The sequence below is a fragment of the Crocuta crocuta genome, unplaced genomic scaffold, assembly GCF_008692635.1.
Source record: "Crocuta crocuta isolate KB4526 unplaced genomic scaffold, BGI_CrCroc_1.0 scaffold1047, whole genome shotgun sequence".
Classification (NCBI taxonomy): Eukaryota; Metazoa; Chordata; class Mammalia; order Carnivora; family Hyaenidae; genus Crocuta; species Crocuta crocuta.
Window position 1 is genome coordinate 124,363 of NW_027531287.1, and position 72,089 is coordinate 196,451.

At 37.3% G+C, this 72,089-nt stretch overlaps 6 protein-coding genes and 2 pseudogenes across 6 annotated transcripts; 1 reads left to right on the plus strand and 7 right to left on the minus strand.

The window, feature by feature from the left end:
• The first annotated feature begins 8,013 nt into the window (after positions 1 to 8,013).
• LOC144237773 (olfactory receptor 5W2-like) lies at positions 8,014 to 8,997 on the plus strand. Its single transcript, XM_077771473.1, has one exon. The coding sequence runs from the start codon at positions 8,014 to 8,016 to the stop codon at positions 8,995 to 8,997; it is 984 nt and encodes a 327-aa protein (XP_077627599.1).
• A 3,929-nt stretch (positions 8,998 to 12,926) lies between these two features.
• LOC144237785 (olfactory receptor 5I1-like) lies at positions 12,927 to 13,934 on the minus strand. Its single transcript, XM_077771483.1, has one exon. The coding sequence runs from the start codon at positions 13,932 to 13,934 to the stop codon at positions 12,927 to 12,929; it is 1,008 nt and encodes a 335-aa protein (XP_077627609.1).
• Positions 13,935 to 24,638: 10,704 nt separating this feature from the next.
• Positions 24,639 to 25,589, minus strand: LOC144237758 (olfactory receptor 5L1-like). Its single transcript, XM_077771462.1, has one exon. The coding sequence runs from the start codon at positions 25,587 to 25,589 to the stop codon at positions 24,639 to 24,641; it is 951 nt and encodes a 316-aa protein (XP_077627588.1).
• A 15,458-nt stretch (positions 25,590 to 41,047) lies between these two features.
• LOC144237771 (olfactory receptor 5D18) lies at positions 41,048 to 41,989 on the minus strand. The gene has a single exon (XM_077771471.1). It carries the CDS (start codon positions 41,987 to 41,989, stop codon positions 41,048 to 41,050), a length of 942 nt encoding a protein of 313 aa, XP_077627597.1.
• A 3,483-nt stretch (positions 41,990 to 45,472) lies between these two features.
• Positions 45,473 to 46,423, minus strand: LOC144237759 (olfactory receptor 5L1-like). Its single transcript, XM_077771463.1, has one exon. The coding sequence runs from the start codon at positions 46,421 to 46,423 to the stop codon at positions 45,473 to 45,475; it is 951 nt and encodes a 316-aa protein (XP_077627589.1).
• A 5,979-nt stretch (positions 46,424 to 52,402) lies between these two features.
• On the minus strand, positions 52,403 to 53,205 carry LOC144237761 (olfactory receptor 5D18-like; annotated as a pseudogene).
• A 3,660-nt stretch (positions 53,206 to 56,865) lies between these two features.
• Positions 56,866 to 57,816, minus strand: LOC144237762 (olfactory receptor 5L1-like). Its single transcript, XM_077771464.1, has one exon. The coding sequence runs from the start codon at positions 57,814 to 57,816 to the stop codon at positions 56,866 to 56,868; it is 951 nt and encodes a 316-aa protein (XP_077627590.1).
• Positions 57,817 to 65,949: 8,133 nt separating this feature from the next.
• LOC144237777 (olfactory receptor 5L1-like) lies at positions 65,950 to 66,882 on the minus strand (annotated as a pseudogene).
• Positions 66,883 to 72,089: the final 5,207 nt, after the last annotated feature.

A 72,089-nucleotide genomic window follows, 5' to 3' on the forward strand; every position in this document is an offset into this window, starting at 1 on the left:
GTGATTTTACCCATATGTGAAATTAAGAAACACAATAGATGAACATAGGGGAGGGGAAAGAAAAATGAGGTAAAAACAGAGAGAGAGGCAAGCCATAACAGACTCTTAAATGAAGAGAACAAACTGAGGCTTGCTGGAGGGGAAGTGGGTGGGGGGATGGGCTAAATGGGTGATGGGCATTAAGGAGGGCACTTGTTGGGATGAACATTGGGTGTTATACGGAAGTGATAAATCACTGGGTTCTACTCCTGAAACCAATACTATACTGTATGTTAACTAACTTAAATTTAAATAAATAAATTTTAAAATAAAAAATTTATATTAGATAGATTAACAGGAGAAAAACAAATTTAATTTCATATGCATAGGATCTCATAAAAAATATAAAACTCAAAGAAGGGGTCAGAGCAGGTGAAATGCCCAGAGTTCGAGAAACCCCCGAAAACAGACCACCAGAGACCAGAGTCAAAGCCAATCGGCAAGGGTTGTTTATTTGCAGGTTCGAACCCGGACCTCCGCGCACTCGTTGCCCGGTGACGCTGAGAGGCCCTGAACAAAGCCTTTGCAGCCTTTCTATAGACAGGAGTAAACAAGTCGTGGGGAGGGACAGGAGATCTCTATGGTTACAGGTTTGTCATTGGTTGATATTTAAATATGAACATATACCATATTTGATTGGTTCCCGCCATCAGGTTTTTGGCGGGATCCAATTACAACATTTAGGATACCTTTGAATTCCGCCAATCATAGAGCGAGTCTAGGGTCTTGTTCGGCGACTAACAGGTTAACTTCTCTCTCCCTAGGCCCTTCCTTCAGTAAGGCGGAGGGTGGCTGCTGGCCTTTCCTGATTGAGTGTTGCCAGGGTAGTGTGGAGGAGTGATGTGGTGGCCAGTTTCTTCGGCCTTGGGCAGTGTGCAGCTGCCTGATAGTTCCGGGGAGGCTGAAACTCAAGCCTTAAGCAATGGTACAGAAGCGGAAGGAGCTAGTTTGTATCTGCAGTTTCCAGCCTTGACTCAGACCATAGGAATGGTTCTTTTTTTTCTTTTTGATTAGCTGAACTGAGGGCGGTCTGAGGATGGCTTTAGCCTTGAACAGTCTGAGGCTTTTCCTGGGACTGGGGCTGGGGCTACGTGCAGCCCGAGGTTTCTCTTAATGGAGGACTCAATTTTTGGCTCTTTACAGGTAGCTTGTATATTTTTTAGACAAAGAAACAATACATTTTTTAGTGTTTGTTTATTTTTGAGAGAGAGAGCATGACTGGGGGAGGGGGGACAGAGAGAGGGAGACAGAGGATTCGAAGTGGGCTCTTTACTAACAGCAGCTAGCCCAATATGGGGCTCAGACTCACAAAAGCAAGATCATGACTGGAGCCATAGTTGAACAGGCGGGTGTTCAACCAACCGAGCCACCCAGGAGGCTGAAACAATATATGTGTGAAGAATGGACAGTACAAAGAAGTGTGGGATTGGGTTAGAGAATAAGTAAAGAAGTAACAGAGTTTGTTTATACAGCTTGCTCAGCCTTCAATTCCCTCCCTGGTGATGCGGATGTCTCTCTTTCTCCTGGTACAGGAAAGGTACCTTTCACGTAGGAAATTTATTTCTTTTCAGAAAGACACAGGGAAGTCAGAGTGTCTTTCTTGCACCTTCTGTTTCTTAAGTAACTTTAATTTAAAATAATCAATACCCAAAGTGGTATATTTTGGGCTGGCATATTCTGCCCCCTCTCCAAGTCCAGCATGGGAAGGACAAAAGTGCAAAGTGAAGGGTCCTGATAAAGTACATCCTTGTGAAATTCTCAACACAGTCACTTCCACTTGGCTCTTCTTTCCTTCTTCTGCCTTCCCAGTCCTGGTTAACTGATCTTATTAAATTATATAATTTACTCTCCTCAAAGCATCCTTGTACCTATGGCTCAGTTGATTTGACCATTGTCTCCGATACAAGACTGTGAATATTCTTTTTCAAAACAAAATTAAATGAGAGTATAATATATGCTTTGTATATGTATTTAATAGCTTTTTTAAATTTTTTTAAATATTTTTATTTATTTCTAGGAGAGAGAGAGAGAGCGCGCGNGTCGGAGGCTTAACCAACTAAGCCACCTAGGCGCCCCTGTATTTAATAGCTTTTAAGAAAATGTATATATAAATGGTTGTGGGTACTAAATTAAATACCTACATAGATACTTATATTAACTATATGGGAAGTAAAAAACATTCATCTGTGTACTTCCTGGATGTTTCCTTCTTTATCTGGCTCTGCTCCTGTTTTCCAATGTTAACCACTAGAAGAATCTTATTGAGAACATGGATATGATTATGTGTTTGTAGGACCATGTAAGACTCAATGCCATTCTTAATTACTATTAGAATTGTGTCCCTAAGTAATTATAATTGTCCTTGGTGAAAGAATTTCAGAATGGGAGCAAACCTCAAAAGGCTTCTCTGCTTTAAAATTTTTTTTCAATGTTTTACTCATTTCTGAGAGAGAGAGAGAGAGAGACAGCGTGAGCAGGGAGGGTCAGAGAGAGAGACACACAGAATCCAAAGCAAGCTCTAGGCTCTGAGCTAGCTGTCAGCACAGAGCCCGACTCGGGGATGGAACCCAGGAACTGTGAGATTATGACCTGAGCCAAAGTTGGACGCTTAACTGACTAAGCCACCCAGGCACCCCAAAAGGCTTCTCTGCTTTTAAAGGTGGCATTTGTGGGAAACTGACAAATTTGGGGGAAATACGGTGGTGGAAAAAACCAATGGGAAAGCTTCTTTTGGAAAAAAAAAAGCTTTAAGAGTTTCCACTTGTACCATATTTTCCCAATTTATCAATACACTTTTGCTAATCTTTCCTAAGAGCAGCATGACAAAAACCACTTATTAAAATGCATTAAAATCTAAACAAATCAGAAACTCAGTGGATTGATCTGAAGCTTCTCATTCAGAAGTTATAAATAAATATGGCATCATCCTTCCATACAGCATGTAACAGTAGTATCATGTAAAGATTGATTTGATCTGCACACCAGCTTCTTTAATCACATCTAATGAGTGTGAACTGACAAGAAGGAAATCATAAGCTAATTAAATGAGATATTTTAAGCTTATCTAAAAATGGAAGAAACCAGCTTGATTAATTGTAGGCTTCATCTTCTCAAAATTATATAATTGGAGAGTGAAAAATCACTCACTCAGAATGTTGAGTGAGCTTCATGACTTAAATAGGAGCTTAGGGCAGATGGCTGTACTAATCCTTCCATGTGGAATTCTACAGAAATAGGGAACACATCAAAAAACTTTGTGGTCTATTCTGGTTCATTTACTTCCTTCCTCATCAATTTCTTTCCACTCTGTACGTTACAATGTCCCCACACATCCATCAGGGACTGATGAGAGAATTATTATCCAGCGTCATAATACAAGTGACTATTGATATAATAGACATGTTGCCATCTCTGGACTCTTTTCCTTCAACCCAGTATCACACACAAAAATTATTCATAACAACCATAGCTATTGATAACGGCCATACCTCAGGGCCAGAAAACTATTATCTGAAAGAAGGAGTTTACAAGTAGACAGCGCCTATGTAGTGCGATGCTTAGGGGTACCTGTGGCACCAAGGGAATTGTTTAGTTACAGATTATTTTCTCACTTGTCTTTCTATGACATCCTAAATTTTACCTTCAGTCTTTCCCTTCATAGTTACAGGAAGCTATTCTCTATTAACAAACAAATTCCTTCAGGAATTAATTTAGATTTTCCAATTTTGTGCAGTATATTGCCACACATACTCCAGATCTAATGGGGATTGGGATTAGGCTGCATATTCTGGAGGGACGGCCATGTTTATGAAGTTGAAGCTCAGCTCCAGTATGAACAGAATGTAGCCTAAGGAAATTTGACCACCTTGCAGACAGGAAAGCACCTGAGAGGAAATGAGCATGGAAAGGAATCAGGAGAGGTGATCAAGCATGGCTCCACTTCTTCCTCCAAATATGCATAAGAGATGTAGAGAACAGTAGTGAAACACTCACGCAACACAAATACATCATTTTCTTGAGTTCATCTGATGGCAAGTTATTGGCAATTACATAGGTGGTTTAAGATTTGTCTCAACAATATCTCCCAGAGGAGTACATTTGGTATTTCAGTATCAGAAGTATCACGCAAAGAATGGCAACATGTTCAGAAGAAGCATTTACAATGGTTAGTAAAATCACTTTTCCAAAATTCAGAAACACACGGATTTAATTGAATTTTGCCTGAAGAGTAGTCTGGCTTTATGGAAAGCCAGGGGAAACTCCATAACAACAAATAAAACAAGTAAAAAAAAAATAGTAACAAGAGCAAAACCTATGTTTCTGTTTCCTCCAGGCGAGGTTTAAGAAGAAATATGAAACTACCTGAAGTACTGAGATATATAATCTGGTAGATGCTATGTACCTCTTACATTTTTGTCTGTTTACACAAATTTTGGACTTACAGACTTTGTGGCCATTAAATTAGCGATGTTAAGACTCAAGAAGTACAGGTGATTAATATGATTATTTTACATTTTATGGAATATCAATTAGCAGCAGTTGTTTAAAAAACACATCCAACCTATGCTTGTACATGCACAGCAATGATTCATTCACACATGATGAAATGCTGCTCGATCACAATACAGAGATTATCCCCCAAAGCCACCAGGTTATACATGTTCCAGGGTAACCAATTTCTTTACTCCTTATTTGCTTTCGGCAATTGTGCAATGAAGCTACCTGCCTCATCACTTTATTTTCACATCAATATTAGCAAAGATCAAGTGCCCAGCTAATATAAATAAAACAAATGACCTCCAAAATAGTAACCTTCCTGCTTTCAGTCAGCAGTGTTGGGACCCTACCTTGGTGTAGAATTGAAACTTGCATGGTTTCTCAGCTCTCTCAGAAATCTAGAAGTCTGTGCATCATTAATTTGTACATTTTCAAATGTCCCTTTAATGTAAAGACACAACAGTATTCTATAAGAGTACTTAAGAGAGTTATCCTTTATGATAGTGTTGTTTCATTGCATTATATTGAGGAATCTATCATGTGGAAACCCTATGGATTCAATGAAACTCAACGTCTATGGGACTGTAGAAGTTTACTTATTCCATCTAGGTTTCAAGTTCTTTTTTTTTCTTTATCTGTGAGAGACAGAGAGACAGAGCACCAGTGGGGTAGGGGCAGAGAGAGAGGAAGACAAAGAATCTGAAGCAGTCCCCAGGCTCTGAGCTGTCAGCACAGAGCCCGATGGAAGGGCCCGAACTCACAAGCCAAGCTGTGAGATCATGACCTGAGCCAAAATCCAACACTTAAACGATTGAGCCACCCAGGCACCCCAATTTCTGTGTCATATTATGAGTTGTTAAAGACAACTGAAGACACATATTAATATATGAAATATATCATACTATGTGTTGATAAGTAAACAATATAAATCTGACTATGGTAGAAAGGAAAAAATGCCTTTGAATAAATTAATGTACATTAATGGAAAGAAATGCATTGCCTCATTCATAATACTTTCTTATCTATAATGTACATTCTGATGCCATTTTTGTTTAAAAATTAAATATCCAATAATATAGACAATAAAATCTACTTTTCCCTAGGCAGTGAGATTATGGGGCCTTTTTGTTTGTTTGTCTTGATTTCTTGATTTTTAGTTTTATGGTTTTTGTGAGTTTGTGTTTTTTTTGCTAATTTTAAAACAACCTTTATGTTATTAATGTGTTTAATGGGAGACTGACAGTGGATGTGTGTCCATATGAATGTATAAATGTAAGCTGGTGTTTGTTTGTAAATTGTGGAATTAAACAAAATGCCTCTAGGAAGAGGAGTTAACATGAAATAAGGAATGCTTATTGACTAGAGTCATTTTACTACTACTAATGAAGTATAACATTTGGATGTGAGATAGAGAGGGACCAAAGGAACATTGTGTTAGAAGTCTATATTTTTCAATCACCCAGCTGACATGAATATCAGACAATAATTGATGTCGTTCTTTAAGTCACACATTCCTGAGAGACCAAGTATTTAACACTCAGGGACCAGACACAGAGATGATTATATAATCCAGCTCTTTCAGGAGACAAGGCTGAGGCTCCTGCAGACAGAACTGTGCACAACAAACAAGTCAATACTTCTGGGGAAGGTACTAATATATTTATTTTAATTTGTACTTTAGATATGTTTAATTTTTATCCTTTTTCAACTGAAAGCATGTTATAAAACCAATGGAGAATATTAAATATTTTTAAACTTTTACTTTAATTACTTGGAGCAATGTATTTTTCTTAAATATATATATATATATATTTGTGTATATATATATATATACACACACATAGATAGCAAGGATGACAATAAAATGGGAGCATGGATTATCAAGCTAGTTGGACATTTTTTATTATTTTAAATCTCTTCCTTTCACTTTTATATATTTTTTAAACTATATTCATTTTTAAAGGAAAACATTTTTAACTACTATATCCATAGGGACAGGTATTTAAATGAGGCCAGGCCACCAGTTTGGAAAACATGCATATTGATTACTAAATCATTATTCAGATATTCCTTTTCTGTCTTTCATCTCCATTATTCTTAAGTCCTCATGGAATAAAAGAGGTCATTTATGATACTGCGTACATCACTCATTGGGTAAGATAGAACCGTGGGACACAGATTTCAGTTGGCTTCCCAAAGACCACCAACTTTTTTTAATGTTTATTTATTATTATTCAGAGACAGAGGATTATTCTGAGCAGGGCAGAGAGGCAGAGAGAGAGGGAGACACAGAATCTGAAGCAGACTCCAAGCTCTGAGTTGTCAGCACACAGCCCAATGCTGGGCTTGAACTTACAAACTGCGAGATCATGCCCTGAGCAGAAGTCAGATTCTTAACCAACTGAACCACCCAGGTGCCCCGCCACCAACCTTTTTAAAGCAAAGAGAGGCAGATTTTAGAAATATTCTGTGCAAGAGTATTCAGTGAAAACAATTAAGTAACATTACACTTTCTAGAAAATTAGGTTGAGGGTACAATTCAGAAATGAGTCCATCTGAGGTGAGAGATTATGAACTTATGAGTACTTTTACCATGTGGCTTATACCACAGATCTGTTAGTGAATAGATCTTGTTGATTATAGTAAATTAAAGCAGATGGACTCGCACACGAAACTACATTCCCTTTCTTACTGCTCTGTCACCTGTGGTCAGCATCCAGCATCTCTACAATTTGGTCCCCCAAATTCTTCCTACTGGCTCCTGAGCAATAGCGACTGTTTGAGGAGAGCATGGTTAGCCTCAGCATATTCCTGTCTATCCACTCTGTAGTAGCACGCATGGGGACTCTTCCACTGTATTGTCCAGTAGCCACTACCTGCCTTGTTCCAGTGAGTCCTGGAGCAAACTATCTCTACCCCTTGTTTACTGAGGCTGGATAGAACATAGAATTAAAGGGCTGCGGGAGTATGTTACATCCAGGAAACTACCAGAGCTCTCTCCACTCCACTTTCTTGGATGATGAGGGAAAACAAAGGAACATATTCATCACCTGAAGCCCTTACTTAACTATGCTTCTCTATTACAGGATATAACTCATGTTTACAAAATTTAACAAAAACAGCCAACTTGTCAGAAGACCTGGATTATCTGGACTTATTAATCATGAGAATTATTGCCTCAAACTATGAGGATATTGTTTCCAATCTATAAGCTGGAAGTAGCAAAAATTATCATAAATACTATCTAGTGGTGTGGAAATAGCACGATTTAATTTGGATGAGAGTGTGGTACAAATTCTGTGTAGTGTTTTTGAAATGCAGGCGATATTAGCATCACTATCATGTTACCGACTTATACTGATATGTGTATATTTCCAGGATAGTCTGTTTAACCTAAACAGTCCTGGCATTGCTTGTCTCTTTTCCTAAATACAGAAAAATAGAAAGGACCAGCAGTGTAACTACTAAGATAACAAAATGATGTTAATCAAGGTTCCATTTCCTTCTATCACAACCAGGAATTCCCAGATCTCAGTGATGGCTATTGAGAACTGCTCTGTAATTGCTGACTTCATACTCCTAGGACTTTCTGGCACAAAAGATGTGCAGCACGGGCTCTTTGTGTTCTTTCTGTTGGTTTATGCCATAACTGTGATTGCCAATTTGGGGATGATCCTGCTAATCAGGCTGGACTCCAGACTCCACACACCCATGTATTATTTCCTAAGCAATCTGTCTTTCTGTGATGTCTGCTACTCCTCCACAGTCTCTCCCAAGATGCTGGCTGACTTCTTATCTGAGCAAAAGAAGATTCCATATAACTTGTGTGCAATTCAGTTGTATTTTTTCGGAGGCTTTGCAGATGTGGAATGTCTCATGTTGGCTGTCATGGCTTACGACCGGTATGTAGCCATCTGTAATCCACTTCTTTATACAGTCGCCATGTCCAGGAGAATCTGCATCCAGCTCGTGGCCCTTGCCTATATCGTGGGCTTTGTGGACTCCGCAATCCACACCTGCTGCACATTCCGATTGTCATTCTGTAATTCCAGTATGATCAATCACTTTTTCTGTGACATCCCACCCTTGCTGTCCCTCTCCTCTTCAGATACATCTATAAATGAGATAGTGATGTTCACGTTCATTGGTTGTGTGGTGGGGTGCAGCAGCATCACTGTCCTCCTCTCCTACATTTACATCATAACTACCATCCTTAGAATGAACTCAGCAGAAGGGAGATGCAAAGCCTTCTCTACATGCGCCTCCCACTTGACCGCCGTGGCTATATTTCACGGCACTCTCCTGTTCATGTATTTCCGACCGAGCTCCAGTTACTCTATGGACACGGACAAAATGGCCTCTGTGTTCTACACGATTGTCATCCCTATGTTAAACCCACTGATCTACAGCTTAAGGAATAAGGATGTGAAAGGTGCTGTGAAAAAATTAATCAGTACTTGAAGTTGGTTTTTTTTCACCCAGGAGTATTTTTTTAAAAGATTCTTAGAGGTGAAGTTCAGATCTTTTGACATAGATTCTTGCAGTCTCACCAATACAACCTTCTAGATGTTTTCTATGGTTTATCTCTGTACCTAAATTGAGTGTGGAGAGTCATTATTGATCTTAGTCTTCTGCTCAAACTAAGAAAGAGTAGTACTAGGTTCAACTGTTGGTTTACAAAAAGGATCTTTGTACACCTGTTCTCTCTGTTCACGCGTATGTCCCAGTGAGAGCTTGTTGGAATAGCAACTATTCTCCTCATGTCAGTTAAATGTAACTCCTTAAAGTTATAATATTTTTTAAGCAATGGGTTCAATAAACTTGCTCAGCCAGAAGGGAATGCCAGTGCCTTAAGTTGGGTATCTTTGCATCCTTCCTATGGACTGGTATAACCCTCTAAGTGTGCCAACAGAGCCCTTAGAAGTATATCAGTAGTAGGCAAACAAATAATAAATTAAAAATACCCTGCCCCAACTCAAAGTTCTGTGAATGCAACACCCTTTCCAAGATTGTTCACCAATCGTCCTACTTTGTTATCTACAAAGCTCAGCTACAGATACCATTTAAAACATTTATTAAATTAATGAATGAGTGTCGCCTGCAAAGCTGATGCAAGGACACTTTGTAAATTCACACATACACACACACACACACACACACACACACACTTGCTTTGCTAATATTATTCTAGTATGCTCATCTTAGATTAAGTCTTCTCACTTTTTTTTTTTTTTTTTTTTCCTAAGCTGAAATATCCATCAGGGATAGGGATCATGTGATGTAAAAATCTTTTTGGACCATTTGTTCCTCATCATTCTGGTCCCCGTTATTTCAGCAGACATCCCCAGGATCAGGTGCTCTAATTATACACTGCACCTCCTAATCAGTTCATGGGTTCCCCTTTCTGTGCTGACTCTGGGGAACAGAGATGGTGCTGCTGACAACTTTATAGAAACAGCACGAATAAGAGTTGGGGTTAAAGGCTAGTTCTGGTTCAAAGGCCACTGGAAAGAGGGTGTCATCTTTCTTAATGTGTTCATAGCATTATCCTAGAAAAATGTTTTAAAAACCTAAAATGCCTAATTGGTATAGTTTAGATGAAAGTAAGATTTATTAACCTAATAATGTGTTCAGTAAAAAAACAACAAAGTAATATTTACATAGAATTCTATTTGTAATAATTGATGATATTGGCTGTCTGTTTATCTGTGAAATAAATAAACAATTTTAATAATATTTATTGCTGAGTAGATGGATGTCAGGTAATTTTGTATCATTTGCCAAAAACCTAATTAATTGCAAATGTTGTTTACACTGCCATCAATTAAAAGAAGTAATCCGCTTATGAAAAACAAGAGGTTCTCAAGATTCATTTTATTTTAGGTTGTTGTCAAGAAGAGAATATAGAGGCAACTTTCTCTGGTTCCAGAAGAGGGCCATGGTTGTACAAGCTTTTTAATTTAAATCTTCNATATATATATATTCTTTTAGCATATAAAATGGGCTGAGTGTACCTCAAAATATCATAAGAATTAAATAATGCATTTAAAAGGTGCAATTTTCAGCAAGATATTAGTCTTGCATTACTGATTGAATAGCATGTTAAGAAAAATCGAAGGATTTCATTATCTATTGAATATTTTACAATCTCAAATAATTTATTTGTTGTTCATAGAATGTGCCATATATCAGTACCTCTCCATCATTGTCCAAATTCCTTCCCATCACAATGTACTTTAATGAAAACATACTAAACATATTTCTATCTATAACAATTAAGCTTTTTCATGTGATAGTAAATTGGATTCATTGGCCAGCTTTCCCATATGTGTGTAAGAATAAAAGATAGTTCTTTTTTCTTGTTTATCTTTTCATTTAAATATGACTTTAATTTAATAGCCTTTACACATGAGCAGAAAGCCAGGATTTTGTTTTTGTTTTTGTTTATGTTTTATTTTCATTTTTAAAAAACTGGTAAAGATGAAAGAGGTTTTAAGTTAAGAACTGGAATTCAGAGTGAGACAGACCTGATTCATATCTATATATTATCATTTACTTGTTAGCTGTGTGGCCATAGATTACTTGTCCTGTTGACACTCAGTTTCCTCATCTTCTTAATGTGGCTTCAATATACATATATGAATGTGGCTTTAATATATTAAAGGATATATAAACAATATATTGTTGGCGGAGATCAATGACTTGAAGATCAATGTGGTGTTGAGATCCTCCAGATGGTTTACATGACTGAAACTAGTTAAGCCTTTTGTATAAACTTTTAAGATTTTGGAGGACGGGAGTGGAGATCTACTCATCTTGGGGTTGCCCAAGTCAGGTCTTGTTAAGTAAGTTCATTAAACCCACCACCTATCAGTCTGGAGTGGTCTGCCTTTTTCTTCAGTTTCTGTGTGTGAGGAGGCCAGTTTATAAGCCAACATACACTTAATGACAAAAGAACCAATGTCCATCTACTGTGATGAACCTATACACTGTGGTGAACATTTTATGCTCAGTTTTTAGGATGAAGCACTTGTTTCTCATTGCCATCGGGTTGCCATTCCATTCATTCTTATTGACCACACTGACCAGAGTCCTGCCTCACCACTGAGCTATATGGACAAAAACCTTCTTGGAAAGATAGATTTCCACTGTAGTAAATGGAACTGTGATCCTTCTTTGTAACCCAGCCAGCATTTTCACTGTCAGAAGGCTTTCCTCTCTCATTGACCCTCTTTCCCACTGTTCAACCTCACCTTTGGTTTAACCCTTTTTTTTTTTAACACTTTCTGCCACACCTTGTCTATGAGACAAGTCCCAGCAGACCAACAAATGATCTGATCATTTGTTGGCTTCTCATCCCATCTCTGGCTCTCAGAGAATAGCCTCCCGCAGGAATTTCAGTACTCTGCTTACCAGTCAAGAGATTTCAGACAATATCTTCTCAAGGAAATAGATTATGAGCCAGACATTAACTTTGTCGATATTTGAAAAAAATTTTAAATAAACCGCCATACCTGACAATATCTTGAAATAGTCATGTGTGTATATAGTACCCCTCTGGAGAAGGAAACAAAAATACTGCAAGATAAATAGCTTCTGCCTATCCATAAGTGTATAATCTAAATCAAAAACAGCCAATAGCAAATGTACTCATGATTATTTCATGAACATTTACTCAGTATATATATATTAGGGAAAATCCTGTATAAATATGCAAGACATCAAATAAGGCACAATAATAAATGGATAAGTCTAGTAGATGGGTAAAACACACAGAGACAGCCACAATGTTAGATAAAAAATTCTGAGAGTCTTAAAAGAAGCACACTTAAGATTCTAGTGAGGTTTAGGATGTGACTTATCATCTGTAATCGAAGGGGTATCAGAAAAATATCAAATAGGAGTTAAAATTTGGGGAAGACTTTTTTTAGAGTGAATATAATAAGAAAGCTAAGTTGCAATACTCATATTTGCATGGAAATAAAATTTAATTGAAAAATATTCTCTGTAAGTTGCATTTTGTTTCATTCAGAAAAAGTGGATTGTGATTTTTAATGGCTTATCCAATATTGAGAATAATTGTTATAAAATTTAGGATGAGAGAAAAAAAGAGTAAGACTGCAGAACATAGGACATTATGTGAAGGGTAAGTTTACTCTTGGAAAATATATTAAAAATTTCAGCTTTAAAATAATAAAGAGATAGACTTAACACAAGTAATGTGATGGGGCCTGGCTCTGATGTTAGCCTCTGGCCCTATTTTGTAGTTGAGGCCTCATTACCCACAGATTTGGGGAACTTCCATATTAAACTGACTTCCTCAATAGTGAGAACCAAAGGTCAAAGAAAAGACATTGTTGAAAAGTTGCCAGGCTCAGTTTCATTCTTTATTATGAAAGCAATTTTTGGCTCATCACTTTTCTAAAGGCATTTTTGACATCTTTGTTCCTCAGACTGTAAATTAGGGGATTCAACATAGGTATAATCAATGTATAGAACACAGAGGTCACTTTGTCAATATCTGGTGAATGACCAGTGCTGGGGCGCAAATAAATAAAAATGAGGGTACCATGGTAAATAGTGACCACAGTCAGATGGGAGGCACAAGTGGAGAATCCTTTTCTTCTTCCTTCAGCAGAACCTGTCTTAAGAATAGCTGCTATGATGCAGACATAAGAGAGAGGAACTGCTAGAAGACAGATAGCTTCCACCAAACCGGCAAAAACTACCAGAACAATGTCATGCATGTAAGTATCAGTGCAGGACACAGAGAAGAGTGGGGAGATATCACAGAAGAAGTGGTTAATTTCTTTGGAACAGAAAGACAGATGGAAAGTATTAGTAGTGTGAATAATTGAGCTCAACGTACCCCCCAGAAATGCTCCAAGTGTAAGCTGGCAGCAAATCCTCTTGGACATAATAACACTATAAAGCAATGGGTTGCAGATGGCTATGTACCGGTCATAAGCCATGGCAGCCAAGAGGAAAGATTCTGTGTCAACCAAAGAGCAGAAAAAATATAACTGTGCAGCACAGCCCCTGTAAGAAATGATCTTTTTCTCAGAAACCAAGTCTACAAGTAGTTTGGGGGCAATGACAGAGGAGTAGCATACATCTATAAAGGACAATATGCGGAGGAAAAAGTACATAGGGGTGTGCAAATGGAAACTGGTTGTGATTAATAAAATCATCCCTAGGTTCCCCATTAAGGTAACAGAGTAGATAAAAAGGAACACAGCAAAAAGAACCCTCCAAAGTTCTGGATGGTCACTAAATCCCAAGAGAAAGAACTCAGTCTTCACAGTGAGGTTCTCCAAATCCATTCTCTGCAGTGCCCCTGGACCTCTGAAGTTGTGACACAATAATAATGATGGCAATATTAATAACAACCTCAACATTTACTAAAAAAATAACAAAGAAAACAGTCAAAATATATAGAGTAATTTTAAATCTACTTGGGTATCCTGATAACACCTAGGCATATCTACAGCTACTGTAGTATTATACATTTCAAATATTCAGATTTTCAATTTTCTTAATTAAATCGACAATGTACCACTTCTATCCTGTAAAGCTATTGTTTTCCATATTTAAGGACACACAACCATCAAATCAGTTGTTGAGCTCTACTTTCTTCAACTCCCTCATCTTCCACCAATGTCAAGTAATGGTGTCTAACCACATGGTTATACAGCAAATTGAATAAATAGCCCCTGTTCCTATTTGTGTTGTTTTTATTTTCACAACGGAGAGCATTGCTTTTCTCACTGAAGCCCTGTATAGGAAGAGGAACAGTAGTTCTGTGTTTCTCACCTTGAGATGTGGCTTCCGTTCTGAGGAACAAAAGAACTCCTAAGAGTTGTTTGAAATCCGCTGTTAAAATAGAAAGGAGAAAGGTCTGCATTAATATACAAGTGTTTGAATCTCAGCTCTTTCACTCAGACATTGGGAGACCTTTGTCAAGCTGATTAACCACTGAGCTTTAGTTCATCACCTATGACATAACAGGGATAGTACCTTATAATCAAATTATAAGTGTTAAATGAATTTCCTTCTGCAGTCTCCATCTCCTCACCATCTTGTTCCTTCACGGTTCTAAAGCTGGAAGCATGGCAATTCTGAGTCAATCTAGATGTCTGTTAATTTTTCTGGAATTCAAGCTACAGAACACAGCTAGAGAAACTCTCATGCCTACGAATTTGTTAAATTCAATTCAGGGAATATGATAATGATATCCGAGAATGCATCCATGCCCTCTGCCATGAATAATTGTACAAGATGTTGAAAAAAGGCTCACTCTGCTACTTCTCTACCTTTCTGCCTTTGATTATCCTTACTCTAATTTAGAAATCTGTAAGTCGCAGAGAACCGAGAGCCACACAATACATGTCTACAGACATGCACATTTTGTCGAGTGTAGAGATAATGGATTTCCCTCCCTTCTATGGAAGTAGCTAGTTTTTAAAATCTGTTTGTATATTTATTTGTGAACTTTTTTCTTTTCAAGTTTTAATATAAGTTCTAGTTAGGTAATATATATTGTAAAATATTCAATGTAGAATTTAGTGATTCATCACTTCTATATAACAGCCAGTGTTGAACGTAAGAGCCCTCCTTAATAATGAATTCTTGATCTATAATTCTTTGCATTATCTTTTGTACCAATTAGAACAACTTAATGAGTGAATGATAAGTTAAATCACAGGGAGTTTCATGTTATATTTGTATAAAAGTCACAACTTTTTAATATAATTTATTGTCAGGTTGGCTAACATGGAGTGTATACAGCATGCTCTTGGTTTCAGGGGTAGTTCCCCATGATTCATTGCTTACATACAACACCCAGTGCTTGTCCTAGCAAGTGCCCTCCTCAATGTCCGTCACCTATTTTCCCCTCTCCTTCGCCCCCCTCCCATCAACCCTTAGTTTGTTCTCTAAGAGTTTTTATGGTTTCCCTTCCTCTCTGTTTGAAATTATTTTCCCCTTTCCTTTCCCCTGGTCTTCTGTTAAGTTTCTTAAGTTCCACATATGAGTGAAAACATATGATATCTGTCTTTCTCTGACTGAGAAAACAAATGATCCAGTGAAGAAATGGGCAGAAGACATAAATAGTGACTTTTCCACAGAAGACATCCAGATGACCAACAGACACATGAAAAGATGCTAAACATCATTCATCATCAGGGAAATGAAAATCAAAACCACATTGAGATACCACCTCACAGTGGTCAGAGTGGCTACAATGAACAACTCAGAAAGCAGCAGATATTGGTAAGGATGTGGAGAAACAGGAACCCTCTTGCACTGTTGGCGGGAATGCAAACTGATGCAGCTACTCTGGAAAACAGTGTGGAGGTTCCTCAAAAAATTAAAAATAGAATTACCTAACAGCCCAACAATAGCACTACTAAGAATTTATCCAAAGGATACAGGAGTGCTGATTCATAGGGACACATGTACCCCAATGTTTATAGCAGTGTTATCAACAATAGCCAAATTATATAAAGAACCCAAATGTCCATCAACTGATGAATGGATAAAGAAGATGTGATTTATATATACAATGGAATACTAGTTGGCAAAGAGAAAGAATGAAATCCTGCCATTTGCAACAACATGGATCAAACTGGAGGGTATTATGCTAAAAGTCACAGTTTTAAGTTATATGTATATATATTCAATTATATGTATAATTGAATAAAATTGTTAATTTTTCATATCATACAGTTATTTCCCTCCTTTAATCTCTATCACAAACCTTCATAATTTTTTATGGGTCTCATTCTCTTTGGGGGTCTTTTCTTCTCACCATTAGAAACTGATTATTATTTTGAAAAGAAAAAGATTGGATAGCAAGGAAGTATATGCTCGGTGTTGTCATCAAGTCATCATATAAGCATTTGGATTCATTGGTGGCTTCCTCTCTTCTTTCTTTTCCTTTCATGGAATATCATGCCTTACCTTTTCTGAGGTTAATCCCTTCAACTGTGCACCCAGTTCTGACCATCTGCATCAATTAAGATAGTTATACTATTGCTACTACTCTTTCCTTCATAAACTTGCAGTACAAAACGTGGAAGTCCATTTTACCTTCAAAATTATTACTCTTTATCTATTTCCATTTATTTTCTTTCAATATTTTCTTATAAGCATCTACACTGGTTTCTACTTTCTCAAGTAAGCCTACTGAGATAGAATTTTTATCCCAACAACTTAAAACCCTTTTTGTTTCAATTCCAAACTATATCCTATTTGTCAAACTCAAAGATTTTTCAGTAGGTAATGAACTGTCTTTTCCCTATTTCATGTAATTGCTTTGACATCTCTTTTCTTCTTTTTAAAATAGTATTTATTTATTTTTGACAGAGTGTGAGCAAGGGAGGGGCAGAGAGAAAGGGGGACAGAGGATCTGAAGTGGGCTTTGTACTGACAGCAGAGAGTCTGATGTGGGGCTCAAACTCATGAACTGTGATATCATGACCTGAGCTGATGTCAGACACCCAGACTGCTGAGCCACCCAGGTGCCCCAACATCTCCTTTTTCTGTAAAATACCTTCCTCTCTTGGATTTTATATACTTCTCTTGATTTCACTCCTAATTTTGATTTGCCCCTGTTCAGCCTCCTTCATGTACAGTGGCACTTTCCTACAGCATCCTTCTTAACCTGCTTCTCTCCTCACTATGTACACTCTCCCTACATAATTCTGTGCCTTTCTTTACAACACCAAGTATACAGTGATAATTTTCACATAAGCATCTGTCCAACTCAAAGTGAGCTAATAAATAGTCTCATGTACATTTCAGTATGCCTAAAACTATATTTAATTACTATTGCTTTCTATAACATATGCTTATTCTATGATCCCTACCTTGTATGTGTATACATATACATATATATGTATATATATGTACCTCCACTGCTAGTCCAAATAAGAAACCTCTTCTTACCAAAAACCAAACAAGAACCATTGATTCAATCTGAGGCAAATATCCAATGTTTCTTTCTTTTTTAAAAAATAAAACTTAATGTTTATTTATTTTTGAGAGAGAGAGGGAGACAGAGTGTAAGTGGGGGAGGGAAGAGAAATGGGGAGACACAGAATCTGAAGCAGGGTCCAGGCTCTGACCTGTCAGCACAGAGCCAGACGCAGTAACGGACCATGAAATCATGACCTGAGCCAAGTAGGATCCTCAACTGACTGAACCACCCAGGCATCTCAGTGATGATCCCTTATCATCACTGACACTCCATTATTTAATGTCATCCCTCATTTTCCTCATTTGAACTTGTTACTTGGCCTCATTTTCTCCAATCAATTCCCAACCTACTTTCAAACATGCTACAAAATGAATCCATAAGCCACTGTAAGAATTACCTGTATAAAACAGATTTTGTATTATGTTGCCTGCTTTCTTCCTAAATATTTAAAGTATTCCCTGTCCCCTACAAGCTCAGCATTGAAATACCTTCAGTTTTCACATATATTCCCATTTTTATCTCATATACTCTATCTCACTTCAAACCCATTGCTTTAAAAAACATAATGTTAATTGGAAAAAGAGCTATCTCTGAGCTACTAGTCAACTCTTTGGAGTTCTCCTTTCCTGAAATACATATGACATCTTCCTTAGAAAATATCAACTGTCATTGAGTGACAGTTCATCTGTTCTTATCTACAAATATGAGAGATAAAATTGTCAGTTGACTTAAAAGTGCAACACTAGCCACTACTGTGAAGGTAAAAGAGGTAAAATTACAACCAGTGGCTAGAAAGGCAAAGGTGGATGGAATGCTTCTTTGTTGTGCCATACAGTCCTTTAGTAAGTATGAAGAATGACTGTCAAAAGTAGGCATGAAAAAAAAGAGATTCATCTTTCAGGCCAATGCTTAAATAATCTTGTGGTCTAAGCCATGGAAAACAACCACTTCCTTGCTTGACTTATTTTCCACTCAAATCCCTTATTTCTTTTTTTTTTTTAATATTTTAATGTTTATTTATTTTTGAGAAAGAGAGAGACAGAGATAGAGTGTGAAAGGCAGAGAGGCAAAGAGAGAAGGAGACACAGAATATGAAGCAGGCTCCAGGCTCTGAGTTGTCAGCACAGAGCCCAGCACGAGGCTAAAACCCACAGACTGTGAGATCATGACCTGAGCCAATGTCAGACGCTTAACTGACTAAGCCACCCAAGCACCCTCCCGCCCCCAATCCCTTATTTCTACAGAATCAAACATAGTGAAGAAATCATTTTTATAGAGAATATTTTCTTATAATGATCTTTCAAGGATGTCATATACTTTAAGATTAAAAGAGACTTTCAGGGTTCAAAAATGAAATGTAAAAGTCAAATGGAAGAATAAATAGAAGGGGAAAGGAATGCAAGACACAAAAATTAAGAAGACTGCAAAGAGAAGCCAAATAATCTGCTCTTTTATGCAACTGGCAGGTGAGGATGAAAATGGGGTTTTCTAAAAGGTTTTGTAAAATTATATATTTTACAGTCAGAGCTCTATATTGAGCCCTAGATGCTAACTTTCTAAACCATTTTTCTCTTCCCTCAAAACCATTCCCCTAATCCTACCCCAGTCCTGTTACCTGTATATTGATAATTCTTTGTATCAACCCATGACTAAAGGATAGAATAAATAATATGATATATAAATGGGTTAGCCTCAATTTATACCTCAGTCTGCCCAACTTAAAAAATAATAATAAGCAATGATAAATGTGTTTATAGTTAGAATTCTAATCAGAGAGTCCAATAATGCTGAAGATTGTCTTAAGAATATCATCTATGAAATGTGTTTTTTTTTTGTTAGTGGTGATAATGTTGCTTTTGTTGGAAATACATTGAGAATTAAACTCTGTATTATTCTAACATGTGTCTTCTCAAATCATCAGTTTCCGGAGTGTAAAATAAACGACTTTCTGAACATGAGCACTTAAAATCCTGCCTGATGTCCCAGGACTATGTGAAAAACTTAGTGAAGAACTTACCAGATCACTATCCTTCTTTCATTTACCTTACTACTCTGTTGTCAGCATCAATTCACTTTTCACTGGAAAAAATCAGTTTTGACAGTTAAGTATTTTAAAAATTGATCCATCGCAAGATTTTCCATAATCCATTTGGGCAGGCCATTTGTGTTTTTAAAAGAAATCTGTGCCTCTGTTAGGAAGGAATTGGTTCCTTAGGATAATTCAAGACCTTTTATATTTAACCTTGAATCTTCTGAGATTAGCTTTCAGATCTCACTTAGGATCCCAGGAACACACACTGATATTCAAATCCCAGTGGGAAAAGATATGTGAGCAATTAAACCGTTCTACTGAGGAATTGCTGAAACACAAAAACACAAAATGAAATGATGTAATGTGTTTTTCTATATCTTGAGGATGTCTCAAAGAAGACTATTTTAGTTTTGAAATGGTAGATCATTATATATAAAATTAGATTATGTTATTTGTTGTCTGATTTAACCATATCAGAGCAATTTATCAAACAGCTATCAGAATATTATTCTATGTGATAGGCTGGTAGAATAAACTGGAAAGAAGCAAAAATATATCTATCTAGCTGTTGAGAATTAGAAGACCTTAAAAGTCAAATATCAGTGAAAAACCAATTATGAATGAAGTTAATGACTCTGATATGTGTTAGGTGTGCATCTATGTGCAAGTGGAATTCTGGCCATCCAAGGCCAGAATATTTCAGAGAATCTTTACTTAATAAATAACTCTACTCTGTGAATATGTGTAACAGGCAGTGTTTTGGTTACAGGCAAAAAGAAGAAAGATAACTTGAACTGCACATTTAAGAATGCTGTCAATTACAGAATAGTGATGAATGAGAGTCGATAAAAGAAACAACATAAGCAATTACACAAAGATTGGAAAATGTGTAGCATAACTGTAGACCTGAAAATTAGATTTAGAGAGAATGTGTTGCTTCATGAAGAAAGATAAGGTTAGATCTGTATATATCTTGGCAATTTGACAAAGAAAACTATAAGCAGCTTTCAACTTCTAAATGCCCAGAGGATTTATATCAATAATAAAAGCTTATTGTGGGAGCCCGACAGTGACCACAAGAAAGCGTGGTTAGGGACACGGGGATGTGCCTGCACACGGGGCTCCCTGCCTGGGCAGATCATGCTTGCAAACAGGATGCTCTGCCAGGAGGCCTGCACACAGTATCCAAGTTTAATGGTCCGCTTGCAAACGAGGGAACATGCCCTCCTTAGAAATAAGGAGAAGGCTGGAATTGTGAGCAGGCCTCTTAGTAAACATGTTGTGGTCGCTTCCTCCCTTTGCTCCCCACTGTCCTTGAAATGTGTTTGGCTACTTGCCCTTGTTTTGTAAAGGAATGCATCTTGTAAATTTCAGTTTGTATCCAGTTACCAGGGTATAAAATAAACCGCAAGAGGGGCTTGCGTAGAATTGTTTCTCCGGCCGGAGTTGTGTCTGTGTCTGTCCTTTGTGTGTGTCCTGTCTTTGTGTCATTTCGTTCACAACACTTATTTCTAATAATTCCAGCAGAACCTCAGTTAAGTCACTAGCTCACTAACCAAACATGAACCAATCTACTCAGAAACCAGTCACTGCATCTCTTGATGCAGTGCCATGAACTTCCATGAACACTTCCCCAAATCCCCTTGTTTGGATGCTGGGGAACATTACCAAAAAGCTGTGACTACTGAATGACCCATGAACTGGACTCAGGCACTCCGAGGTACATCACTCCCTCTCTTGTCCCTGAACTGTATGTCCACTCTCAGAGGCTGCTCCAAGGACTTAGCCTTGAGACAGCAATAGGGTGTTAAGAGAACCTGCATGGTATATGTGACTGAGCCCAGTTATAGGAGCTTTTTATAAACTTTTAAGATTTAATGGGTGAGTGCTGGGATCCATTGTATCTTGCTCCTGCCCAAGGCAAGCCTCCTATGTAAGATCCCTTTGTTTATTAAACTGGAGCCTATCAACTTGGAGTGGCCTGCCTCTTCCTTCTAGTCTCTCGCAGCCCTCCAAATAATGGCGCTGGCTTTAAATTACACTTGAGAAGCCCCCGAGAGAGCTGCCAGCCAACAGTGCAAAGACAGAGGCCAACTAAGAATAGGGGAGGTTGGGTTCCCACCAGAAAATTGAGATGCAAATAATAAGAGAATGGGAATTACATATCAACTCCCATGGTTTGCAATAAGGGAGTGATCAGATGATATAAATGCAATAAAACCACTTAAAGAAATAGAAAAAAAAAAACCTTATGTAATTGATTTTCAGATATGTCTGGAGCATTCAGTGTTCCTCAATTATTCCCACACAATTGTGGATGTTATCTATGAAGTTACCTTGAGAGGGAAAAAGAAACCTGATATTTAATTTTTGTGTGTGTGCAGCTACATGTAAATGAGATTTTCTTTTTTTTTTCAATGAAATGAAAGAATCAGTCTCTCCATATGAAGTGTGCCTGTGTCTTAGTAGGATATGGAGACCAGTAATTATCCAAGCCCAGATGAAAGCTACTCTGTGTCCCCGAGACCCTAAAACTCAAGGTCTCTGAAAAGAACATTGCATTTTCTGAAGAGATCAGATTAGTAACTGGCTAAAAAGTGAGCTCCTGGGTAACTAACAAGGCTTTTCAAACACATGAAACTCAATATTGAGGGTCTCTCTGAAAAGACTAGAGCTCTTGCATAGTGATGCCTGTTAATCTTGTGACTCCTAGCTCAGTTGGTTTTCTATCTAGGTGAAGTTTGACAACATTGGAAGACTTTTTGCGTATCACAAAGATAGGGAAAAGTGGTAAAGGTATCTAATGAGTAGAGGCCAGGGATGCTGCTAAACATCCCCTAATATACAGGTGAGACCCCGATAGCACAGGATTATCTAGAGAAAAATGCCAATAGTGCCAAGGTGGAGGAACCCTGTTCTAGTTGGAAGACCAAAGGTGAGAGATGTTTTTCTCTTTCCTTCATCTTAGAACCCAAAGCTTCATGGGTGATGTGGGGAATCTCACTCCATTCACAACATTAAAAAAGCAATACAGAGCCATATGTTCATCACATGCACAATATAGAACTCCATTCTTAGTCATTATTTATTCATTTATTAAAAAGAAATAACGAGTAGCTGTCTTTGCTAGGAATACTGGAATATTTCTAAATAAGTCTTACCCTCAAAGATGTCCTTTTAAGAAGCATTAGTAAGAATGCATTTTATGGGCCAGGTCTTTGCAGTTTTGTTATTATGTTTAAGTTCAGTGATAACTCTGAGTCCGACAGCTTGTCTTTGGTTTATATTTGAGAGACTCAAGGTTAAGCAGGAATAAGCATCTTCCTCAAAATCACTCTTCAGGATATGACACTGACCCCATCCTACTTCACTGAGCAACAAGGACCTATCTTACAATTAAATCTGCAAGTCCAATAAAAATATAGTCAATACAAATATAAATTGAAATCTTAAGAAAATAAGAAAACAAAGGGAGTGTTAACATTGTAGGAACACAAGAAAAGTAATTGTACTTTGGCCTTTAAAAGGTGGATGTATTATATTTGAAAATTGCCTTTTTTTAAATGTATCAAGTTCTAATCCCTGGAACCTTCAAATGCCACCTTGTTTGGGAGAAGGCTGTTTGCAGACGTTATTGGGTTAAGGATTTTGAGATGAGGAGATTATCCCTGATTATCTGAGTGGGCTGTAAATGCCTTCACAAGTGACTTCACAAGAGAGAGGCAGTTTTTACACACACACACACACACACACACACACACAAAGAGTAACAAAGATGGAAAGCAGAGATGATTGCAGATGCCAGCCTTGAAGGTTAAAATAATACAGCCCCAAGTCAAAGAATGCTTGTGGCCACCAGAAACGGCAAGAGATGAGAAAAGCATCTTCCCCAAGAACCTCCTGAAAGTGTGTGGCATTCTTGGCACCTTGATTGGTTCAATGGCAGCAATTTCATATTTCTGCCCTCCAGAACTGTAAGATAATAAAGTCTATTGTTTGAAGCCACCAAATTTAGTCATCTTTTTTTTCCCCCCGAAGTATGGGAAACCAATGCAATCAATAGGTTTAGGAGAGAGGAGATTTGAAAATAGAGTTTATGCTTAAAATAATATGAAGCAAAAGAAAAAGTTAATTAGAACACAGAAACTTAAGGAAGGTAAGGAATCAAATACATCATCTACTTATTTAATCAAGAATTAAATATAGAATAGAGAAAGGTAAAATTAAAAATAACCAAAGTAGTATCAACAAATATTTTATTAATCACTTATAATATATCATATATAATTCTAAGAATTTAAGAGACATAATTTAAATTTCATGGAAATTTTATTAGAGAATTAGAGTATTATTTCTATTTTTTAGAAGAGATAGGTTTTTAAAATTGTTTATTATTTTATTAAAATACACTTGACATACAATGTTATATTATTTTCAGGGGTACAATAAAGTGATTCAACAATTCTGTACATTACACGAGGCTCACCATGGTAGGTTTGGTTACCATCTGTTACCCCACAATTTTATTAAAAATTATTGACTGTATTTCCTATGCTGTACTTTTTATTCCATGACTTATTTATTTTATGACTGGAAGTTTGTAATTTAAAAGCTCTAAAATTATAATATAGCAGTGGAAAAATAATTAAAAAACAAAAATGACTAAAAATAATACATAGACATTTACTCCAAAGGTCCACTAAAATACATATGCTATCAAACAAATGTATGTGCATTCCATAGAAAAAAATGAAGTCAGTTTAATGAAAAAGGTTGCATGCTTTAATGATGATGAAGACTTCTCTTTCTATGTGCACTTTGTTAGAAATATATAGATTTGTTCTCAAGCCAAGCAATAGAGTCTAACAATACCTCCCAAACCCACTCAAAGCAATTAGAGATTGAGAGCAGCACCATTACCAGGTGCATTTGAATTATCAATAAAAGAGATAATATATGGCTTAATAAGACAAGCAAGTGGAAAACAAAAAAGCATGCATAGTCACACAGCTCATAAAAAAAATCTTCCCTACTTTACTTTTCATTTACATCCACCAAAAACCAGCCCCTTGTTAAAAATCTGAGGTCTAGTTAAGAAAATAGTTTTTTGAAAGGTAATCTAGATCTCAACACTTTCCTGAGAGCTTCTTTCACATCCTTGTTCCTCAAGCTATAGATGAGAGGGTTCAGCATGGGAATCACTACTGTGTAGAATACTGTGGCCACTTTGTCAGTATCTGTACTGTTGCCAGAACTGGGGTGACAGTAAGTGAAAAGGATTGTTCCATGGAAGACAAGGATGGCTGTGAGGTGGGAGGCACAGGTGGAAAAGGCTTTGCGCCTTCCCTCTGCAGAGTGCATCCTCAGGATGGTGATGAGAATGAGCAAGTAGGAGGTGAGGATGATCATTAGGGTGATAATCTCATTGACAGTGGCCACAATGAACACCATGAGTTCATTCATAGTGACATCAGAGCAGGCAAGGGATAGGAGAGGGGGTAGATCACAAAAGAAGTGATCAATCACATTTGATCTGTAGGATGGGATCTCAAGAGCTAAACACAAGTGGATCAGAGAACACGCCATCCCGCACAGGTAACAGCCAGACACCAGCTCCATACAAAGATTCCGGGACATGGTGACTGTGTACAGCAGTGGGTTCCAGATGGCCACGAAGCGGTCATAGGCCATCACAGCCAACAGGAAGACCTCAGTGATTGCATAGGTACAAAATAAGTAGAATTGCACCATGCATCCCAGGAAGGAGATGGCTTTGTCCTTGCTTAAGATATTGGACAACACCTTTGGCACAATGATCGTGGAGTAGCAAAAATCCACAAGGGACAAGTGGCTGAGGAAAAAGTACATGGGAGTGTGAAGGTGAGAGCTGACCTGAATCACTGCAATCATGCCCAGGTTACCCAGCACCGTGACTCCATAGATGAGAAAGAACAGCAGGAAGAGGAAGACTCTCAGCTCGGGGGCTCCTGCGAATCGGAGGAAAATGAACTCTGACACACTGGAGCAGTTTCCTGTGTCCATTCCTGCCATGTGTCACGATTAGGAAAACAAATGATAAATTTTGTGTTTCTTCTAAAGAGCAAAAAAAAAAAAAAGAAAAAAGAAAAAAACAAAAACCCAGTTTGATATTAATTTCAGAAAAATATAACATCGATGTCAAACAATGTATTTATAAGATATAACAAAAATATTGTGGTCAAATAATTTGAAATGTTAAATGTCACAGTTTATCCCTCTGATCAAAATTAACTTTAAGCATCAGCAGAAACCTAGAATGATTCCAACTTTATCTATCATAATACACTGAGAAGGTCAAGTTCAGTTATTTAATGGAATTTAAAACAGATTCAATGATACATTTAAAACCCAAACAGAAATTAAAAATCTGTTCTCTGAAGAAACTTAATAAGCTCTGTCCAGCAGAATGACACTTACCCTGATTCTCTAAAATATTATTTTGTTGTTGAGTCTATCAGAAACATAGATTTGAAACAAAGCTTTCTCATATTCCATTTTGGAAAAGTGTGACAAAGTTTTTGAGGTTTGTGGCTCACAAAATCCTTTAAATTTTGATTATGTAACAAGAGACTTGGGCGTCTGAGTGGCTCAGCTGGTTAAGCACGAAGCTCTTGACTTCGGCTCAGGTCATGATCTCAAAGTTTATGAGTTCAAGCGCTGCATAGGGCTCCACACTGACAGTGTGGAACCCACCTAGGATTCTCTCTTCCTTTCCCTGCCCTTCCCCCATACTCGCTCTTGCTCTCTTAAAATAAATAAACATTTAAAAAAAGAAGGAAGAGACTTAAAATATACATTAAAAGTAAGAGATTTACCTATCGAATTAACTAAGTGGTTTAATCAATTTTAATAATAGTAATGATCTCAAAAAGATAGAATTCTTGAATACAGTTTTCTGGAAAGTCATGAGGCAGCATGAATCCAAAGTCTTAACCCTAACAATAGTAAAAGCTATCTGATGTTTTTTATGAGGGATTTTATTCTTAATAATCTGCTGGAAGAAATATTTATAGTTACACTGATAAAATTGTGAAAAACTATGTGCAAAACTATATTGCAGTACTGTTTATATATTAACAAAAAATCAATTCTCAGAAATAGAGCAAGTGTTAAAATGTTGTACATCATATCTAGGACAGAAAATTATCATGCTATTTAAAATTACATTTTGGATGTCTCAAGTTTTTTTAAAAAGATACTGAATAGTACACAGGGTATATATATGTAGATGTAAATAAGGATATACATAGAGAGGTATGAATGCATATGATAGAGATCTATCTATAACTAACAGATTAAGCTTTTTATGTTTTATTTTATTTTGAGAAAGAGAGAGACAGAGTGGTGTGTGTGTGTGTGTGTGTGTGTGTGTGTGTGTGTGTGACAGAGAGAGAGAGAGCGAGAGAGAGAGAATGGGGAAGGGGCAGAAAGACAGGGAAGGAGAGAATCCCAAGTAGACTCCACACTTTCAGCACAGAGCCTAACATGGGTCTTGCTTGATCTCATGAGCTGTGAGATCATGACCTGAGCCAAAATCGAGTCAGAGGCTTAACCAAATGAGCCACCCAGGTGCCCATGAAAGATTAATTCTTTACCCCATTAGAAAAGAGGTAAGTGAGGGGCGCCTTCGTGGCTCAGTTGGTTAGGCATCTGATTTCAGCTGAGGTCATGATCTCACTCACGGTTTGTGAGATCAAGCCCCCTGTTGGATTCTGTGCTGACAAATCAGAGCCCAGGGCCTTCTTCTGATTCTGTGTCTTGCTCTCTCCCTGCTGCTCCCCTGTTTGCACTCTGTCTCTCTCTCTCTCAAAATAAATAAATATAAAAAAAATTTTTTAAAGAGGTAAGTGAAAACTCTCCCATATTTTGTAAGTAGTTGTTTGGGAGAAATGGTAAAATTGTAGCTTCTGTATGTGGGGATCTACCACTGAGACCTTCCTTAAAGAGAAGACAATGAGAAGTTGAGGGATTCTATTCTCTGCCTCACACTTCTTGACAACAGGACAGGTATACTCATGACTTCTACACATGTGTGTAATGAAAACTGAGTGAAGATGTTCTAGAATGGAATCATAGCTTGATATGTTCCCCATATCTAGAACTTACTTTAAAGATGTGGAAACATAGTCACTTTCCTAAAATGCTGTTTTATTTTTTCATTACCTGACCACCAACAAAAACAAAATAAAACAAAATACCTAACTTGTTTCCCTATTTCTCAGTTAAACAGGAACATCAACTTGGTAAATTTTCTCCCTAATATTCTAGGCTGATAATAAGAAACTATTTCATAGCAAACCCAAAACAAATCCAAATGAATTCTTCTCCTTTTCTGAACAGAAAGACTTCACAGGTCCTGACTCTCTATGACCATCTCGCAGGCACATTAATGCAACTCGCAGCATTATTAAAATTAAGGAGCCCCTCCATGGTCATACATTTTTCTGAAAAATGGATGGTAAGAAGCAAGAAACAGAGGGGAGAGAGGGATGGAGGGAGAGAGAGAGCGAGAGCGAGAGAGAGAGAGAGAATGAAGAAGAAGAAGAGGGCTACCATTTGTTTATTCTGCATTCTTTCATACACATCCATGTTTGATATTACAGAGAAAATTGTTCTAAATTCAGCATTAACTGTATCTTAATATTGAAATGCAAAATCACTTTAAATAGTAACTTCACAGGAATATGGGTCCTGTTAAAACGTCATCTAATTAGAAGACTTGAGTTCAGTATATTTTTAAACCAATTGTTTACAGACAAAATATTTTCAATTCTATTTTCAAGTAACCAAAACCTAGTTTTAGCTAACAAACCTGAGAGGCTGACATTTTGTCCCTGGTGGTGAAGATGTAAGATGTATGTAGCAGGCAGACACTTACATATACTGTAATTTAAGCTCCTGGGGAATGGGCCCATTAAGCTACAAAACAATCACTAATCTCTACAGTATGACAAAATATATAAAAATTAAACCAAGATGACATGTGATATAACACAACTAATAGTAAATCTCTTTGGAATATCATCAGGAAATTTATTTTTTATATTGTTCCAATTTGGGAAACAATAGTTTAAAACCACACATCCCTCCTCACAGAATTCATGGTGCTACATGATAGATATTACATTAAGTGTTGTATGTGTTGGACACAGATCTTATTGCCATAATGACATAAAATGAATATTTCTTAGGAATTCTTCCTTTCTTATAACATTACACCATCCCCTAGATTCCTATAGGGCACAGTGACTAAAGCTGCATCAGAATTCCTTTAAATTCCATAAAAGTAATGATCCTACTGGTCAGAAAGTCATATAATAGCTCACACTTATTGAGCCCTTGCTATGTGTTGGAACCCATTCTAAATATTATGCAAGTATTAACTTACTTTTGCTTCCTAGTAACCGGCCAGGAGAACAATTCCAGTTTTTATGCCCATTTTACAAAGGAGATAAGGGGACACCGGTGGCTGAACTTAGATAAACTCAAAATAAATTGCCAATAAAGGAAATTGAAGCCCATCTGGTTTTCCACCCATTTGAATACATGGGGAAAAAAATAAACCTAGAGTGAATTCTGGAACTCCGTTTTTTTCTAATGCATGTGCAATACTGGAAGCCGTCAAATGGGACCACTCAGATGTTTCTTCTAGGTGTGTTTTTCTGACTTTAAAGGATGACTCTAGGCCACAGTATTCTATTTGTGTAGAATACTGTGTATCGTTGGCTGTGCCCATAAATTTTTAAAGATATATGTGGTCAAGATGTAATTTCAAGTCAATAAATTGGTATCCTCTCAACTACCATATAATATGTTCCTAAAATTGATGTGTCAAAGACTGCACCCAAGGCTGAGGAGACATCCATCTGGTTCTCCACCTCCATCTTTCTATGTGAGCGATACATTACGTTGTTTTTCATATATTAAGCCAACCTTTCATTTCTGAGATAAGTCTCCCCTGATTGTGGTTCATAATATTTTTATAAATTTTATTGTATCTCTATTTTATTATTGGATATCATAGCTTGTTGAGAATTCTTGTGTTTATATCCATGAGGCAATTTGGTTTGTGTCTTCTTCTGTGTGTTGTCTTTTTCTGACTTTGCTATTAGGATGTACCATAATGAATAATCATGTATAATCATATGAATTGGAAAGAGCATCATGTCCTCTATCTTCTAAATTAAGTAATCAACAATTGGTACTACTGTTTATATAGTTATTTAATAAAAGTAACTGTTTGAAGCTAACTATGAAAAATCAGCATTATTTCTATGTAGATACTTAGTAAAAGTAATTGTCTGGATATTGGTGGAAGAAGGTGGGAATATTTTCATTACAAATTAAATTTATTACTACATATCTATTCAGGTTTTCTATTTTTGATTGTCAGTTTTGGTGCAATTTGTCTTCTTCAACTTTGTCTCTCTCATCCTTGTTGATCAAATTGTTGGCGTAAAATTGCTTATACTGTTCATTATACTCATTTTAATTTCTGCCACTTTAGTGTCTTTACTAATTATATCAATTTGTTTCTGGTTCCTTTTTTGTTAGTAATTCTAGATAAAATTTTGTCACTTTTATGACTCTTGTCACAGTGGAAACTCAATGATCTCTGCTTTTCATCTTCCTGTTTATTGACTGATGTTTTAGTCTTTATTACAAATTTCCTTTATTTTTTTTTCCTTTTTTTTTAATTCCTTAATGTGGAAGCTAAGGTTCTAATGTGGAGAGTTTTCTTCTTTTCTAGTAAGTTATTTAAATACTTCTATATCCCTTTAAACACTTAGAAGTGTCTATTAAAATTTCATAGGTTCGTTTTCATTTCCATAATTGACACCAATCAAGAGCAATATAACCTTTCTGCTACTTTTCTACAAGCATTCCAGGAAAGTTCAAATCCAGTAAATGACAATGTGTAAAGGAAGACAGTTTCATATATGTGAATATATAAAACAATTTGGTTTATAATTATATATCCAGACTTCTGAAATAAGTTTAATTCTTTACTGTAATTTTAAGATCATATAACCATTCGAAATTGTTTCATGAACCAATATAAGGTTCTACTGTCTATTTTACCCTCAACAAAAACAGCTAGTATTTTTTTCTTGCAATAATTTTCTGAACTTAATTTTAGGATTTACCAAACACAAAGAGTACAAAACAAAGGGTATATAAGTAATTCAAACAAAATTAATGATAGAAGAAAATAAATAAGGTATAATAAATTTTTTGAAAATTAAACACCTCTATCTATGAGGCCATCTTATAATAAATATTATCACTACCAGATATAAGCTAATCCTTCCTAATAGACACAATGACCTAGGTTTGATTAATTATTTGTTTAGATTATAATTAAAACATGACAATTTAAAACAACATTTAAGGAAAGCAAAAGAAGCAAATGGCTCTGAATATTTACAAGAAATCTATTTATTTATTTTTTTATGATTTTTTATTTATTTCTGAAAAAGAGACAGGCAGCGTGAGCAGGGGAGGGTCAGAGAGAGAGGGAGACACAGAATCGGAAGCAGGCTCCAGGCTCTGAGCTAGCTGTCAGCACAGAGCCCGACGCGGGGCTCGAACCAACGAACCGTGAGATGATGACCTGAGCCGAAGTCGGACACTTAACCGACTGAGCCACCCAGGCGCCCCAAGAAATGTATTTAAACATTTTATGAAGACTGCCTAAGGAATTCTGATGAAAAGAATGGAGATATGCCTTTGGACAGTGACCATGTAGATTAATAATATGCTGATTGATAGGTGATACAAAGGGAGCATAAAACAGAGAGCTAGATTATATTTTCTTTGTTTTGTTTTCATTATTCCAAGAAATAAGCTAAGATTTCTAAATTTCTTGTAAAAGTCTATATCCTCCACACTGGAAGTCTTTTTGAAGGAGTTGAGAGTACAAAGTTTGTCTTTTGCAAATTTTCATTTTTTTCCAGCACTTACCAAGATACCTTGTATGCATGTGACATAAAATAATAGCTCAAAAATACTGTTGAATGATTGGCTTAATTACATACGCACACTTCTTGAACACTGTTCTTTACTATTGAATAAACCTTGTGTTTTTCTCTTTTGTTTTGTTTCCTTCAAGGTCAAACAAGAGATGCATGTAGTTATGAAACAATGTCTCTGATATCCACAAGTGAGTTTGAACTCTGTCTCCCAACCAACACTATAATGGTATTTACTGATAACACTGGCTTTGAGGTTCTTGAGAAGAAGACTGTGTATTTCTTTCCTTGTCATTTATTTCACTAAATTTTAAAAAAGTGGCTGTTTACTTAACAGCTACTACCTATCAGTTAGCAGCAAAGAAAAGAAAACACAACTAGCATTTATTGCACATATACAATATGCCAGATACATTGTCTACATTTTATTTTCGTCCACACGCCACTCTATAAACTACATCATATTATATCATTTTTGTAGATAAAGCCTGGTTCACTAAACCAACTGGCCTGTCTTTTATTATCAGAGCTGAGTATAATTTCTGTGACCTAAAATTCATATTTTTTTCATTGTAAATATTTTGTCTTTTTGAAAATCTAAAGTGATTTTGTAATGAGCTTGACAAGTAGAATATTCAACAATCACAGAAAGATGTTCTATAATAACAGAAGTAAAGGGTTATCAATGCATGCATTCAATATGAAAAAAGTGTTATTTTCTGACTGTCTTTGCTGTCCTTATTTCTCAGCCTATGGATGAGGGGACTCATCACGAGGATGACCACTGTGTATAACAGATACCACTTTGTGCGCCTGGAGGTTTAGGAGTTATAGCACAGACTAGGAGAAGAGAAGGATGTTGGGGAAAATGGTGCTCTGGTCAGGTGTGAAGCTGACAGTTGGAGAAGATTTTGTGATGCTCACCTGCTGAGTGCATCCGGAGGCTGGTGGCAATGAAAAGCACATAAGATGGGAGAATGAAGAGCTGTGTGCTTATCTCATTAATCGTTATGGCAGTAAGAAGAAGCAACTGGAAGACATAAGACTCAGAGCAACAAAAAGACATTAACGAGGAAAACTCAGAGAAGAAATTATTGATTGTGTTGAACCACAAAAAGATATCATTATAAGATAATTTGAAAGCAGAACATGTGAGTATCAAGAAACATGCAATACCCCATATATATGATACGACCACTGGAGGGCACAGGGTTTCTGGGACACAACAACTGTGTAGTGCAAACGGTTATATATGGCCATGGAGCTGTCATACACCATCATAACAGAATCAATTCAGGAACCACGAAAATGAAAAAATAAGTGTACTATGCAACCTAAAATGAATTGCTTTTTACCGTTCCTTTTCTTTTTTATTTTTAATTTAAATTCCATATAGTTATCATACAATGTAAAATTCATTTCAGGTGTAGAATTCAGTGATCCATCACTTACATACAATACCCAGTTCTCATCATAAGTGCCCTCTTATTACCCATCACCCATTCAGTCCATCCCCTCACCCACCTCCCAGCTGACAACATTCGATTTCTTCCATAGTTAAGAGTCTGTTGTATAGTCTACCTCTCATTTTTGTTCCTTCTATGCTCAACTGTTCTGTTTCTTGAATTCCACATATGAGTTAAATCATATGGCATTTGTCTTTCCTTGACTGACTTCTTTCACTTAGCATAATACTCTAGTTCCATCCAGGTTTTGCAAGCAGCAAGATTTTGTTCTTTTTGATGGCTAAGTTATATTCTATTATACATAATATATATATATGCATGTATGCTATAACAGATGTATGTATGTATATATGTATATAAATATATGCCACTTCTTCTCTATTTATTTATCAGTCAATGGACAACATTTAGGCTCTTTCCACAATTTGGCTTGAAAATGAGATACTTATGTTTTCTACAAGAAGGTTATAATTCCACTTATAAGTGAGAGTGTTTTATCCAAATGGAGGGTTAGAATGGAGACAAAAAGTGAAGAAACAAACAACAAAAGTGTGACAAGTGATGTAGGTCAGAAATGCAGCTATATGTCGTGTTGATTATTCAATGATGGCACGTATGTGTATGTATGTGTGTCTGTGTGTGTGTGTGTGTGTGTGTGTGTGTATGAGACAGACAGTAATATGTAATACAAGTGTACTATATACAAGGAAGGAGGAGAGAAATAGAGAACTAATTATGTGCCCAGGATTATTCTAGACTCTTTGCACATGACATGTAATTTAATTTTCCTAACTTTTATGTGAATAACTTTGAATGTTTCAAATGAGATAGTGTCCAAAGTTCCAAAAACAGTGGACATTGCAACAGCAACAACAAAATTAATAAAGAAAATAGGAAAAAAGAAATAAACATAAAAAAAGTATAAAAAGGTAAAAATGACACAAGTGAATGTGGAAATCTCACTCTGTATATAAACTGCTGGACAAAGATGTGTTCCTCATTGTAAAATAGCAGCAAATCAATTTTGAAAATGATCAAATTTCCATAATCGATAATGAAAGAAAGCAAGAATCTCAAGAGTTCTTCATCAAGCTTATGAAGGTTATAGAGCAAATCAAACACGTCTTAAGAATGGATTTATCCTATCCAATTAAAAGACTGTAGATTGAAGAAAAATGAAGAAGTAGACTTCAAATTTGAAATATATTCAGTCCTGCACTTGAGGGAAATTGAAGAGGCACAAAGGTAAGTGAATCAAAAAAAAAAAAAAAAAAAACCAAACATTCATAACTACTTACATCCTTGTTCTACCCTTCATTTGAACACTACTACCCACCCATTTACGCCTCCATCAGCCTGCTCTTTGGGAACCTGAGTCCTGCTAAGAAAATACAGTGTAGAACACAATGGCCACCTTGTCAGTATCCACACTGTTGCCAGAACTAGGGTGGCAGTAAGTGAAAAGGATTGTTCCATGGAAGACAAGGATGGCTGTGAGGTGGGAGGCACAGGTGGAAAAGGCTTTGCGCCTTCCCTCTGCAGAGTGCATCCTCAAGACAGTGATGAGAATGAGCAAGTAGGAGGTGAGGATGATCATTAGGGTGATAATCTCATTGACAGTGGCCCCAATGAACACCATGAGTTCATTCATATTGACATCAGAGCAGGCAAGGGATAAGAGAGGGAGTAGATCACAAAAGAAGTGATCAATCACATTTGATCTGTAGGATGGGATCTCAAGAGCTAAACAGGTGGATCAGAGAACACGCCATCCCACAGAGGTAGCAGCAGGATACCAGCTCCATACAGAGATTCTGGGACATGGTGACCGTGTACAGCAGCGGGTTGCAGATGGCCACGAAGCGGTCATAGGCCATCACAGCCAACAGGAAGACCTCAGTTACCACACATGTGCAAAACAAGTAGAATTGCACCATGCATCCCAGGAAGGAGATGGCTTTGCCCTTATTTAAGGTATTGTTAGCGTCTTTGGCATGATGACCATGGAGTAGCAAAAATCCACAAAGGACAAGTGGCTGAGGAAAAAGTACATGGGAGTGTGAAGGTGAGAGCTGGCCTGAATCACTGCAATCATGCCCAGGTTGCCCAGCACCATGACTCTGTAGATGAGAAGGAACAGCAGGAAGAGGAAGACTCTCGGCTCCGGGCTCCTGTGAATCTGAGGAGAATGAACTCTGACACACTGGAGCAGCTTGCTGTGCCCATGACCCTATTTAATTGACGTTGGAGAAAAATATTAATAGTTATCCTCCATTATATGATCCCAAATTCATTTATTGATGTCTCTTAAAAAATACATAAAAATATGTAAGATAATTAATTTTTTCAGGAAAGAATTAAGACATGGCTTTTGTGAAGTTTAGGACAAGTGCAGGCAAGTGGAGAGATGCATAAGGTCACACTTTAATTCACAAATCACACAAAAACATCTACATCCATCACAGTGTCTATGATTCCTTAAGAGTCTTATAGAATTTATAGCTTGAAGCTCAATCATTACAAAGACATGAAACATTTTTTAAGTAGCTATATGGTTTATGAAACTCAAATCCTTTTTTCCTGGCAGACTGTTTAATGAGCCCTACAACTACTGAGATCTCAGAAAATAATGTTTTAAAATACACAGTATCTTTCTCTGTTTTGCAATGAAATGATAAGCATGTCTATTGAAAGTTGATATCCCACAAGTGTTCATTTGCTATCGATATTTTAGATGGAAGGGTAGCTTTTATACCTCATACTAGCATTTTTTTCCTGTAAATTAACACAGTGATCTTGTTATTATGCTGTTCTGTGTAAGTGGATGGCTCAATTTTGGCTGAAGACATTATCTCACCATTGTGAGATTAGAGCCCCACATCCGACTCTGCTCTGAGCAGGGAGCCTGCTTGGGATTCTCTCCCTCTGTCTCTGTCTCTGCGACTCCTCTGCTCACATTCCCTCTGTGTCGCTCAATATAAATAAATAAACAAACAAAAAAGAATGTGAGTGATTCCAATAATTATATGAGAAACCACTTCCAAACATATTAGTTTAAGACAACAACTGTTGGGCCTCCTGGGTGGCTCAGTCGGTTAAGCGTCTGACTTCGGCTCAGGTCATGATCTCACGGTTCGCAGGTTCGAGCCCCATGTCGGGCTCTGTGCTGACAGCCAGCTCAGAGCCTAGAGCCTGCTTCAGATTCTGTGTCTCCCTCTCTCTTTGACCCTCCCTTGCTCACGCTGTCTCTTTCTATCTCTCTCAGAAATAAATAAAACATTAAAAAATTAAAAAATAAATAAATAACAACTGTTATCGAAAGGATCACTGTGGCATGAGTCTGTAAGTTAGTTCTGTTGATCTGATCCTGACATGACTGATTATGGCTTAGTTTGTTTACGTGTATGATATGAGCTTGGCAATTTAGGTGATGTAAGGGGACTTCACACCCACGGGGTATTTGGCTAGATGCTAGGTCATATGCCAGAGGTAAGGGTGCCTTCCTGTGCCTATTCACACGGCAGCTTTCCTGAGAGATTGTGAAAAACCCCAAGATTATGAAAAAGCCACATCACCCTTCAGAGGTTTAAAACTTGCCTAACGTCACTGCAGAGCTACTCAGAAAAGAAGATGACCCTTCAGGAGTGGGGAAACTGATTCCACCATGTGATGGGAAAAGCTGCACAGGCATAGACACTGCAGGAGTGGAGAATTTTGACCATTATTGCCATTTACCAAACTGGGCAACAAACCCCTTTGAGAGAATTAATTTCCAAAATTTTGTCCTTCAACAAAATTGGAGAAACTCAGCATAATTTTTGTTGAATGCATTATTTTTTAAATTTCTGTTGAAAAATCATTGTGAGAAATTGGCACATGGCTTGGATGAGTTCACAGAGTTAAGTGACCTTACTAATGCAGCAGTTTTTGACAGTTTCTATTCTCATTTACTCTTAATATTCTTGTGAATATTTTCTTTTTAAAAAGTAGAAATAGAGAAGATGCTAAACCCTCTACCATTAAGTGATATCTTCCCATGGATACATCTAATTAACTGAAATAAAAAAATAAAAAATAAAAAATCCAAATATATACTCACAATATTTCTCATGAAAATAAATATTTGCAAACACATTTTTTCAATTTTGAATAATTCTAATGTATCCAGATTTACAAATGCAATTATGTTTTTGATTAGTGATACAATTACGATTGTATTATTACAAGGTTAGCTTAATCTTGGAAACAGACTTTCAATATTGCCAAAAGCAATATGAATCCAAGAGATTAAAAGTATGGATGTGATTTGTAAAGTTATAATATTTCAGTGGATTGGGGTAGAATTGAACATGAGCACAAATCTGCTTTCAGATGTTCGTATTTATGTAATTTAAATAAATTATGCTATACAACAGAAATCACACTTTTTGCACTATTTAAATTTATGATGAAATATTTTATATGCAAAATTAAAGTCTTTTCAGAAATGAGAGGCACACAACTAAGAAATATGAAAGCTAATATGTCGTGTTCCATATAGAAGCAACAGAATCTATCATAAAGAGTCTGAAATGTGGCAATTTGAAATGGAAGAAAACATAAAATTGTATGCCAGTGTTCAGTGGAAGATATGCTTGCTGGGGTATCTGAAGTCTTAACAAATTGCTTTCATTTGTCAACAATTGCTTTTACAACCTTAGCCAGGTCACTGAAGTGTTATGGGCTTTGGTTTCTTCAGAGTAAAAGATAAATGCTTGGTGTGACTTTCACCCCAAAATAATCATCCTTTGTCCAAGCAGGACAGAAGTAAAATAAGAGTCTCTCCAAAGAGGGATTACACATCTTTGTATCAATGTTAGATTCACATATGGGGTTCCTGGATGGCTCAGTTGGTTAGGCGTCCGACTTTGGCTCGGGTCATGATCTCACGGTCCGTGGGTTTGAGCTCCACATCGGGCTCTGTGCTGACGGCTAGCTCAGAGCCTGGAGCCTGCTTCAGATTCTGTGCCTCCCTCTCTCTCTGACCCTCCCCTGCTCATGTTCTCTCCCTCTCTCTCTTTCTCTCTCTCTCAGAAATAAATAAACCTAAAAAAAAATTTTTAATGTTAGATTCACATAATTTCCTAAATTTCAAGGAAAATTGGGATTTTATAAGTACAGATAAATTGTATTAGTTTATTAATAATGAGTTAATTTATTGTTAAGGGTATACGTGAATAAAGGTGAAAAGGCTTGACTAGAGATTGATCCAGATTGTGCCTGTGGAAAGAAAGGACAGTCTGATGCCAAAGTTCCACCCAATGTAAAATGCATTTTTGAAGTAGGATTAGTGGATATTGACTGAAATAGCATTGCTTCGGGTATAAAGATATCAACAACAATAAAACATGGCCTTGAAGAAACTTATGTAACTAATTAAAGCTGGTTACTACTGGAAGGGAAGACTCAACTGGAAAATTCAAGAACGCAGATATTGTTTACCAGATCCTCAACCTTTAATACATGCAATCCATTATAAATCCCTAAAGTTTGAAATATTTTACTACATCTGTGTAAAATATCGGTTAAAGAGGATTAACCATCTTTTTATCTCATGTAAACTAAAGGGCTCACTAAACTGTATTGCGTGTCTTGAAAAAAAAAAGTAAGGAAAGTGAAAGATAATTTTATGGATATGCAGAGAAACTGAAGTTAATAGAAGAAAAAAGCATTCCCTCATCAGATATCCAATTTCTAAAACACTATTTCATATATTGTATCTTTCCATGTAAAAATGGTTATTTAATTGATTTTATATATTATAATGTATATAAATAGAACCTATTAATAATTATCATAAGTTCAAAATAATATGCACATTTCAAGTAACTTTATTGAGGCCATATAAAATTGTTTTCCCTTACCAGAACACCAGTAAATTTACCTTTCTTCATTATATTAATAATTTGTTTGCAGTTTTAACTATCCATATTGAGTAAAAAGATAAGCATGTGCAAAGTATTCAAGCAAAGTGTATTATTAATATTACAGAAATCTGGCATTTTAAATTAGCCAGGTTTAATAGGCCTTGATGCTAATTAGTATTTGTATTTTTATTGTATTTTGAATAGTTATGTAAGCAATTAGTTTTAAACGCTTTTTTAAGGTAGAAGTTCAGTTGAGAAGGATTCAGAGATTATGCTCATGTTCTGGAAAATAGTTAATAAAGGTTGGCTGATGTTTTTGAGATCTTCATAAGCAGAATAATACTATGAGACACAGGTTGGACAGGAACTCATGGCCACAAGAGAGCTCCTTTGAAAACACATTCAAGATATAGACCATGACTTATCAACTTTCCACTCATGCCCAGTAACCTATACACACAACACAACACACACACACACACACACACACACACACACATTGCTGAGAGTCGCACCGGCCTCTCTGGATGGCAAACACAGCAAGGAAGTGGCAAGATTTACAGCTCCTGCCATGAGAAATGAAAACTGATATCTCCTTCTGCTACTATTGGCTCATGTTGGATATAAGCCTACTGGTATTGACCAGGCCTCACAATATTCCATATCAGACCCATATTCTGAATACAGATACCTCATAAGGAAAAGCATATTCCTGCCTTTACAAAAGAGATTTTAGATGAAAGCTCTATGGGTGATTGTCAAAAGGCTCTTCCTATGGGCCTTGCAGATCCAAGACTTAGGGGGTTAACTGAGCCTGGCCTTAAGACATAGGGCCTATTTTGGGGTTAAGAACAAAACATAGTTACTACATATATCTTTGCTAATTGGTGAAGCATAACAGTCCCTTCCTCAAGGCCTACATTCCACAAACACCCTCTCTTACACTGGAAGCTGGGATGAGGATAGATAAGAGTAGCTAAAACATAACCCAGGGGAAAAAGACTGACCTATTCAGGGCCCCCATGATAGTCTCCACAAACAAACCAATTCAGAAACATTCATCCTCTTGAGAGCCAGACAAAATACTCCTAACTTATCTATATACAATTTGACCTATATGTTATCCTGTTTTTCACTAAGAACATTCTGTTATTTCCTTGGTCGGGAAAATTCTGCAATTGATATCACAAAAGGCCTCCCATTGTAAGAAATTCCTTTCTCTGATTTCATCTTGTTACTGAACCTTTAAATAAAGACACAAAAACCGACAGGACAGAGATGCCTGCCCGGTGATCAGAAAGAATCTCAGGGCTCTCTCACTCTCTCTTTTGCTGACGCTGATCATCCTTCAGGGACCCCTGGACCTGCCGGAGCCATCTCAGCCTCCAGCAACATATGCCATATAGTAATCATTCAATACAATATTTGTTGAATAAATGAGTCAGTATAACACTGACTTCCTTGATTTGTAATGCTTTGCACTTCTGAATAAAACTCATATCTTGTTGTCTCCTGAAACTCTGCCCATCCTATTATCCAAAGCCAAGTTCAAACAATACCTATTTTTAAAGGGATTATTCTAAAGTCCTCAGATGGATTTGAGTTTTCTTTCATTTGAACACTCGATGATACTTTTCATTCCCACCTTATACAATGGCCACTTTCTTTACTGGCCTACTGACAACCCTGGATTTTGCATTCCTTGGAGATGAAGACTATGTGTCATTTTAACTGATACTTTTATTTTTAGGAGATAAATTCATGTGTTTATCGAGAGCCTAGTCTACTCCAGTTACATTAAAAGAAAGGAAAATGAAATTAATGTTTACTGATAAGATATAAGGTTTTCCACATGATATATATATTACCTTTTAGACCTCACAATTGGATTAGGAGCTAGCTCGTGTTACCTCAGTTTTGTAGATTAAAAACCAAAGATTACAGGGATTGCTTCCAATAAGGAAGAAAGAGCATCAAGGTCACCCTCTTTTAATAAAAATCTGCATTCTTTCCATTGTACATCAATACTTCATTATTTTTAAAGGTATCTGTATAATCAACCCTTACGGGCACAAATGATTTACATTTCAGGGACAAACTCTACTCAAATAACATTCTCAAAAAGAAAAGACTTTAGTATCCATTAATTTGCTGACTGCATCCTTGACATCCTTATTTCTCAGACTGTAGATCAGGGGATTCAGCATAGGGATCACCACTGTGTAAAACACAGATGCCACTTTGACTGTGTGCCTGGAGTTTTTGGAGTTAGGAACACAGTAGAGGAAGAGGATGGTCCCATGGAAGACGGTGATGGCGGTCAGGTGGGAGGCACAGGTGGAGAAGGCTTTGCGACGGCCACTGGCTGAACGCATCTTGAGGATGGTGACCATGATGAATACATAAGACATGAGAATGATGAGCAGTGTACTGACCTCATTAAAGGTGGCAAAAATAAAAAGCAGCAACTGGTTGATGTAAATATCAGAGCAAGACAGGGAGAGCAATGAGGAGAACTCACAGAAGAAGTGATTGATTGTATTGAAACCCTGAAAAGACAATTGGATGGCAGAGCATGTGAGTATCAGGGAACATGCTACTCCCCATGCATATGATCCAACCACCAGCATGGCATTGAGTTTCTGGGACATGGCCATGGTGTAGAGCAGAGGGTTGCAGATGGCCACAAAACGGTCATAGGCCATCACAGCTAATAAAAAGGATTCAGCTACCACAAAGGTACAAAAGAAAAAGAATTGTGCTACACATCCTGAAAATGAAATGGTCCTGTCTTCTACAACTAGGTTTGCCAGAGTCTTGGGAGCAATGATGGAGGAATAGCAGAAATCCACAAATGAGAGGTGACTGAGGAAAAAGTACATGGGGGTGTGCAGTTTGGCATTAATCTTGATTATAATTATCATCCCAATATTCCCTACAACAGTGACACTGTAGATGGTCAAAAATATCAAGAAGAGAGGGACTTGCAGTTCTGGGTAATCAGAGAAGCCCAAGAGAGTGAACACAGCCCCACTTTTATTTCTCTCTGACAGTAACATGATGGTTTGTGTTTGTCAGAGTCTGAATCGATCCTGAAAATAAAAAATTAAAGAGAGTGAGCATCTAAGAAGCTTGCCTAACTACCCCTTACCAAGACTGAAAGATGAAGCAAACTATTTTTTCATAATTTCTCTATGTGTTTATTATGCAAGATATGCTAAATGTCTAGTATTTGAAAACATAGAATCATTTTTTAATGTTCTTTAAGTATAAAAACAATACAACTATTGAATTAAAAATTTTTAAGTTCTTAGGGTGTCTGGCTGACTCAGCCAGTAGATCCTGCTACTTTGATCTTGGCGCTGTAAGTTTGGACCCCACGTTGGGTATAGAGATTGCATAAAAATAAAATCTTTAAAAAATTACTTAAATTCTCAACTGTAATTTTTAACATTTACAAATGAATGTACGAGATAAAGATACTTATGTTTATTTTAAGTCAACTATTCCCATAATCCTTTCAGCCTTCCTTGAACATAATACGTTCATGAAAGATACACCCAGTATAAGGACTGATTATGTCATCGCTGCAAGCGGTAGAAACATGATAAATTTCCAAACAAATTAATTTTTACATCATAGGTTTACACTATGACATTAGGAATAACACCCCTAACACTTTGTTACATTTCACATAATGCTTTAATCTTTTTCATTCTGACTCAGTGAATCTGATATCAAATAAACCTAACTGATTTTTCAGAGTATTCTCCTCAAATAATGGGCTCTTAATTGTCAATCCATCCTCATTGTTTGATAAATAATTAAAATAGGTGATAAAGATAATCATGTCTACTTCCTTATTCTAGGTGTGATAAAAGAAACCTTGACATTCCCAATGACATGCCAATAAGGACCAATCTACTTATCTGACTAGAGCCTTGATCAGGACCCCAACCATATGTCCATTCTTGCACACCAGAATCTGACCCATGTTCTAGGTCTAGATACCAGGAAACCCTTCATCATCTCTCTGGTAAGGTTATCTCTGTTTCAGATGGCTCAACAAAAAGATATCAGATCATATTCAAGATTGAGGCTTAATGGTTCTCTCTGTTCCTATAGTCATACATCTGAGTATTTAAAACAACCTCAAAAGACAATCCAGCATGAAGCTAGATATTCTCATTATCACTTTTTTTGCTTAATACAATATTTCACTTATCTAAGGCATTTCAGAATTTATTTTAAATGAATGTTATATTTAAGAAGATGATTCCTCTGTCCAAAATGTCATTGTTAAATTGTAGGTAAGACTTTTCTATATCATTGAGTCCAACAAATATAACAGCTGAAATCTTCTTACCTTTGTTTTCCCTGTTTTGTTCTAATTTTTCTCAGACACATGGGTTTCCTGCTTTTTAATCTTAATAAAGCTGGTCCCTTTCAACTTTTTTTGCTAGAGTCTGTCCAATCTCTGCTAGTTTCATTTTGCTCATATCTTCTCTATCCTGCTTTGACTATTTCTTCAGTAACTTATAGAAACAAGACAATACACATTCCCAAAGTTTTAAGACCTCTTCTATTCTCCCCACCCCGGGACCCCTTGTTCATCTAAGCCAGGCCATCTAAGACAAAACTGTAGCATAAATGCACTTTCTCTTCCTTGCATGTTCCGATATGTTACTTTTGCAGTGACTAAATATTTCTCAATAACTGTCTAGATCTAAGGGTAAGTTTCCCCCTCTCATGCTGTTTTCCAGATATCCTACATCAAAATTAATATCAATCTGTCTCTAGAATCTGAAAACAAACCTGCTGATGGCAAAGGTAAGGCCACTCCTGGTTGGAATTGATGGAGATATTCTTATATCTATATTACAACCTTTGGGACTTGAACTTTAGGGATAATGTCTTGCTGTATTCTCTTGAGGTCATGAAATAAACAATTAAAATTAATCACCTTTATCTGATGAAATTCTTGAAAATATGGAACAGCATTAGGAGAATTTTGTACAAAAATTTATATAAATGTATTTTTGATTTATTTATTTAGTTTCAGAGAGAGAGCATTGGAGGTACAGAGAGAGAGAGAGAGAGAGAAAGCAAGTATATCAAGCTGGTTCTATACTGTCAGCACAAAGCCTTATGCAGGGCTTGAACTCATGAACCATGAGATCATGACCTGGGGCAAAACCAAATGTCACTTAGCTGACTGAGCCACCCAGGTGCCCCCAAAATATTATATTTTAAAATCACTTCTCCAACTCCTAATTATTCTCACACCTACTTAAAACAATTATCAAAATTATGGAATTATAGAAACCATCTTTATCAAATTTTGAATGGCTACCATATACCAGGCAGAACTCTCCCCTTCCTACCATCCACTCCAACCCTGCTGGAGAAGGGTGAAGATCCTTCTTTTAGGTCATCATGATTCACTGAGAGTTAAAGCAGAAATATTTAAAAAGTTAGATATTGAGTTGGGAAAATTATCTAGTCCCTTCAAAATCTTGTTCTATTTCATTACTGTTTCCCACATCTGCTTCCTCCAGCTAGTCTGACCTCCTTGATTTTGTCCCTTGATTTTTGTTTTCCAAAAATTTTTTCCCACTCTTTCTTTTATGGTCTTTTCTACTCATCTTTCCTGCCAACTGGAAAGGTTGCCCTTAAGATTTGTTCGAATGTGCCTTTGAGTGAAATCTCCTTTGAACTTACTGTTTTGCTTCAGGAATTACTCTACTACCCAATTGAGTGATTAAGGTATTTCTCATGGTTCAAATATATTTTAATACTAATTATTTTCTTTAATTGTATATGGCTTGTTTTATCTTACTAAGATAAATTTTCTATGAAAGTAGAGATTTTTCATTGCTTTGTTCACTAATACATCCCAAGCTCCTAGATGAATGACTCACTTGAAGTCACTGTACCATGAATCTTTATTGAACAATAAATATGGCCTTCCAAAGGAACTAAGAACAAATCCAAACTACTAGAACTATGAGGAACGTTAGTGCAGAGAGGAGATAGTTCACAAAGAATGATAAGGATGTTTTAGAGTAATTATTGAAACTGCACTAAAAATAAAACAAAATATAAACAAACCAAAAGAAATATTCACTCCACTGAACTTCCTGTCTTCAGTCAGGTCTATTATAACAGAAATCTTGACATTTTCAAGATCAGGAGCAGCATGGTGTAATTACCAACAAATGGGAAAATATGTCAAATATTCTCCTTTAGAATAACTTGCAGGTAGTTTTGCTAAAGTTTTACCATGTTGATCCATCCGGCAAGCATTTTTGTATATCCATTAGATGCAAAACTACACTACTAATATAGGAATAATACACAAGTGGTCACATTAAACGTGCTTTTGAATTATCCATAAAAGAATATATGGCTCAATTAGATAAGCAAGTGGAAAATTAAAAAGTATTCCTACTCCTCCAGCTTTACTTCCCTACGTTACTTTTCCAGTCACACTCAACTAAAACCAGCCTGTCATTAAAGTCTCTGCTGAAACGCTGAGTCTACTAAATAAATGGTTTTACAAAAGGTAATGTAGACCCCAACATTTTCTTGAGAGCTTCTTTCACATCCTTGTTCCTCAAGCTATAGATGAGGGGGTTCAGCATGGGGATCACTATCGTGTAGAACACAGTGGCCACCTTGTCAGTATCTGTACTGTTGCCAGAAGTGGGCCGGCAGTAAATGAAAACGATTGTTCCATGGAAGATAAGGATGGCTGTGAGGTGGGAGGCACAGGTGGAAAAGGCTTTGCGCCTTCCCTCTGCAGAGTGCATCCTCAGGATGGTGATGAGAATGAGCAAGTAGGATGTGAGGATGATCACGATGGTGGTGAACTCATTGACAGTCGCCACGATGTAGAGCAGCAGTTCATTCACAGTGACATCAGAGCAGGCAAGGGATAAGAGAGGGGGTAGATCGCAAAAGAAGTGATCAATCACATTTGATCTGTAGGACGGGATCTCAAGAGCTAAACACAAGTGGATCAGAGAACATGCCATCCCACAGAGGTAGCAGCCAGACACCAGCTCCATACAGAGATTCCGGGACATGGTGACCGTGTACAGCAGTGGGTTGCAGATGGCCACGAAGCGATCATAGGCCATCACAGCCAACAGGAAGACCTCAGTTACCACACATGTGCAAAACAAGTAGAACTGCACCATGCATCCCAGGAAGGAGATGGCTTTGTCCATTTTTAAGGTATTAGTTAGCATCTTTGGCACGATGATCGTGGAGTAGCAAAAATCCACTAAGGACAAGTGGCTGAGGAAAAAGTACATGGGAGTGTGAAGGTGAGAGCTGACTTGAATCACTGCAATCATGCCCAGGTTGCCCAGCACCGTGACTCCATAGATGAGAAAGAACAGCAGGAAGAGGAAGACTCTCAGCTCAGGGGCTCCTGTGAATCCGAGGAGAATGAACTCTGACACACTGGAGCAGTTTCTCATGCCCATGGCCCCATTTGATTGAGGTTGGAGAAAAATATTAATAGTCATCCTCCATTATACAATCCCAAATTCATTTTTTGGCTGTCTATTAAAAAAAGACATAAAAACACATAAGATAGTTAAAATTTCCAGTGAAGAATTAGGACATGCCTTTTGTGAAGTCTAGGAAAAGTACAGGCATGTGGAGAGATGCATAAGGTCACACTTCAATTCACAAATCACACAAAAACATCTACATCCATCACAGTGTCTATGATTCCTTAAACGAATCCTACCCAATTTATAGCTTGACACTGAATCATTAGAAGAACATTCCACATTTCTTAATTAGTCACAATGTTTTATGAAACTCAAAGCCCTTTTTCCTGGCAGAATGGTTAATGAGTCCAGGAAACATTGAGACCCCAGCAAATAATGTTTTACAGCACTCAATATCCTTCTCTGGTTTCCCCTGTAATGATGACAATCACGTATAACAGTGATTATATACCCACAAGTGTTCATTTTTTAGCAATATGTTTCAGATGGAGAAGAAGCTTTTATACTCTTTGCCAACATTGTTTCCTACAAATTAACATAATCCTTTTCTTACTATTGCTCTTTAATGTCAGCCTTTGTACAGGGAGTTCCTATTTGGATTCAAACTTCCTATAACTCTGACTCTGAAGCCTTATAAGAACTATTATGACAAATAAATTCGCTGCTTTAAATCTGTTTGAAGAATGGATCATAGATGTACTTGTGAAAGTATTATGAAAATATTTGCAGCTGCATGGTAGCATTATTTCTGACAGTCAATTTCAACAATAATGTGTCAAACAAGAAGAAAATGGTCAGCTGCTCTGGGCAGCTCAGTTGGTTAAGCGTCTGACCAGCTCAGTTTGTGATCTCAGAGTTACTGAGTTCAAAGCCTGATTCCTGCTGTCTGCTTTCAGTGCAGGGTCTGCTTTGGATCCTCTGTCTCCCTCTCTCTGGCCATCCCTCGCTCACATATGCTGTTTCTCAAAAATAAATAAACATTAAGAAGATTTAATAAATAAGAGGGAAACAGTGACAGCTATGGTACATATATATTATGGGAATGTATGCAGCTGTTACGAGGATATTTTTGAAGGCCATTTAATGACCTGAAAATGACTATGATAAAGTGGTAAGTTGAAAAATAGTGAGCCAGAAGGCGTAGCTAGAATATTATATATGCATACACAAATTGTTGGCATGTTTAACCCTCACAAAATCCATGAAACATAAATATTTTTTTCTCATCATTTGAAAAAGAAATGGAGATACTTGCTTGATGGTGTAGAGGCACCAACTGATTATTACTGGAGGAAAGACAGTCTTCACAAAAGTTCAACACAGTCAGGTATGTCCCCCTTTTGTCAAATGATTTCAAAAAGTAAAAGATATATATGTGCATTAAGAAATCCCAGTCTGGAAGTAAATAGTTATTCTGATAGTATGGTTTTTCTCTCTTCGATGGTCAGTAAAAGAGAGTCGTCTTTTCCTGAGTCCAATGTAGTATATAATTTTGAAACCCTTGCCTCTATTCAAGTCTAAAGGTGAAAACTCAGGCTTTTGATTATTTATAGAGAAGTGGTTTTAACCAGGAGGGATTTTGTTCCCTCTGGTCCTGTGTCTTTGTCCCAAGACTTTTTGGGTTGTCCCAATAGGAAAGAGTGCTAGTGACATCTAGTGGGTAGAGACCAGACTTGCTGCTGAAGAGTCTGATGCACAAGGCAGCCTTCCTCTCCTCCCCCCGCCCGGACATACAGATGCAAGCAGCTCACACAAACATCAAAATATTATCAGGCCTGAAAGGTCAGTAGTACCAAGGTTGAGAAGCCTGCTATGGAAAGACATTTCTCAGTGCTATGCACAAGACCAAAAAAATTCCTCTCCTTTCTGCCTCACAGGGGGTCCCTATTCTGTGTCCCTGTAGGGATAGTCCTGAGGGTCCCTTCCTGCAGCTCTCAGCACCAGAGACACTGTCAAGGGAACCTCCATAGGATCTTTTCCAGGTTCCAAGGATGGAGTCAGTGTGAGAGAAGAGGAAGGGGAGAGGGAGAGACCAAGCATTCTCCCCAGTTTACTTCCCGTCTTCCTTCTTACACCAGCAGCTGTTACCAGGTGGTTGTTCCTGCAGATTAAACTGTTTCCATTCCCCATTGAGACTGTTTCTCCCTACACAAAAGTGTGTTCAGGAGGAAGTGATCAAAACATGGCATTTCTTAAAACACTCTTTAATCAAGAAAGAATGAAACACAGACTCCCCTCCATTACAGTTCCTCTTTTTCATAGAAATGGCCATAAAATTATACTTTTGAAGAAAAAAGAGAAAAAAAGCATTCAGCTCCTAGACAATATCATTGATGCCCATCCCCAGGAAATGAGAGCGTGGTCCAACTTCCTGTGGGAGACCTGTTGTCTCTCCTGGTTCTGGAGATGTTACCATGGAAACGTTTTATGGTTTTGTGTGTGAGAATCTCTGGGACCCATGTTCCCTAGGCTTCCCAAAACAATTATTGATCTCTCTGAGTTATCAGTGAGTTACCAATAAAACACTACTATCCTGAGACTCCAACAGCTTCTTCCATGAGATATAAACAGGAAGACAAACTATCCCAGCTTAGCACCTATTACTGTAAACCAGCAAGGTGCCTCTCAGAGTTCATGATGCATTGTACTGCATTGTATGCTGCCTCCACGCATTGCTTTGTGAACCAGGGATCATACTGTGGTGATGAAATAGATGAAACTGTCTTACAAACTCTGCCTGTGTATATACAGAAGCTCCTTCCTGGAAGGCACAGGGTCTGAATCAAACCAGAGTTCTGTCAAATATCAGCAACAGGTACCAATAACAAATCACCTTTATCTAAGAAGGTAAATAATGCTCACATCTACTGACCACTTTCTATGACCCAGTTACTATCTGGATACAACTAGTAACACATTTTTGCTTTTTTAAAAAATATTTTTTAAAAAAAATTTAATGTCTATTTATTCTGAGAGAGAGAGAGAAAGAAAGAGAGAGAGAGAGAATGAGCAGGAAAGGGGCAGAGAGAGAGAGATACAGAATCTGAAGCAGGCTCCAGGTTCCCAGCTGTCAGGACAGAGCTGATGCAGGGCTCAAACCCACCAACTGTGAGATCATGACCTGAGCTGAAGTTGGAAGCTCAACCAATGAGTCACCCAGGTGCCCCATTAACACATTTGATATTTATAACAATAAATGAGATCACTACAGTAATGCACCTTTACAAAAAGGTGAGGCACCGTCAGTTGTAACTTGCCCCAAGTTGGAATCACTGATAAGATGAGGCCATGTGCTGCTTTTGGATCTGTGCCCCCGCATATGAGGGTGTGAGGAAGAGCAGAGCTACCGGTGGTGCTGGGGTGGCATCTCCCTGCTGCTGGACCCCAGAGACCATTAACCAGATTGGGCCAGGGTTTCTTCCAGGTCTGCTCCTTTACTGGCTCTATAACACCACTTAAACCAATAGGGTTCAAATAGCTGCCTGTGGCTTGTGCCCTTACATACAGTCAACATTTCAAGAACTTCATGGATGTCATTAGTTACAAGTCATCAGTTTCCAAAATTTCAATAACCTATGTGCATTCTCCTGAGATTGATTCATTTGATAATTCTCTGAGTTTGAAGCATGTTTCTGGGTGTCTTTTCCACCTACCACTTTCAATAATTCTTTGCCCTCAATTTTCAAAAGCAAAGATCCCCAATCTAAAGAGAGATTGAGAGAGAGAGAGAGAGAGAGAGAAAGCTTCCAAAACCTAAAACATAAAAACATTTTGAAATACTGCTTTCCAGGAAGCGTGAAGTTTGCTTAATCAAGACTCTTCAAACCCAAGTTTCTCTCTGGCATATGCAGGCTCCTTTTCAAGGAAAATAATGGCTTTAGGGTGTGTATTTTAACCAATACAGACATGGTTTGAAATCAGACATATTGGAAATCAATGACCATATTTGTTTCCCATCTGTGCCTTGTGTTCTTAGTGCACCCGGAGACTATGGTCACGAAAGCCTCCCCCTGACGGAGGAGATGGTCTCAGGATGGCATCTCTAAGGAGCGTCTTTGGTTGTCATGCTTTATTACATCATCCGGGCGACCCTCCCACAGGGAAGCTGCTTTGCTTGTCTATTTATATTAGACTTAAAGACATGGCAGGCATTTTTTAAATACAAAAGTTCTATTGAGGTTGATTTCTTGGTTGTTATCCATAAATTTAATATCGTAAAGATGAAGCTCTAAGTTTTTGATGAAATGTATTTGGAACACATGATACCGCCATTTTAGTAAAATACTGTTAGCAAGTTTCAATGAAATCAACAATGTGTTAAATTTCCTGAACTTTTTAATTACATTGTTTTAATCAAGGTGTCTCTCCGTGGGAAGTGGGAGAACAATGGACATGCTTAATGGTTATATGATAAGTGTTAAGGAGGCCTTGTGGTAACCTCAGGAATTAAGGAAGTGAGTGGTTCCAGTGCACATGGGTAACTCAGTAAATTGGGTGTGTGATTCAATCTTGGCTCAGGCTATTGTCTCATGGTTGTGCGATTGGGTCCCACATCCAGCTCTGCTTTGAGCAGGGAGCCTGTTTGGGATCCTCTCTCACTCTCTGCCCCTTCCCTGCTCACACACTGTGTGTCTCTCTCAAAATAAATAAATAAACCAAATAAAAAAGTGAGTGGTTCCAATGATCCATGACAAACCACTTCCAAACACAACTGTTTATCGAATGGATCACTGTGGCATGAGTCTGTAAGTTAGTTCTACTAATCTAATCCTGAATGACAGATCATGGCTTGCTCTGCTTATATGTATGATATGAGCTTGGCAATTTAGGTGATGTAAGAAGGCTTCACACCCGTGTAGGGCACTTGGCTAGATGCCAAGTCATATTTTGGAGGAAAGGGTGCCAGTCTGTGCCTGTTCATATGGCAGCTTTCCTGAGAGATTGTGAAAATCCCAGGAGATTGTGAAATTGTCACATTGCTTCTCAGAGGCTTAAACCTTGCCCAACTCATTGCAGCTACGATCCGTTAGCCAAATCTACTCAGAAAAGCAGACAAACTTCCCAGATTCCACCATGTGATTGGAAAAGCTGTACAGTGGCGTAGACACCAGAGGACTGGGGAATTTTGACCATGGTTGCAACCTGCCAAGCTGGGTAACAAACCTTTTTGAAAGAATTAATTTCCAAAATTTTGCCCTTTGACAAAATTGGAGAATCTCAGTATAATTTTGTGTAATGCATAATTTTTAAAAAAATTTTTGATGAAAAATCATTTTGAGATATTGGCACGTAACCTGGAGGGAGTCGAAAGAGTTGAATGACCTTACAAACACAGCACAGTTTCTGTGCTCATTTACGCTTAACATGACCAAATAGTCTCAGTATTTTCATTTATTAAATAGTGGAAATAGGGGTGTCTGGGTGGCTCAGTCAGTTAACTGGCCGACTGCGGCTCAGGCCATGATCTCACAGTTCATGAGTTCGAGCCCTGTGTCTAGCTCTGTGCTAACAGATCACAGCATGGAGCCTGCTTTGGATTCTGAGCCTTCCTCTCACTCTCTGTCCCTCCCCTGCTCACACTCTGTCTCTCTCTATCTCTCTCAAAAACAGAAACATTAAAAAAAACTTTTTTATGTAGAAATAGAGATGATACTAAATGTTCTTGCTTTCTAGTATTAAGTGATATCTTTCCATGGATACATGAAATAAAAATCAAAAAATTATGCTGCCTCAATTTTGTAGATTAGAAACCAAAGTTGAGAGGGGCTTCTGATTTTTTTTTTCCAGTAAGCAAGAGAGTACATCAAGGTCAGTCTCTTTGGATCAAATCCACCTCCTTTCCTTTGTACATCAACTCTTCATTATTTTTAAAGGTATCTTTACAATCTACATTTCTGGGCACACTTGATTTACATTTCAAAGACAAAATCTACTCAAAATACATGCTTAAAGAGAAAAGACTTTAGTATCCATTAACTTGCTGACTGCATCCTTGACATTCTTATTTCTCAGACTGTAGATCAAGGGATTCGGCATAAGGATCACCACTGTGTAAAACACAGATGCCACTTTGACTGTGCGCTTGGAGTGTTTGGAGTTAGGAACACAGTAGAGGAAAAGAATGTTCTCGTAGAAAATGGTGATGGCGGTCAGGTGGGAGGCACAGGTGGAGAAGGCTTTGCGGCCACCACTGGCTGAACGCTTCTTGAGGATGGTGACCATGATAAATACATAAGACATGAGAATGATGAGCAGTGTGCTGATCACATTAAAGGTGGCAAAAATAAAAAACAGCAACTGATTCATGTAAATATCAGAGCAAGACAAGGAGAGCAATGCAGAGAACTCACAGAAGGTTTCAGGTGTTGAAACCCTGAAAAGATCATTGGATGGCAGAGCATGTGAGTATCAAGGAGCATGCTACTCCCCATGCATATGATCCAACCACCAGCATGGCACTGAGTTTCTGGGACATGGCCACTGTGTAGAGCAGAGGGTTGCAGATGGCCATAAAGCAGTCATAGGCCATCACAGCTAAGAAAAAGGATTCAGCTACCACAAAGGTACAAAAGAAAAAAATATTGTACTACACATTCTAGAAATGAAATGGTCCTGTCTTCTACAGCTAGGTTTGCCAAGGCCTTGGGAACAAGGATGGAGGAATAGCAGAAATCGACAAATGAGAGGTGGCTGAGGAGAAGGTGCATGGGTGTGTGCAGTTTGGAGTTAATCTTGATTATAACTATCATCCCAATATTCCCTATAACAGTGACACTGTAGATGGCCAAAAAATCAAAAAGAGGGGGACTTGCAGTTCTGGGTAATCTGAGAAGCCCAAGAGAGTGAACACAGCCCCACTTTTATTTCTCTCTGACAGTAACATGATGGTTTGTGTTTGTCAGAGTCAGAATCGGTCCTGAAAATAAAAATATTAAAGACAGTGAGTATATAAAAAGCTTGCCTCACTACCTCTTACCAAGACTGGAAGATGAAGCAAAATATCTTTTCATAATTTCTCTATGTGTTTATTATGCAAGATATGCTAAATATCTAACATTTGAAAACATGAAAACTGTGTTTAAATGTTTTTAAGTTAAAAAGCAATATAATTATCAAGTTAAAATTTTCTAAGTTCTCGAGGTGCCTGGATGACCTAGCCAGTAGAGTGTGTGACTCTTGATCTCAGTGTTGTAAGTTTGATCCCCATGCTGGATGTAGAGATTATGTAAAAAAATTTTTTTAAATAGTTTAAGTTCTCAACTGTATATTTTAATACTTACAAATAAAAATATGAGATAAAGGAATTTATTTTTTATTAGATCAAATTTTCCCATAATGTTTTCAGTTCCTCTTGAACATTGTAAGTTCATAAAAGATACACCAGTAGGATATGACTTACTATGTCAGCCCTATCTCTAATCAGTACAAAAATGAGAGATTTCCAAACAAAGTATTTTTTACATAGTAGGTTTACCCTCTTACAATAAGAATAAACACCCCTAACACTTTAGGCTATATTTCAAATAACACTTTAATCTTTTTCTTTATGACTCAGTGAATCAAAATAGACCTTAATTCATTTTTCAGAGTAGTTTCCTCAACTAATGGGCTCCTAATTGTCTATCTTTCCTCATTATTTGATTAATAATTAGAATAGATGATGAAGAGAATCATGTCTATTTCCTAATTCTAGAGGTAACAAAAGAAACCTTGACTTTCCCAGTGACATGAAAATATGGACCTATCTCCATATCTGTGATGATTACCCTGATTGGAACCCCAACCATGTGTCCGTTCCTCCACACCAGAGTCTGACCCACGTTCAAGGTCTAGATGCCAGGAAACTCTTTATCATCTCTCTGATAAGGTTATCTTTGGTCCCACAACCCAAGAAATAGTTTCAGATGACCCATCAATAAAGATATCAAATCATATTCAAGAGTGAGAGCTTAATGGCGCTCAGTGTCCCTTGGTTTATACATCTGAGCATTAAAGACAACCTCAAAAGACAATTCATCACGAAACCAGACCTTCTCATTATCACAGTTCTTGCTCAATACAATATTTAATTTATCTAAGGCATTTAAGAGTTTATTTTAAACAAATTTTATATGTAAGATGATGATTCTTGCATCCCAAATGCTATTATTAAGTTACTGGTAAAACTTTTCTATATATTGAGTCCAAGAAATATAACATCTGAAATCTTCTTAGCTTTCTTTTCACTGTGTTGCTGTAATTTTTCTCAAACACATGGGTTTCCTGCTTTATAATCTTAACTAAAGCTGGTCCTTTTTAATTTTTTTCACTAGACATTCTGTTGAATCTCTGTTAGTTTCATTTTATTTAAATCTTCTCTATTCTACTTTGACTATTTCTTCAGTAATTTATGGAAATAAGACAATGCACATTCCCAAAGTTTTCAGACCTCTCCTATTCTAACACCCCAGGTACCCCTTGTTCATCTGACCCAGGCCATCTAAGACAAAACTGTGTAGAATAAATGCACTCTCTTCTCCTGGCATGTTCAGATATATTACTTTTTTCTGTGACTAAATATTTCTCATAACTGTCTAGATCTAAGGGTAAGTTTCCCCCTATCGTGCTGTTTTCCAGATATCCTACATTGAAATTAATATCAATCTATCTCTAGAATCTAAAGCAAACTTGCTAATGTCAAAGGTAAGGCTACTCCTGGTTAGGACTGCTGGAGCTATTCTTATATGTATAGTACACCCTTTGGGACATGAACCTTGGGAAATAGGTCTTGCCCCATTCTCTTGAGGTCATGAAATAAACAATTAAAATTAATCACTTTTCTGTGATGTAATTCTTAAAAACCCGGAGCAGCAGCTTTAGGAGAATTTGATACAAACATTCATATAAATATATTTTAATTTTATGCATTTAATTGGAGAGAGAGAGAGTATGAAAAGGCAGTGAGAGAGGGAGAGAGAGAGAATACCAAGCAGGCTCTGCACTATCACCACAGAGTCCATTACAGGGGCTTGAACGCATAAATCATGAGATCATGACCTGAGCCAAAACCAAGAGTAAGGCACTTAACTGACTGAGTCACAGGTGCCCTCAAAACTTTATATTTAAAAATCACTTCTCCAGCCTCGGATTACTCCCATACTTTCCTACAAATATCAAAATTATGGAATCATAAAAATCATTCTTATCAAATATTAACTGGCTACCATATACCAGGCATAACTGTCTTCCTCTCTGCTATCCATCTGAAGAAGTGTAAAGTTCCTTTTTCTTTTAAGTCATCATGATTCAATGACAGTTAAAGCAAAAATACCTAAAGAGCTAAATACCCAGTGTTGCAAAAATAACCTAGTCCCTTTGAAAGTTTGTCCTATTCTATTACTCTTCCCTGCATCTGCTCTCCAGCTATTCTGACCTCCTTGCTTTTGTTTCTTTATTTTTGTTTTCCAAAAAAATGTTACCCACTCTTTCTTTTATGGTCTTTTTTCTCATCATTCCTGCCAACTGGAAAGCTTGCCCTTACGTTTTTGTCTGAATGTGCTTTTTCAGTGGAAACTTTCATGAACACACTGTTTTACTTCAGGAGTTATTCTACTACCCAGTGGAGTGAATAAAGTTCATATGGTTCATATGATTCATATGGTTCAAATATATTCTTAGTACTAATTATTTTCTTTAATTGTATATTGCCTATTTTCTCTTGCTAAGATAACATTTCCAGGGAAGCAGAGATCATTTATTGCTTTGTTCATTAATATATCCCAAGATCCTAGAAGAATGAGTAGCATAAAGTCAGTATACCATGAATCTTCATTGAACAATAAATATGGCCTTCCAAAGGAACTGGGAATAGAGCCAAACTACCAGAATTACAATGAATTTCTGTGCAGAGAAGAGATAGTTCACAAAGCCTGATGAGGATGTTTTTAGAAGTGACTTTTGAAACTGAAGTCACAATAAAACAAAATATAAACAAACCAAAAGAAATGTCTACTCCAATGACTTCTTGTCTTCAGACAGGTTTATTGTAACAGAAATCTTGACATATTCAAGATCAAGAGCAACATGGTATAATTACCAGCAAATTGAAAATATCTCAAGCATTCTCCTTTGGAAAATTTTACAGGTAGTGTTGCTAAAAGTTTTATCATGCTGATCCATTCAGTAAATATTTTTTGCATATCCATTAAAAGCAAAATTACATTACTGATATAGGGATAATCCAGAAGTGGTCTCAAAACGTGCTTTTGAATTATCCATAAAATACAGGATATGTGGCTTAATTAGATAAACAAGTGAAAAGCAAAAAAGCATTCTGAGTCCCCCAGTTTACTTCCCTACTTTACTTTTCCCTTCACATCCACCCAAAAGTAGCCCATCATAAAAAGTCTCTGCTGAAACTCTGACTCTACTTAAGAAAATAGTTTTTCAAAAGGTAATCTAGATGCCAACAATTTCTTGAGAGCTTCTTTCACATCCTTGTTCCTCAGGCTATAGATGAGGGGATTTAGCATGGGAATCACTACTGTGTAGAACACTGTGGCCACTTTGTCAGTATCCATACTGTTGTCAGAAGTGGGGTGGAAGTAAGTAAAAAGGATTGTTCCATGGAAGATAAGGATGGCTGTGAGATGGGAGGCACAGGTGGAAAAGGCTTTGCGCCTTCCCTCTGCAGAGTGCATCCTCAGGATGGTGATGAGAATGAGCAAGTAGGAGGTGAGGATGACCATGATGGTGGTGAACTCATTGACGGTTGCCACGATGTAGAGCAGCAGTTCATTCACAGTGACATCAGAGCAGGCAAGGGATAGGAGAGGGGGTAGATCACAAAAGAAGTGATCAATCACATTTGATCTGTAGGATGGGATCTCAAGAGCTAAACACAAGTGAATCAGAGAACACGCCATCCCACAGAGGTAGCAGCCAGACACCAGCTCCATACAGAGATTCCGGGACATGGTGACCGTGTACAGCAGTGGGTTGCAGATGGCCACGAAGCGATCATAGGCCATCACAGCCAACAGGAAGACCTCAGTGATTGCATAGGTACAAAATAAGTAGAATTGCACCATGCATCCCAGAAAGGAGATGGCTTTGTCCTTGCTTAAGATATTAGACAGCACCTTTGGCACAATGATCGTGGAGTAGCAAAAATCCACTAACGACAAGTGGCTGAGGAAAAAGTACATGGGAGTGTGAAGGTGAGAGCTGACTTGAATCACTGCAATCATGCCCAGGTTGCCCAGCACTGTGACTCCATAGATGAGAAAGAACAGCAGGAAGAGGAAGACTCTCAGCTCAGGGGCTCCTGTGAATCCGAGGAAAATGAACTCTGACACACTGGAGCAGTTTCCTGTGTCCATTCCTGCCAGGTGTCACGATTAGGAAAACAAATGATAAATTTTGTGTTTCTTCTAAAAAGGGAGGAAAAGCAGGTTAATATTAATTCTTGAAAAATATAACATTGATATCAAACCATGTGTCTATAAGATGTAACAGAAACACAGTGGTCAAGTAATTCAAAATGTTTAATATCTCAGTGGATCCCACTGATCAAAATTGACTTAAACATTAGCAGAAGCTTTAAATGATTGGAACCTTTATCTATCAATATATTTATGATTAAGTTCAGTTGCTTGATGGAATGTAAAATAGATTCAATGATGTATTCAAAGCCATTCAAAAATTAGCTTCTGTTCTCTGAAGAAACTTCAGCTGTCCAGCAGAGTAACACCTACTCTGATTCTCTAAAACAGTCTGTCTTTTTTTCTTTTTTCTTACCTGTGTCTATCATGAATATAAATTTGGAACAAAGTTTTCTCATATTTTATTTGGAAAAGTGTATTTGGAAAAGTGTGACAAAATTTTTTCAGGTTTGTGGCTCACAAAAACCCTTTAAACTTTGAATGCTGAAACAAGAGATTTAAAAGATACATTGAAAGTGAGAGTTTTACCATCAAATTAACTAAGTGGTCTAATCAATTATAATAATAAAGATCTATGCTAATAAGGAATCAGAAGAATGGAACTCTTGAGTACATTTTTCTGGAAAATAATGAAGAAGCATGAATCCAAAGTCTTGACCCCTACAACAATAAAAGCTATATGATATTTTTATTAGCAACTCTATTCCTCATAAGTTATTGAAAGAAATATTTAGTTAAAAGGACAAAACTGTTGAGAAACTATGTCCAAAACTATATTGCATCACTATTTATAATATTTGCTATGAAAAAATTATTTTCAGAAATAGAGAAAGTGTTAAGCTTTGGTGCATTATATCTAGGACAGAAAATTATCATGCTATTTAAAATTCCATTTTGGAGGGTTTTTTTTCTTAAAGGATATTGAATAGTACATTGGGTGTATATATAGACATGTAAATGAAGATGCACACATAGAGATATCTATACACATGATAGAGATCTTTCTATCACTGAAAGATTTCACCCGCATTGAAAAAGAGGCAAGTGAATGCTCTCCAAATTCTTTAAGTAGTTGGTTGGAGAATAGATTACATTGTATGTTCCATATAAGGGAGATCTACCACTGATACCTTTCCTTAAAGAAAAGGCAAATAACAGTTGAAGGATTCTATTCTCTGCCCCCACTTCTAGACAGCACGGGGAGTATACTCTTGACTTCTACACATATGTCTAATGAAAATTGAGTGAAGAGGTTCTGGAATGGAAGCCTATCTTGGTATCTTCTCCATATCTTGAGCTAAACTTAAAGACGTGGAAACATATCACTTTCCTTTAGTCATGGTTTTTCATTACCTGACCAAGAAAACAAAACAAAACAAAATATCTGACTTATTTGGCTTGCCAAATTTTCTTCTTAATCTCCTGGGCTGATAATAAAAATACATTTCGTAACAAACCCAAAACAAATCCAAAGGAATTGTCTCCTCTTTGAACCACAGAGAGTTCCTAGGTCCTGACTCCCTATGACTGTCTGCCAGGACACAATGCGACCCTCAGCATTAGTATGACATTTAGTAGTCCCCACATGGTTATACATTCTAGATTCGGTGAGAGAGTGGTCTGAAAAATGGGTGGTAAGAGACATGAGATAAACAGAGAGAGAGACAGACAGACAGAGAGCGAGAGAGAGAGAGAGAACAAGAGAGAGAGAAGAGGGTTACCATTTGCTTATTCAGCATTCTTTTACACACATCCATGTTTTGAGTTACAGAGAAAATTGTTCTAAATTCACCATTAATTGTTTCTGAATACTAAAACACAAAAGCACTTTAAACAGTCATTAAAACAGTATGGGTCCTGTTAAAATATTCTCTAATTAGAAGAGAGTTGAGTTCAGTATATCTTTAAAACAATTGTTTATGGACAAAATATTTTCACTTCTATTTTCAAGTAACCAAAACCTAGTTCTAGCTAACAAACCTGAGAGACTGACATTTTGACCCTCTTGCTGAAGATGTATGATGTATGTAGTAGGCAGACACTTACTTATACTGTAATTTAAGCTCCTGGGGAATGGGCCCATTAAGCTCCAAAACAATTACTAATCTCTATGGTATAACAAAATATATAAAAATTAAGCCAAGATGACATGTGACATAACACAACTAATAGTTAATCTCTATGGAGTATCATCAGGAAATTTATTTTTTGAATTATCCCAATTTGGGAAACAATGGATTAAAACCACATCTGCCTCCTCCCGGAATTCATGGTGCTACATGATAGATATTACATTAAGTGTCTTATAACATTCCACCGTCTCCTAGATTCCTGTAGGGTACTGTGACTAAAGCTGCATCAGAATTCCATTAAATACCATAAAAGTAATGATCCTACTGGTCAGAAAATCATATAAGAACTCACACTTATCGAGCCCTTGCTATGTGTTGGAACCCATTCTAAATATTATGCAAATATTAACTTACTTCAGCTTTCTAGTTACCAGCCAGGAAAACAATTGCAGTTTTTATGCTTATCTTTCAAAGGAGATGATGGAGATACAGGCAGTTGCAACTTGGATAAACTCAAAAGAAATTGTCAATAAAGGAAATTGAGACCCATCTGGTTTTCCTACCCATTTGAATATATGGGGGAAAAAATAAACTAGAGAGATTTCTGAGACTGCATTTTTTTCTAATGCGTGTGCAATGCTGGAAGCCATCAAATGGGACTGCTCAGATGTCTCTTTAGGTGTGTTCTTCTGACTTTAAAGGATGAATCTAGGCCACAGTATTCTACTTGTCTCTGTGTATCACTAGCTGTGCACATAAATTTTTAAAGGTATATGTGGTCAAGATATAATTTCAAGTCAATAAATTGGTATCCTCTCAACTACCATATAATATGTTCCTAAAATTGGAATGTCAAAGACTGCACCCAAGGCTGAGGAGACATCCATCTGTTTCTCCATCTCCATCTTTCTATGTGAGCGATCCATTACATTGTTTTTCATATGTTAATCCAGCCTCTCATTTCTGAGCAAATCTCCTTAGATGTGGTACATAATCCTTATATGTGATTTATTGGATCTATCTTATTATTGGATATAATAGTTTGTTGAGAATTCTTGTGTTTATATCCATTAGGGATTTTGGTTTGTGTTTTCTTCTGTGTGTTGTCTTTGTTTGTCTTGATATCAAGGTAATACTGGTATAATTGCATGGATTGGAAAGAGCATCATGTCCTCTATCTCCTACATGAAGTAATTCACAATTGGTGCCATTGCTTGTGTAGTTATTTAGTAAAAGTAACTGGTGAAGCCATATGTGAAAAAACCAGTAATATTTCCTATATAGATATTTAGTGGTAGAACTGTATGGATACTGATGGAAGGAGGGTGGGAATATTTTCATTACAGACTGAATTGATTGTTACATATCCTTTCAGATTTTCTATTTTTTTTGTCAACTTGGGTAAATTTATCTCTTTCAAATTAGCAATATCATCTAAGTTGACTAAATTGTTGGTATAAAGTTCTTTATACTATTCATTATACTCGTTTAAATTTCATCAGGGTTACTTCCCTTACTCATTGCATTAATTTGTTTCTGGTTTCTTTTTCTCCTAGTAATTCTAGCTCAAATTTTGTCAATTGGATTAACATTTTCACAGTGCAAACTCAATAATCTCTTTTTTTTTTAATGTTTTTTTTAATGTTTTTTTTTTTTTCTAGGAGAGAGAGAGAGACAGCGTGAGCAGGGGAGGGTCAGAGAGAGAGGGAGTCACAGACTGAAACAGGCTCCAGGCTCCGAGCTGGCAGTCAGCACAGAGCCCGACGCGGGGCTTGAACCCACGAACCGCGAGATCATGACCTAAGCGAAAGTCTGGACGCTTAACCGACTAAGCCACCCAGGTGCCCCAATAATCTCTGTCTTTTACCTTCTTGCTTTAGTGACTGATGCGGTAGTCTTTATTATAACCTACTTTTTTTCTTTTCTTTTTTTTTTCTTTCTTTTTCTTTTTTAGTTTCTTGATGCAGAAGCTAAGATTCTAGTTTTGACAGTTTTATTCCTTCTAATACAGTTATTTTAAAGACATCTATTTCCCCTCTAAACACTTAGAAGCATCTATTGAATTCCGTGAGTTAGTTTTCATTTTCATAATTGACTCCAATCAAGAGCAATATAATATTTCTGCTCTTTTTTACAAGTGTTCCTGGAAGTTCAAATCAAGTAAGCGACAATGTGTAAAGGAAAGAAGTTTCATATAAGTGAATATATAAAACAGTGAGGGTTATAATTATATGCCCAAATTTTTGAAATAAAGTTGACTTTAATTCATTACTATAAGTTTAAGATCATATAACCATTCCAAATTGTTTAATTAACCCATAAAAGGTTTTTATCCAGTATTTATTTTACCCTCAACAGAAACAGATAGTATTTTTCTCTCAATTTTCTGAACTAATTTAGGATTTTTCAAAAAACAAAGGGTACAGAACAAAGATATATAAGTAATTCAAGCAAAATTAATGATAGAAGAAAGATAAATATGATGCCATAAATTTTTGAAATTAGATACCTCTATTTATGAGACCATCTTATAATAAATATTACTTATACTAGAGAAAAGTTGATCCTTCCTGATAGACACAATAACCTAGGTTTCACTGATTATTTGTTCAGATTATAATTAAAAATGACAATCTAAAACAACATTTAAGGAAAGCAAATGGTTCTCAATATTTACAAGAAATCTATTCAATAATTTTATGAAGACTGCCTAAGGAATTCTGATGAAGAGAATTGAGATATGCCTTTGGTCAACAGCCATTAAATTAGTAATATATTTATGCTGATTGTTAGGCGATAACACAGGAGCCTAAAACATATAACATGAATATATTTTCTTTGTTTCTGTTCTCACCATTCTAAGAAACAAGCTAATATTTCTAATCTTCTTGTAAATATTTCTATCTTCCACACTGGAACTCTTCTTGAAGGAATTGAGAATAGTATGTTTATCTTATGCAAATATTCATTCTTTCAAACACCTATCAAGATACCATGTAAGCCTAAGACCTAAAATAATAGCTCAAAAATATTGTTGAATCACTGACTTAATTATATATGCTCACCTCTTGAACCTCGCTTGTGTTCTTTGCTCCTGATTAAACCTGTCTTCCTTTTTTGTTTCTCTTAAAAACATGCTCATCCTTCAAGGTCAGCCAAAAGATGCATGCCATTATGAAACAATCTCTTTGATATCCATAAAAGATTTTGAACTGTGTCTCCCAACTGACATGTTATGACATTTACTAACACGCTGGCCTTAAGGTTCTTGAAAAGGAGACTATGTATTTCTTTCCTATCATCGATTTCACTAAATTTAACCTACAAAAGTGGTTGGTTATTTAACACCTACAACCTGTCAGTTAGCAGTGAAGAAAGAATACAACTAACATTTACTGCACATATACAATATGCCAGATACATTGTCTACATTTTATTTTCTTCCACATGCCACTCTATGAACTATATCATATTATATCATTTTTGTAGATAAAGACTGGTTCAGGTAAACCAATTGGCCTGTTTTATATTATCAGAGCTGGATATGATTTCTCTGACCTAAATTTCATATTCTTTCCATTGCAAATATTCGGTCTTTTTAAAAATAGAATTTTCCTCCTCAATTAAGGAGCTTGATTCTCAGATCATTCAACAATCACAGAAATGTGTTCTATAATAACAGAAGTAAAGGTTTATCAATGCATGCATTCAATAGGAAAAAAAGTGTTATTTTCTGACTGTGCCTTTGATGTCCTTATTTCTCACCTTATAGATGAGAGGATTCAACATGAGGATCACCATTGTGTATAACAGATACCACTTTGTGTACCTGGAAGTTTAGGAGTTATGGCACAGACTAGAAGAGAATGGTGCCGTGGGAAAAGGTGCTCCAGTCAGGTGTGGAGCTGACAGTTGGAGAAGACCGTGTGATGTTCACCTGGTGAGTGCATCCGGAGGCTGGTGGCAATAAAAAACAGATAAGATGGGATAACGAAGAGCAGTGTGCTCACCTCATTGGCATGGCAGTGAGAAGAAGCAACTGGCCGACATAAGACTCAGATAAGACAAAGACATTAGTGAGAACTCACAGACGTGATTGTGTTGAACCAATGAAAGGTTGTTCAAAAGCGGAACATGTGAGTTTCAGGAAACATGCTCCTCCCCCGGCATAGGATGGAACCTCGAGTAGGGCACAGGGTTTCTGGGGCATGGCAACTGTGTGGTGCAAAGTGTTGTAAATGGCCACGAAGCTGTCATACACCATCACAGCAGAATTAATTCAGTAACCACAAGGAGGAAAAATAAAGTGCACTATGCACCCTGAAAATGATTTTTTTTTAATTTTTCAAGTTTCTATTTAAATTCCACTTAGTTAACATACAGTGTAATATTACTTCCAGGTGTAGAGTGCAGTGATTCATCACTTACATACAATACCCAATGCTCATCACAAGTGCATTCCTTACTGCCCATCACACATTTAATCCATTCCCCACTTACCTCCCATCTGGCAGCATTCAGTTTCTTCTTTATAGTTAAGAGGCTACTCTATAGATTATGTCTCTTTTTCCCTGCTATGTTCATCTGTTTTGTTTCTTAAATTCCATGGATGAGTGAAAATCATATGGTATTTTTCTTTCTATGACTGACTTATTTCACTTCGTATAATCCTTTCTAATTCCATCCAGGTTGTTGCAAACACAAGATTTCATTCTTTTTGGTGGCTCAGTAATATTCCATTGTGTGTGTGTGTGTGTGTGTGTGTGTATCACATCTTGTTTATCCATTTATCAGTTGATAGACATCACACATTTAGGCTCTTTCCATAATTAGGCTTGAGAATGAAATATGTACGTTTTCACCAACTAGGTTACATTCCATTTAGAAGTGAGTGTTTTATCCAAATGAAGAGTTAGAATGGAGACAAAAAGTGAAAAAAGAAATAACAAAAGTATGACAAGTGACCTGTCAGAAATGCAGCTATATGTAGTAATGAATGACAGCAATTGTGTGTGTGTGTGTGTGTGTGTGTGTGTGTGTGTGTGTGTGTGACAGAAAGTATAGATGTAGTATTAGTACAATATAAAGAGAGTGGGGAGACAAAGAGAGAACTAATCATGTGCTGGGGATTATTCTAGGCTCTCTACACATGACACGCAGTTTAATTTTACTAACATTCTTGCGAAGTAATTATGATTAACTCCACTTTTCAAGATTTAATAGTATGTAAAGTTCCAAAAACGCCAAACACTGAGATAAAATAATAAAGAAAATAAGAAATAAGTAATAAACTTTTTAAAAAGTATAGAAAGATAAAAAATGGCATATGTACATGTGGAGATCTCCGTGTATAAACTTTTGGAAAAAGACATGTTCTTCATTGTAAAATAGCAGGAAATCAATTTTGAAAAGGAAAAATTTTCCATAACAGACACTGAAAGAAAGTAAGATTGTAAAGAGTTCTTCATTCAGCTTGTGAAGGTTACAAAGCAAACTAAACATGTTTTAAGAATCCACTTATCCTATCCATTTAGAGATTTTAGATTGAAGAAAAGAAAAAGAGTAGGATTCCAATTTGAAATATACTCAATCCTAACTTTGAGGCAATTTGAAAAGGTACAAAGATAAGGGAATAAAAAAAAATCACTCATAACTACTGACCTTCTGGCTCTACCTCACTCGAACATTACAAGACACCCGTTACCTCCAGTTGCCTGCACTTTGGTACCCTGAGTATTGAAAATAAAATTTTTCAGGGCGCCTGGGTGGCTCGATCAGTTAAACGTCCAACTTCGGCTCAGTTCATGATCTAGCGTTCCTGGGTGTGAGCCCTGCCTCAGACTCTGTACTGACAGCTCAGAGCCTGAAGCCTGTTTTGATTCTGTGTCTCCCTCTCTCTGAGCACCTCCCCTGCTCATGCTCTGTCTATATCTCTCAAAAATAAATAAACATTAAAAGAAACTTGAAAAAAAAAGAAATTTTTTCTAGGAAATATTTTCTAGGAAAACATTTTGGAGCTCATAATTTTCCAGAGAGCTGCTTTCACATCCTTGTTCCTCAAGCTATAGATGAGGGCGTTCAGCATGGGGATCACTACCATGTAGAACAACATGGCCACCTTGTCAGTATCAATACTGTTGCCAGAACTGGGGTGGCAGTAAGTGAAAAGGATTGTTCCATGGAAGACAAGGATGGCTGTGAGATGGGAGGCACAGGTGGAAAAGGCTTTGTGCCTTCCCCCTGAAAACTGTATCCTCAGGATGGTGATGAGAATGAGCAAGTAGGATGTGAGGATGATCACGATGGTGGTGAACTCATTGACAGTCGCCACGATGTAGAGCAGCAGTTCATTCACAGTGACATCAGAGCAGGCGAGGGGTAGGAGAGGGGGTAGATCGCAAAAGAAGTGATCAATCACATTTGATCTGTAGGATGGGATCTCAAGAGCTAAACACAAGTGGGTCAGAGAACACGCCATCCCACAGAGGTAGCAGCCAGACACCAGCTCCATACAGAGATTCCGGGACATGGTGACCATGTACAACAGTGGGTTGCAGATGGCCATGAAGCGATCATAGGCCATCACAACCAGCAGGAAGACCTCAATTACCACACACGTGCAAAACAAGTAGAACTGCACTGTGCATCCAGGGAGGAGACGGCTTTGTCCTTGTTTAAGGTATTAGTTAGCATCTTTGACATGATGACCATGGAGTCGCAAAAATCCACAAAGGACAAGTGGCTGAGGAAAAAGTACATGGGAGTGGAAGTGAGAGCTGACCTGAATCACTGCAATCATGCCCAGGTTACCCAGCACCGTGACTCCATAGATGAGAAAGAACAGCAGGAAGAGGAAGACTCTCAGCTCAGGGGCTCCTGTGAATCCGAGGAGAATGAACTCTGACACATTGGAGCAGTTTCTCATGCCCATGGCCCCATTTGATTGAAGTTGGAGAAAAATATTAATAGTTATCCTCCATTATACAATCCCAAATACATTTTTTGGATGTCTTTTGAAAAAAAATACATAAAACATGTAAGTTAGTTAATTTTTTCAGCAAAGAATTAGAACATAGCTTTTGTGAAGTTTAGGAAAAGTACAGACATGTGGAGAGATACATTAGGTCACACTTAATTTCCAGATCACACAAAAACATCCACATCCATCACAGCGTCTATGATTCCTTAATCAAGTCCTACCCAATTTAATGCTTGACACTGAATCATTAGAAGGACATACCACATTTCTTAAGTAGCCACATTGTTTTATGAAACTCAAAGCCCTTTTTCCTGGCAGAATGGTTAATGACCCAGGAAGTATTGAGATCTCAGCAAATTATGTTTTACATCACTCAATATCCTTCTCTGTTTTCCCCTGTAATGATGAGACGCATGTCTATTGGTGATTATTTACCCACAAGTGTTCATTGTTTAGTAATATGTTTTAGATGAAGAAGAAGCTTTTATACTCTTTGCCAGCATTTTTTTTCCTATACATTAACATAATGGTTTTCTTGATATTGCTCTTCAATGTCAGCCTTTGTACAGGGAGTTCCTACTTGGATTCAAACTTCCTGTAACTCTGACTCTGAAGCCTTAGAAGAACCTATGTGACAAATAAATTCACTGCTTTAAATCTATTTGAAGAACGGATCAAAGATGTATGTGTGGAAGTGTTATGAAAATGTTCGTAGATGCATGGTAGCATTATTTTTGACAGTCAATTTCAACAATACTGTGTCAAACAAGAGGAAAATGGTCAGCTGCCTCTGGGCGGCTCAGTTGGTTAAGCGTCTGACCAGCTCAGACTATGATCTCAGGGTTACTGAATTCAAGGCCTGATTCCTGCTGTCTGCTTTCAGTGCAGGGTCTGCTTTGGATCCTCTGTCTCCCTCTCTCTGGCCATCCCTCGCTCACATATGCTGTTTCTCAAAAATAAATAAACATTAAGAAGACTTAATAAATAAGAGAGAAAAGTTGACAGCTATGGTACATATATATTATAGGAATGTATGCAGCTATGAAGAGGATATTTTTGAAGGCCATTAATGACCTGAAAAATGGCCATGATAAAATTCTAAGTTGAAAAATAGTGAGCCAGAAGGCATAGCTAGAATATTATATATGCATACACAAATTGTTGGCATGTTTAACCCTCACAAAATCCATGAAACATAAATATTTTTTTTCTCATCATTTGAAAAGAAAAGCAGAAACTTGCCTGATGGTATGGAGAAACCAGCTGATTATTCCTGGAGGAAAGACAGTCTTCACAATTATTCAACACAGTCAACTATGTCCCCTTTTGTCAAGTGATTTCAAAGAAGTAAAAGATATGTGCATTAAGAAATCCCAGTCTGGAAGTAAATAGTTATTCTGATAGTATCGTTTTTCTCTCTTCAATGGTCAGTAAAAGAGACTTGCCTCTTCCTGAGTCTAATGTAGTATATAATTTTGAAACCCATGCCTATTTTAAAGTCTAAAGGTGAAAACTCTGGCTGTTGATTATTTACATAGAAGTGGTTCTTAACCAGAAGGGATTTTGGTCCCTCTGGGACCTGTGTCTTTGTCCCAAGACTTTTGGGTTGTCCCAATAGGAAGGGGTGCTAGTGACATCTAGTGGGTAGAGACCAGAGTGCTGCTGAAGAGTCTATGATGCACAAGGCAGCCTTCCCTTCCTCCGTCCAGCCACCACCCCCCTACACACACATACACATGCAAGCAGCTCACACAAACATCAAAATATTATCTGGCCCGAAAGGTCAATAGTACCAATGTTGAGAAGCCTGCTATGGAAAGACATTTCTCAGTGCTATGCACAAGACCAAAATAATTCCTCTCCTTTCTGTCTCACAGAGGGTTCTTACTTCTGTATCCCTCTAAGGACACTCCCCTTCCTACAGCTCTGAACACCAGAGAAGGAAACTTCCATAGGATCTTCTCCAGGTTCCAAGGATGGAGTCAGTGTGAGAGAGGAGGAAGGGGAGAGGGAGAGACCAAGCATTCTCCCCAGTTTACTTGCCCTCTTCCCTCTTACACCAGCAGTTGTTACCAGGTGGTTGTTCCTGCAGATTAAACTGTTTCCATTCCCCATTGAGACTGTTTCTCCCTACACAAAAGTGTGTTCAGGAGGAAGTGATCAAAACATGGCATTTCTTNAAAATGGCCATAAAAATTAAACTTTTGAGGAAAAAGGAGAAAAAAAGCATTCAGCTCCTAGACAATATCATTGATGCCCATCCCCAGGAAATGAGTGTGCAGTCCAACTTCCTGTGGGAGACCTGTTGTCTCTCCTGGTTCTGGAGATGTTACCATGGAAACGTTTTATGGTTTTGTGTGTGAGAATCTCTGGGACCCATGTTCCCTAGGCTTCCCAAAACAATTATTGATCTCTCTGAGATATCAATGAGATACCAAGAAAACACTACTATCCTAAGACTCCAACAGCTTCTCCCATGAGATATAAACAGGAAGACAAACTATCCCAGCTTAGCACCTATAACTGTAACCCAGCAAGTTTCCTCTCAGAGTTCATGATGCATTGTACTGCATTGTATGCTGCCTCCATGCATTGCTCTGTGAACCAGGGATCATACTGTCATGATGAAATAGATGAATGTGTCCTGCAAACTTTGCCTGTGTTATATTCAGAAGCTCTTTCTGAAAGACACAGGGTCTGAAGTCAAACCAGAGCTCTGTCAAATACCAGCCACAGGTGTGAATAACAAACCACATTTATCCAGAAGGTAAATAATGCTCACATCACTGACCATTTTCTATGACCCAGTTACTGTCTTGTAACAACCATTAACACATTTTTGCTTTTATAAAAAATATTTTTAAAAAATTTTTAATGTCTATTCATTCTTAGAGAGAGAGAGAGAAAGAAAGAGAGAATGAGCAGGAAAGGGGCAGAGAGAGAAAGAGAGAGAGAGAGAGATACAGAATCCGAAGCAGGCTCCAGGCTCCCATCTGGAACCTGAGGCAGGGCTTCCACAAACTGTGAGATCATGACCTGAGCTGAGTTGGAAGCTCAACCAATGAGTCACCCAGGTGCCCCATTAACACATTTGATATTTATAACAATAAATGAGATCACTACAGTAATGCACCTTTACAAAAAGGTGAGGCACTGTCAGTTGTAACTTGCCCCAAGTTGGAATCACTGATAAGATGAGGCCATGTGCTGCTTTTGGATCTGTGCCCCCACATATGAGGGTGTGAGGAAGAGCAGAGCTACCGATGGTGCTGGAGTGGCATCTCCCTGCTGGGCCCCAAAGGTCATTAACCATAATGGGGCTAGGGTTTCTACCAGGTCTGCTCCTTTACAGGCTCTATAACACCTCCTAAACCAATAAGGTTCAAATCGCTGCCTGTGGCTTACGTACAGTCAGCATTTCAAGAACTTCATGGATGTCAATAGTTACAAGTAATCAGTTTGCAAAATTTCAATAACCAATGTGCATTCTCCTGAGATTGATTCATCTAATTCCCTAAGTTTGAAGAATTTTTCTGGGTGTCTTTTCCACCTACCACTTTCATAATTTCTTTGCCCTCTATTTTCAAAAGCAAAGATCCCCAGTCTAGAGAGAGACAGCAAGCTTCTAAGCCCTAAAACACAAGAACATTTTGAAATACTGCTTTCCAGGAAGCCTGAAGTTTGCTTAATCAAGACTCTTCAAACCCAAGTTTCTCTCTGGCATATGCAGGCTTCTTTTCAAGGAAAATAATGGCTTTAGGGTGTGTATTTAACCAATACAGACATGGTTTGAAATCAGACATATAGGAGATCAATGACCATATTTGTTTCCCATCTGTGCCTTGTGTTCTTAGTGCACCCGGAGACTATGGTCACGAAAGCCTCCCCCTGACGGAGGAGATGGTCTCAGGATGGCATCTCTAAGGAGCGTCTTTGGTTGTCATACTTTATTAGATCATCCGGGCGACCCTCCCACAGGGAAGCTGCTTTGCTTGTCTATTTATATTAGACTTAAAGACATGGCAGGCATTTTTTAAATACAAAAGTTCTATTGAGGTTGATTTCTTGGTTGTTATCCATAAATTTAATATCGTAAAGATGAAGCTCTAAGTTTTTGATGAAATGTATTTGGAACACATGATACCGCCATTTTAGTAAAATACTGTTAGCAAGTTTCAATGAAATCAACAATGTGTTAAATTTCCTGAACTTTTTAATTACATTGTTTTAATCAAGGTGTCTCTCCGTGGGAAGTGGGAGAACAATGGACATGCTTAATGGTTATATGATAAGTGTTAAGGAGGCCTTGTGGTAACCTCAGGAATTAAGGAAGTGAATGGTTCCAGTGCACATGGGTAACTCAGTAAATTGGGTGTGTGATTCAATCTTACCTCAGGCCATTGTCTCATGGTTGTGCGATTGGGTCCCACATCCATCTCTGCTTTGAGCAGGGAGCCTGTTTGGGATCCTCTCTCACTCTCTGCCCCTTCCCTGCTCACACACTGTGTGTCTCTCTCAAAATAAATAAATAAGTCAAATAAAAAAGTGAGTGTTTCCAACGATTCCATGACAAACCACTTCCAAACATATTAGTTAAAAACAACAACTGTCTATCAAATTGATCACTGTGGCATGAGTCTGTAAGTTAGTTCTGCTCATCTGATCCTGACACAACTACTTGTGGCTTGGTTTGTTTATATGTATGATATGAGCTTGGCAATTTAGGTGATGTAAGAGGGCTTCACACCCATGTAGCATACTTGGCTAGATGCCAGGTCATATGCTGGAGGTAAGAGAGCCAGTCTGTGCCTGTTTACATGGCAGTTTTCCTGAGAGATTGTGAAAATCCCAGGAGATGTGAAATTGCCACATTGCTTCTCAGAGGCTTAAAACTTGCCCAACATCACTGCAGCGATGCTCCGTTAGCCAAAGCTACTCAGAAAAGCAGACAAACTTCTAGGGGTGGGGAAACTGATTCCACCATGTGATCAGAAGAGCTGCACAGTGGCATAGACACCACAGGAATGGGGAATTTTGACCATGTTTTCAATCTACTAAACTGGGTAACAAACTCTTTTGAAAGAATTAATTTCTAATAATTTGCCCTTTGACAAAATTGGAGAATCTCAGTATAATTTTGTGTAATGCATTAAATTTTT

Excerpts from the sequence above, each read along its gene's own strand:
- LOC144237785 (XM_077771483.1), bottom strand. The coding sequence starts at position 13,934 with ATGTTGAGGTTGTTATTAATATTGCCATCATTATTATTGTGTCACAAC.
- LOC144237773 (XM_077771473.1), top strand. The coding sequence starts at position 8,014 with ATGATGTTAATCAAGGTTCCATTTCCTTCTATCACAACCAGGAATTCC.
- LOC144237759 (XM_077771463.1), bottom strand. The coding sequence starts at position 46,423 with ATGGGCATGAGAAACTGCTCCAGTGTGTCAGAGTTCATTCTCCTCGGA.
- LOC144237771 (XM_077771471.1), bottom strand. The coding sequence starts at position 41,989 with ATGTTACTGTCAGAGAGAAATAAAAGTGGGGCTGTGTTCACTCTCTTG.
- LOC144237762 (XM_077771464.1), bottom strand. The coding sequence starts at position 57,816 with ATGGACACAGGAAACTGCTCCAGTGTGTCAGAGTTCATTTTCCTCGGA.
- LOC144237758 (XM_077771462.1), bottom strand. The coding sequence starts at position 25,589 with ATGGACACAGGAAACTGCTCCAGTGTGTCAGAGTTCATTTTCCTCCGA.